The following is a 70,732-nucleotide window of genomic DNA, read 5'->3' on the forward strand; positions in this document are numbered from 1 at the left end:
TCTCATTCATCAGCACTTCTCCCTCTCTCCTCTCTGCCTTCCTCTCTCCTCTGACTCACCCCCCCATCCCCCGGTACCTACACTTTCGCTCCCTCTCCTGCTCACTGAACATGCGAGGTGTCCCCCATGCAGATTAATTCCTGAATGAATTCCTTCAGATGGACGATGCCAAACAAGGTGCGTAAAGCGAGGTCAGCCACGAGGTGCGTGCACGCAATCAGTGGAAATGTTCAATCAGCAAGGATTTGACTGATGGAAATGAGCTTTGCATTTGAGATTTATCATTCTCTAATTTTAGACCTGGATGATTTTGACTGTCACTAAAAAATCAATAAGGTCAATTGATCCTGTGGATGAACACATGCAGGAAAGCTGTTCTGTACTTCAGCCAAATAAAGTGAAAGTCGGCCATACGTAGGAACGTAGTGGGTTGAAATGATTGTATGGTTTTGGCTGCCAATGAAAATAGAAATATCAGAGTGGAGCAAAAGAGAAGCATAACACGCCAACCCTCCGACAGAACTGTTCACCACAGAGCATTGCATTGTGGGAAACATGGGCACCAGATTTTGACAAAGAAGAATTTGTGGAATAAAAAAAGCTGAGCTTGTGCTGCATCAATTATTACATGTTGTATTAACTTTCCATTGTGAGTCCGACATTGTTTTAGGAGTGCAATGGTAAAGTCTGACACCATCAGTTTCACAACAAGCAAGTTCAAATACATTTGGTTCAGTCCAGTGATTTTTGTTAAATTAATATTTTAACGTTTAGCTCTCAAAGGCAAGTTCATACTGTACACGTCCACGAGGGTCTGCTTTGGTCTGCTTTAAATGCCGTCGTCTGCAGATGTCCGAGAGGGTCCGGGTTGACCCTTTGTGTGCAGGCCAGAAATTGTGAAGCACGCTCACTTTGCATGCTCCAGTTTCGTTGCACACTCCGCTCCATTGGGTGGTTCATGCACCTCCAGCTGGTTTGCCAAGTAGAAGAAAGAAATGACAAAGTGGACGCAAAAAATTATATAATTTGTCTTCAATGACACACAGACGGCTCGGAGCGGCAGACTTATGTGGACCCTCTTTAGTTGTATGAATTGAAGCGTGTGCATGTCTGTATGTCTGGATACATTTCCCACAATGCAACTCAATGGCATCTTTGGATTTTACGATGTCATCATCGGGGTTGTCTTAACTTTGGAAAGCTCCATCCAGAGCCACAAAAAAAGCAGTTTCATTGATTGAGTAGTGGTATTTTGTAAAATGGTTGGCTTGCCCCTTTAATATACACTAAAATCAGCTGAGCTGCCACATTAAATACCCAGCGCTTCCCCTACAGCCTTTAAGCACACTCTCTCCTTCTCACTCCTTCTTTACTTTCCCTTTCCTTGAAGTTCCATGGCCTCCGTGCATTCATGAGATAAACGCAAAACGACAAACCGGGCCTAAGATGCTCATATTTTTGGTCAAAATAGCATGCAAAGCCCTGATTCTCTCTCTCTCTCTCTCTCTCTCTCTCTCTCTCTCTCTCTCTCTCTCTCTCTCTCCTGGTCTTCCCAATCCCCTGCTTTCTTCTGACTCTCTGTCTCTCCCTCTCAGGATGGATGGAGGAAAGCGAACGGGAGAGAGGAGGAGGAGGCAGGAGAGGGAAAGGGAGGGGGTGGATGTGTTCAGTTCTGCTGAATGCGCTCACATGTATGAAAGAAGAAGCATTTATTTTAGGACTCTTGCGTGGGTGTACGCAAATTTGAAACACACACACACACACACACACGTACACACACACACACACTGGAAGTGAGAGCTCACAAGCCCATAGGCCTGACCTACCTTTATACCACTCTTGTTTTGAGAGCTGCTGGAAGGATGCTTCTCTCTCTAGTTTGCACACTTTTTTCCCATAGACCTGAATCCTCCAAATGCACTACACATTACCCACAATGCATCTCACAGAAACACATGGAAATCAGGGCAAAGCTAGAAGGGGGAAAAAGAAAAAAGTGTGAAGAACGAGAGGCAGGAAGAAAAGGAAAATCAAAAGAATACCGAGTGGTTCACCTCGCAGCAACGCATTGCACACTAAGTGTCCACGTTGTTGTGTCATATTGTGTCAGCATTGCCACAACGTTATTATCCCGTGGAAACTGTTGTCATGGTAATAAGGTCACTGGCATGCTCATATGTCAAAAGGGATTTATACTGGGCTGACACCATTTCCAGTGCTGCCTGTGCCAGACGTGTGTGTGTGTGTGTGTGTGTGTGTGTGTGTGTGTGTGTGTGTGTGTGTGTGTGTGTGTGTGTGTGTGAGTGTGTGTGTGTGTGTGTGTGTGTGTGTGTGAGTGTGTGTGTGTGTGTGTGTGTGAGTGTGAGTGTGTGAGTGTGTGTGTGTGAGTGTGTGTGTGTGTGTGTGTGTGTGTGTGTGTGTGTGTGAGTGTGTGTGAGTGTGTGTGTGAGTGTGTGTGTGTGTGTGAGTGTGAGTGTGTGAGTGTGTGTGTGAGTGTGTGTGTGTGTGTGTGTGAGTGTGTGTGTGTGTGTGTGTGTGTGTGTGTGTGTGTGTGTGTGTGAGTGTGTGTGTGTGTGTGTGTGTGAGTGTGAGTGTGTGTGTGTGTGTGTGTGTGTGTGTGTGTGTGTGTGTGTGTGTGTGTGTTAGACAAAGACAGACTGGAAGGCTGAGTTGGGTCATTTCTTCGTTTGGTGAGCAACAGCGAGGCTGAAATTCCACATTTAGGACAAAGCCTGCTGTATTTCCTGAAAATGTAGGCCTAGCTCCATTCACAGGCATGGCTTATAGTAACCCTCCATAAAAATACCCCCAAAATGGGGAAGTTTAACGCTGCTTTACAACATTTAAAAAAATCCTCTTCTCTCTTCTACACTGCCACATACACATAAACACCTGGGAAATCCCCGCAGGGATTCCCCCTCTGACTATAACTCAGTGATGATGATGAGGGGGGAGTGAAAGTAAAATGTCACGAGCGTGCTTGGCAGGGTATTCCATTGGTCTAAATGGGTCAGTAGTATTGAGTTGTAAATGCAAAAGCACAAACAAGTCTCTCAAAGTATTGGCCTTTTTAGTACAATTGCCCTGTCAACGCGGACATTCTCTCAGTCCCGGATAATTAGTCAAATAAAAAAAACAGCATTACTTACTGTCAAACTGCTTCTTTGTCACTGCTGTGACCTATTTCTGCTGGTACTTTAATAAGACCAGTGTACTACAACACCCCACTTCCCCATTTCCCTGCTCCATTGTTGTTTGCCCCCTAACTCTTACCCCCTTTGACCCCAGACCACTGGGGCTCAAAGCTAAAGTCATGATTATTTTTTTTCTCCCCCTGCCCGCTCTATTTGTCCAGCGTGGACATCTGTCAGCTCAAACGCTAAGCCATATGCTATCTATTGTCCCTCCGCGAGGTCTGGGAATCGCCGCTTATACGATTGAGCGAGCACTTAAGAGATATTGAAAGCAGCGAGGCTGGCTTTGATTAAAAAGGATGATTATATAATCCAGGGCAGCAACTGTGCCTTCCAAAAAAATAAAAAAATAAAAATTGACTTAATCATCCAAGCATTAAAATTGCTTGTTGTTTTATGATGGCATCGTTCAGAACAAAAGCATTCATTAACCTTCAGCATATCCTCTTGGGCGATCAGCTCGATTTCTGCTGATTCAATACCCATAATCCTTTGTCCCCTCTGCATCTCTACCTCTTTCCTTTCCCCCTCTTTACGCAGCCAGTAAACCTTAAGATGCTCATCCATAGAGTGATGAAGCACAGAACAATGGAGCCTTTGGGAGATCGAGCTGAAACATCTAGGAATACATACACAAAGCTTTATAGAATGTAGACAGAAAGAGAGAAGGGGGGGGGGGGGGTGACATGAAAATAAATGATGACGGCCGGGGGATAAACGCCACAGGGCAGGTAAAAGCAACCCAGAGATGAAGGCAGCACTCTGTATGATGAGCCTCAGGCGACGGCCTCGACCATGTGATCAAACAGGTGATCGAAGATCCCCCCCCCCCCCCGTGTGACAAGGTGACAGTGAGCAATAGAGAAAGTTAAAAGGTATGATTGGCTCAATTAGACTTCCAATGGGGTAAGAAGATCTCAATAATCCTTTTGCGAGCGTTTGAGGCGGCTGGACGACTAGAACAGACTAATCTGATATCTGCTCTTTAAAGCTTTAATGAGTCAATGCCGAGGCAAAACACTTTTGATTTTGCAGGATATGCTCTCTCTGTCATTAAAGCCTGAATCCTTTTCAACAGGCCGGTTATGGAAACAAAATGATCCACAACATATTTGGATTTTGTGAACGTGACATTATAGTTTCAGTTTCACTGACAGTTTAGAGGTTTGGAAAGCACCTTAACCACCGACTCCATGTCAAACTCACAAGAGAGTTAGGTGACTTCCCTGGAGGCGAGTTAAATGTCATCGCTTGTTTACCGACATAAACAGCAGTCATGCTCTGTGCTGTCAGGATGACACACAACGAGCCAGATGGGATTTACCTTTGGGTTTTGGGTGATTACAGAAAAAAAATGTATGAATCATACATATTTCGAATGGAACGACAAAATAATCTTCACAAGTGAACATGAACATGAAAACATTTCTGACTTGTCCCGACTCCCTCACATGCTCGAGCATGAGACACTAGTGGTGTTTTACACAAGCATTTTTTTTCTTTGGGCACACATATGGATAAACGAGAATTAGGATATAGGAGGAATATACTGCACGAGATGCGTGAGAGCTTATAAATGGATGCTTTGATGTAGGTTTGCCCCCATGTACTTGATCAAGACTTTTCTACGATTTTTTATTCTGCGTTCACTGTGGAGTCACGCCAGAAAAACAACATGTTTTTCAAGGGAATTCATATCAAATGGTCATTTTAAGGGTAAAATGGTCAATGAGCCTGCATTTCTAGAGAGTTGTTCTTGTCTTTGCAGCCACTCAAAGAGCTTTACAGTAGAACATTCACAGCCTTCAAGGGCAATGTGGGGTTCAGTAACTTGCTCAAGGACACTTGGGTATGTGTACTGGAGGAGGTTGTGAGCCGCAGCCCAGCCCACTGCTTCCATCCTGACATGTGGCTCTTCTGTTCCCAGTGTTCTTCATGCGTCCCTCCTCCGCCTGCCAATCCCAGAATCAGTACCTCATGGAGGTTTTTAATGGTTGTTTGATGACCTCTTATCACATCCCCTTGGTCACCTGATGCTATCACTTGGCTATCAGCACGTCATTCTGTTGCCAGTCACATCCAAACAATGATTCGACTGCATCTAGAGCACCTCTGGCCGTCTTCTTTCTCCCCATCTAAGGCCTCGGCTCTATCACGGCGATCAGAAAGGCCCCCCTCTCCTCTTCTCTGCATTCCAACCCCCGGCCCAACTATATGAACTCTGTCACAGCTGATGCCCTCCTCGCTTTGTATGCCTGTGTGAGGCTGCATAATGTGTGTCTATGTGTGAAGGATTGCTTCTCTGTGCCTTTCACCCCCTGACGCCCGCTGCTCCCTTGACAATGCTTCCCTTATATGCACATAGCACACAGACGCACATGTGCAAACGCACATTACACAGAGCAAAGTGTCAAGTGTGGTGATGAGGAGAAGTCGAGCCTGCACCTCGTCATCGCCGTCACACAGGGTTTACATGGAAGAAGAAGAAAGGAGCGCTTGATGGCGTTCCATCTGCAAAACTTAACTATGATGGCGTCTCTCCCCCCTCTCTCTCGCTGCCTCCCCCCCCCAGGGCTGACTTACCTCAAGCAGGCTAAAGAAGCCCATTCACAGGAGAAGATGGTCTGAGGAGACTGGAGGGGCTGCGTGCCAGGCATTCCAGCACACAGTGGACACATTATTATGACATTGACAAGGCCAGGCTAGATAGATACAGCGTGATACGTGTGAAAAGCTTCTCCAGTCGGTGTGACGAAGCGAGCGCGGCGAGGACATACCTTGGAGCGGCGCAATAAGGAAAGTAGAATAATGGCTTGATTGATGTTTTAGCACATTTAGATGCATCTACAAATCCAGGCCTGCAAAAACACAGCAATAATACGGTTCACATCTCCCCATAATCATCCCACAGCTTTAACATTGTGAGAGACGGTAAAAATGACATACTTTTGTGAATAATAAAACATTTTACACTCCGCTTGTCTTCAGCCTCCTACGTGAGACATGTGCACACCGTCAACAGAACTCAAGAAATGTGACCATGTTACACGATCTGGCTGAAAGTATGTGGACACGGCTCCCCACATGAAGGTGTGTGGTTTTCATTCTAGGATCATTTTTTCTTACTTTATTGTAGATTTGGCCTTAGTTCCAACTGAGAATTTTGGACTTTCAGTTTTGTGGCAACACTTTCCTGTTTGAATCTGACAATGCTCCTGTGCACAAACTAGTGCATATTTATGGGACATGTAGATATTTTAAGAATAAGATGCCAGTCTTGAGTTGTATCGATCTTATCATCTGAATCTTGTTGCGTAAATGAGCAAAAATGTAGGCAAATGACCCCCTTTAATGTTAATGAGTGGATATGAGAGCTTCAACAAGTGTGGGTGCAGTGTAAACATATATGTGACCATAGAATGTATATAATGCCCTGTACTAATGGACTATTCTTTATTATTGGGATGCCACGCAGGTAGGGGGTCCACACACAACAAAACATAACATGAAACAAGACATATAAAACATATAAAAACATTCATATGGATGCGTTCCACAGTCTAATAACAGTACGGTTATTGTCATGTGAGTGTTTTAAACTTACCTTGCTGGGTGCTTTGATGACATGATGCTGTATTTATAATATGATATTAATCACATTGATAGAAACTGTCACACGGTGAAATACTCACATAACTGCATTATTAACAGATGTTATGTCATGTTGCCATAGTTCACGTTAACGTACATGTGATGTGGAGAGTCGGAGGCTCTAGCATCAAGACAACTGCTGACACACATTCCGATGTTCCCATGTCTTGTAAAATCAATTAGGGCTGATTGGTCGCAGCAACGATCATCTGTGACATCGAACACTGAGGACTTCTCCCCTGTAACTGTGACTTGTGTGGCTTTAACAGCTGTTGTGAGGTATGTGTGTGTGGGAGAAAACCAATCCGGTGGAATGTGAACGATCATCACATTGACATAGTTTTGCTCCTGGTATGTTGTTGACGAGCGGAAGTGAACAACACATCTAGTCACGGAGCCATGAGGAGACAGCGTGACATGCCGTCTGTCCCGACGCTGGTCCTGTTCTGCAGGCCGGTCACCCTGTCACCCATGGCCACAATGAGAGCACAACACCGAACAATGGATTAAACCCTCATTCACCATTGTGACAAAAGCCGGCCCATGTATTACCAGTGGCGGAGACGGATAGACGGAGTGGGGCAGGGTGCTCGGAGAGAAGGGGAAAGGACACGCAAGAAATAACGTTTAAAATCCACATTTTCCTTCAGACATCCTGGGAGACCGTGACCACGACCTCATGACCATCATAACTCACTTATTTGGCATCACTGCTGGCCAGCTATACCGTTAATGCTAATTGGTCCCATGTTGAGTTGGGTGTCTGGGTGTTCTGTCATGTATTAGTAGGTCATATAGAATCAACATTTGGGACTTTGCTCTAGAAAGAGGACAGATGAAACACACTGCGTGTCCTTGCAGCGTCCTCCGTCATGGCTATCCTGAATGTGGCAACACCTGTACACTGTCCTGAAACTCTGACTGTGTGCTGATTCAGAGTTAAGATCTGTGAACATAGTGATACAGAAACCAAAAGCGACACGCTCAGAAAATCCCCTGGCTGCTTAAGAAACACTCAAAAGTGAAACCGTTGCTATGGAGTGCATTACCTTACGGCACGAAATGAGACCATTAGAGGAAACTAGAACTGTCACATTTTTGATAATTAATTTGGCATCTATGTCATTACTCAGCCAAGAAAACGGAAAGTAAAAGAGCTCGCTGTTTGCTCATTTTCTTAGTCTTTGAGACTGTTGGTTGAACAGAGCAAGCCATCTGAAAGCATTCACATGTAACTGAGGATTTCACTATGCTCTGACATTTTACAGACATAATTGACTGATTAATCAAGGCTGATGTAAATAACTGTTGGTTGCAGCCCTGCCACCATCTATTCACACGCATCAATCAATCTGGATAGTGTGTCAGTAAATGACTACAGTGAAGCAAGCTCAGAGTCAGAGCTAGTTTCGATATCATTATTATTATTATTATATTATTATAGGTTTGTTACGCCAACTTCAACGAGGCAAGGTCCATGCACTGTAACACACTTATATACACACACATGCAGATGCCTGTAATAATTGTCCATTAAGTAGTCATTAGAGGAGTGTGTTTGATATCTCTCATCTTTGACCAAATAAAAAGGAAATCTAATAATACTAATAAGAATAATGATAATAATATATTCAGCGGAACTCAACTGATTTCATTGCTGGGGTCCTCCTGAGGGGCGGGGACAATTAGGGAGTCAGAGGTGATTGGACAAAACTGGCGAGACTTTGCCCTCAGACTGTGCGCTGATTGGTGGAGCGTGGGTTTGTCCCGCCCACGGGTGGCGCCTCGAACCTGCTGTATGTTGAAGCGTCGCGTTCAACCAGTGTCGGGTTTAGAGGGTCTCTCTCTAGCGGGGTGACAAGTCTGAGCACCGGAGCAGCGAGGGAAGTAGCCGCCGCGAAGAACGCTCAACGCACGAACACTTTTCGCCCTTTCACCGCCGGATATTTCACTCGCCCTGGGGTTGGATTAACTCGAAAACACTCTTTTTTAGTTTTTTCTTTTTAATTTGCTTTAGAAGACCTACACAGAAACTCACCGAACACAATGGGATCCCAGGCTTCCAAGGGAGATGTGGCCGCGGAGGGAAACGCCGCTGCCGCCGCCGCTACCGGCGACGCTGCCGCTGTCAAAACCAACGGACAGGTAGGCACACTCACTCCGCTTGTTATTCAAGTAGACATTGATTCAAAAGTTGGATTTTCCCACACAGAAACATTAGTTTCACAATATCAGTCGACGCTTCATTGATCAAACTTGAATGCGAGGACGTGTCTGGGGGCTTTGAGCATCGCTGTCTCCTCCTGATGGGTTGGTCACAGAGCACCCTAAAACCAACTAAAATAAGTGAAATGTTGCATAGTACCGATGTGTGTGTAATAACTATTGTTATGTATCTCGGTTGAGCTGGAGTATGTTGAATGTGTGTTTTAATTTGAGGTCTAACCCCCCAAAAAACCGCACAACGTGTTTGATGGTGCCAGGCATTAAAGGGGGATGAGGGGGGAGGGGGGCAGCTCGGGCGCACGTAGGCACTCCTCCCTGTTTAAACCCGACAGCCCGGCAGTCTCGGTCTGGACACCGAGTTTACTTTGCAAAATGTCATATATCAGCGAGAGTCACATTTGATACTCTAGATCAGCATAAATGTTTAATATTACACATTTGTTACACATCTAAAGTCGAAAAAAACAAACTGTAATTGCATCAATTGAGCAATATCATTCCAGGCTTGGTGTTTAGTAAAAAATGAAAAAAAAAAAAAAAAAAAACATAAATTGGACGGGTTTTCATTCTTCCATGGGTGAGCTCCAGTCTCGTCTTTGTTGAGCCGATGTCTGTCTGGTACCTTCGGCGGTCTGTGAGGTGCTACCGCCGCCTATCGCCTGATTAGGGTACTGCAAGGCGTCGCCTCTGAGCCAGGCGACACGGTGGTTAATTGATGAGCACGACGATACTCTGACAGGAAAAAAGCCAAATGCATGTTCATAGAGGCTTTTTAATACAAACGTGATTATCTGCTTTGGAAATAAGACGACTTATTTTTGTGTCCACCTTTTTTTCCTTCAGGAGAACGGACATGTGAAGACCAATGGCGATGTCTCTACAAAGCCTGACGGGGATGCAGCCGCCACCAATGGCTCGGCTGAGGCAGCCAAGGAGCCTGAAGCCGGCGTAGGAGGAGATGCTATTGAGCCGGCGCCGGCTGCAGATGGAGAGGCGGCAAAACCTGAAGGCGAGGCTGCTGCTAAGGAGACCCCCAAGAAGAAGAAGAAGAAGTTCTCCCTGAAGAAGTCCTTCAACTTCAAACTGAACCTGAAGAAGAGCAAGAAGAGCGAGGCCGTCAAAGAGGAAGTGGCTCCCGCTGCCGCCGCCGCCGCCGCCTCCCCCTCTGAGGAGAAGCCCGCTGAGAATGGAGCTGCTGCCCCTGCAGAGGAGAAGAAGGAGGAGGTGAAGGAGGAGGCTGCCGCCGCAGCCGAAGCCGAGGCCCCTAAGGCAGAGGAGGCTCCGGCTAAAGAGGAGGCCCCCAAGGAGGAGGCCAAGGAGGCAGCTGCCCCGGCCCCTGAGGCAACGAAACCAACAGAGGAGAGCAGCTCGACCCCCGCTCCCTCTGAAAAGAAAGAGTGATTGTACCTTTAGCTCACAATGAACTGGGTGAACTGTTTTTCAAGAGAGAGAGAGAAAATTTAAGAGTATATATATATATATTTATATATATATGTGTATATGTATACATATGTATATGGATATATGTATATGTAAATATATACACATGTATGTGAGAGACTCCTTCGACGTGCCACTTTTTTCGTCATGATAACAAGACGACAGACTAGATTCACTAGATCACTTCCCCGGTTACTGCGCCACAACCGGACCTGGACTGAGTTTTAGGCTTTGGTGTTGGTCGCTATGTGGAGATTGGATTTTTAATGGCTAGAACGCGAGCTTATGACATCATGAAGTATAGATGGATGAAGGATGGATGGAGAAGGATGGTGTGAAAGCATCTTTTCCCTAAAAAAAAAATATCTGCAGACAAAGATGCCTCCTTGCTGAAGGAATGAAAGTAGATAAGATACTAGGACACCACCACCACTTGAAATGACTGTTGAATAGAGCAAAAAAAAAAAGAAATCAGAAAAGTTAAGAGACTCGCCAACTTTTTACATTCCTATATTTTAACCCAAATTTGAAGTATTTTGTGGTGTATTATAGAGATCCATCTTAAAGATTCAGAGAAGCTATTACTTGTTTGTTTAAAGAAAATAAAAAAATAGACAACTTTGATTTTTACCTTACTATGAGAAAAGAACACTTAAGCTTGCTATGTTCACTGTTGCGGTTTGATATGAAGCAGAGTTGTTTATCTGTCGTATGTGAGCCCGAATCTGCTTTGTCTCTGTAAATACATTGGATTGATTTCTGTTCTTTATTTTGCTAATGTTGACAGATGTTACTGGTTTTATTGTAAAGTTGATAATGGTAAAATAAATGTTGGTTACCTGCCCGTTTGTGTCTTCTATGGTCATTTACATCATGCACAACATTGTTTTTTATAGTAGTACTTTGATGAGAGTATCCAGAGCCTTTTTTATTGAATTGTAGTGCCGACAAACAAACACCGGTGCAAACATGGCAGTATCACTGTCGTAGTAAAGTAGGGATACAACATTGAACTGTATGCACTTATTGCACAATTGAACCTGAGGAGACATGAAGGCTGATGTTTCATTGGCTCTTTTTACATGTCTGGTGCTGCATAAGACGAATGAAAGCGTCACTACATCCTTCTAGAATGACCTCTAAGCACAACCCAAAGTGGCCTGTGGGAGATGAAGTAACTCATTCTCCCTTTTACAAATTATAGGTTGAATTTGTGAAAAATAAAACGTGCGATTCCTCAGTTCATCACACTGTTTGTTTTCTCTCAGTCTGACTTATTATTTTTCAACATGTAGCTCGATTTTGAGGTCAATCTTCCACTTGGTCACCCCACCATTTACAATCTCAAGCAAATGTGTGGCTACACTCTTAGAAATAAAAGTGCTAAGAAGAACCATATAAGGTTCTTCGGCTTGTCCTCATAGGAGAACCCTTTTTGGCTCCAGGTAGAACCTTTTATAAAGGTTCCACCTGGAACCCTTTTGGAAGGTTCTACCGAGAACCCCACTTAAAGGGTTATACCTAGAACTGTGTGTGTAAGGTTCCACCCAGAACCCCCCATGAGAGGTTCTACAAGAACCCATACTGGGGGTTCCACCAAGAACCCTTTCATTTTCCAAGGGTTTCATCTAGAACCCAAACAGTGAGTTCCACCCAGAACCCTCATTAGAGGTTCTACAAAGAACCCACACAGGGAGTTCCACTAAGAACCCTTTCATATTTCAAGGGTTTCATCTAGAACCTGCACAGGGAGTTCCACTAAGAACCCTTTCATTTTTCAAGGGTTACGTCTAGAACCCACACGGGGAGTTCCACTAAGAACCCTTTCGTTTTTCAAGGGTTTTATATAGAACCCATAAAGGGAGTTCCACTAAGAACCCTTTCGTTTTTCAAGGGTTTCATCTAGAACCCACACAAGGAGTTCCACTAAGAACCCTTTCATATTTCAAGGGTTTAATCTAGAACCCACACAGGGAATTCCACTAAGAACCCTTTCGATTTTCAAGGGTTTCATCTAGAACCTACAAAAGGAGTTCCACCAAGAACCCTTTCAAAGGTTTTCACAAATAACTGTCTTGTCCTCTGAGGGTTCTATAAAGAACCATATTGTATTCTACAGATCAGTTTAGTTCATATTATATTGTGGTCATTTATCATGTTGACATTGAACAAAGATTCAAAACATTTTAATGAGAAAAACATTTATTTAAAGATAGTCCAACAGAACAGGCTGTGTAGGTCCCAGGGGAGAACAGGTCAAAAGTCAGCATAGGTCCAGTGGAATCAGCAACATGACAGGCCAGACACATCATGCTGTAATCTCCAGCAATGGTGACATGGCAGAAAGGGGAGACAAAAAAAGAGTTTTAGTTCCATCAATCCAAGGTGCATTTACTGTGCCTTATTGTAAGCTATCTACAAACAATAAAATAATGCATGGTCCAATGAAAGGAATCAGAGTACATACTGTATGTAGTTATCGTGACAGTGTAACAGAATCATGAGAATTGAATTTAAAATACCTTTCAGTGTTATGTAACAAGTACTCAAAATGTTACATATTGTAACAATAATGGAAATCTCAGCAAAACCCTCTTTTTCAAGCCAATGGCACACTTCGGCTGTCGTCCAAGCTGTGTAAGTCATTTCTACAAGAAAACAAACAAACAAGCAAACGAACAAAACATTACAAGAAACAAATGCTTAGTCCACCTTTCACCATAAAAGTCCTCAGCTAGGGTCAAGCATGCTGAAATAAGATATTATATTTAGCTCACCTTGATTCTCTGAAGTTTCTTCTGTTCTTCTTTGTTCTGTTCTGTTCACAGTAATCACTATTGGTATGTCACACCTGGTTTGTAGAGGGGGAAGACCAGACTATATGGTGCAATCCATGGGGCTACCAGCTCTTAACTCACACATGACAGCAGCCATTGTGCCAGCTCACAGGCCCAACACACCAAACCTTACCCTTTCCCCTGGGAGATCAAGGTTCAATTCCCGGCATCAACAAACCCTGATGCGGTAGCCCCAAAGTCAGTGTTACAATATGATTTTGCATCAGTTAAGGCTTGGCCTCTGACATCAAAGACCTTTCTTTATCACTGAACTTTTGTGCAGCTTCACAACTTGACTAAGCCCGTCAGCAGGGTACAGCAGCCATGGGATGAGTCCGATCATGGAAAAGTATGAGGAGGAGACAAATACATGAGTAAAATTGTCTGTAAAATAAGTGTTTAATATTTTTGAATATAATTGTCTGTCACTAATCCACACATCACCTCAGTAGGCATTAACATGGTCACTCTGCATCAACCAGGCCTTGAACTCACAACTTCAAACTGTATCTCTAGATCACGTGACTTGTAACAAACTTCCAAAAGCCTTTGTCCAGTGAGTAGTATAGCTCACTTAGATGCCCCAGAAAGAGGGGTTATATCCTTGCTGTAGGGACCCAGGGTTCAATTCCCCTGGCTGCTTCTTTGCTGTGTGTCAATTTCCTCCTGAAGAAGGGAGTAGTGTAACTAAACTTTAAAAAATAAACACAATTATAGCTGCTGCGCAGCAATGGGTCGGGTCCAGACTATTTTTGGCAACTTTAGGCAATTCTGAGCAACAAACAGGAGAATAGGAAGGCAAGACAGTTGACATTGTAATGTTGCACATTTTGCACCAGTTGAGGCTGAAATCCACAATTTCTGGAACCAAAGACCATTGTCTATCACACTGAGCTAATTGGCAAGTGGCAACTCAACTGTGGCTTCACAAATTGAGTAAGCCATTCACTGACGCGCAGGCAGATTTGAAACCACTGTAAAAAAAAAAACTGTTTTTGAGGTTAAAATTCTGATATGTTTTTGTCAAACATCATCTACCATGACTCCATGACTACCATGAATTTTGTACATTTGTTTCACAAAGACTACAAGGTATTTTGATGTATTACCATTATCACCCTTGCTGGGGCTTGAACCCACATCCTCTGGCACTAAAGGGGTGTCCACACCGGAAGAACTGCCCAACTCGCGTCGGTAAATGAAGTCGGGCTACTTAATATGGCCGACTCGAACAACGACATGGGCGGCTCACACCTACGGAATTACAGCCGACGCCATACATTCCGCGCTTGCGCGAGATGTAATGTCTCCAAAAGAACAGGCGGCGCTAATCTGTATTGTGGGCCAAAAAACACGAAAACCGGAAGTAGCCGGTCCTCTCTAGACCATAACACAGAGCATGCTGTCCTCACCAGTCACTGTTGTCAGCAGAGTGAGGTTGTAGACTGTAGTTGTGATTACTCTCTGAACGGAAAAATCTAAAATGTTGGATGATGTCGATACGGAGACACTGGCCTTGTCAGCTCTTGAAGAAGACAGTCGTAAGCGAAAAATCCATCGTCACTTCCGGGCTTCACTGATTCGCTTGTCAAGCTGCTAGCCTCCACCAATCAGAATGGTAAAAGAATGACCGACTCGAATGGCGGATTATACATTTGAATCGGCTGAAATGAACACCGACGCGGGCCGATTCGAGCGACCACACCAAGTAGACTAATGTCACGGACGCCGACTCTCTCAAAGACGCCGATTTTCGGTCCGGTTAGGACTCGCCTTAAGAACCAGCTCCTAGCCAACTAAGCTTATTGTCTGGGAGTGCAGTCAGCAAGGTATGATATCTGTCAACATGGGAATTGAACCTGTGACCTAAAAGCAGAAGTCACAGTTTGTACAGACAGAGCTAAACAGACACACGATCAGCTCCCTCTGTCTGACCATCTTTGCATGGGTCAACAAGATTGGCTGATGAAGGTCTTGCTTTCTTATAATTAATGGTTGTGAAAATAAATTGGTAACAGAACATTTCAGTTTCAGGACTGCCATTATTTGTATGTCTGATCAGAATGTGTAAGGTGATAGACTAGTATGGTGGACCTGATGACTCCACCCAGCTAGCAGGTTAGCTCAGTCACTACTGCCAGTGACTTTAGACTGGGTGGCAGGTGTTCAAATCCCAAGATGGGCAATTATGTTGCAGTTTGATCAACAGGATCTAGAGAAGAACAAATAAACAAAAAAAATGGATATGAAAAGTATTTGTATCAGTAGTCACAAGGAATTGTATTTTGCACCATTTTGGTAAGTGCTATCAGGAAGTATGTCCCTGGTGACACAGGATCCATGCTTTCAATAATCCATGAAGATCTCTTTCTTCCAAAAACGGTTCTCTGGATCAAAATAGTTCTTACTGGAACCCTTAGCGTTACCAAGAACCCTTTTAAAACCCTTTATTCAGGAAAGGGGTTTTAAAGGGTTCTCTCAATCAAAATGGTTCTTACTGGAACCCTTAGCGTTACCAAGAACCCTTTTAAAACCTTCAATCAGGAAAGGGTTCTCTCGATCAAAATGGTTCTTACTGGAACCATTAGTGTTACCAAGAACCCTTGAAAAACCCTTTCTTCGGGAAAGGGTTTTTCAGAAGCAAATGGTTCCAGGTAGAACCTCAGCCCTTGTAAAAGAACCCTATTGGAACCCTTATTTCTAAGAGTGTACGCTGACTGTTCCTCAGCTCACTCTTTGCTTTCACATGAAGCATCACTTGCTCGTTGTGACTTACTGAACCCCAGTTGGTGACAGCATCCGGTGAGAAACCTGCACATTACAGCGTTACTGAGGTTTATTAGTGCCAGCCATGAAACTAAGACATCCATTTATGTTTTACTTCTCCTATTCGTGTAATCATTAGCCATTATTGGATCGTCACTCACTCTGGCCAGCTTTAAACAAACACGTCCAGTCAATCAAAATCACACATCATCTTACAACCATGCCATCCTACTCGTTCTGCGTGGTGCTCCTCTTACACCACGGGGGTCTTTGATTGTGTCCAATGACCCCTGGCCCTGAGACCATCGCCTCGCCTCCACTCGCTCCTCCTCCTTCACACACTATTCCTTCCATTTGAAGGACGGCGACACAAACACGGCGGTCCACAATTCTTAATTATTTAAACAAAGCGGGGGCTCTCTCTCTCTCTCTCTCTCTCTCTCTCTCTCTCTCTCTCTCTCTCTCTCTCTCTCTCTCTCTCTCTCTCAGCAGATGATTTCTTGAGCACAAACTCATTTTTTTTCACAATAAGCTCATAATCATCCCAACTCATACCTAAATGGGGTAATTATTCCGCAAACACTGGCAGCAGGTATACAGCAGCGCGCTGTAAATAATTCACGGCTGCTCCATAAGCAGCTGATCTTTCCTGTGTTTTCTTTACCCTTCTCTGTATCTGTTTATGTGTGCTGCATATGGCATATCATACATCACGTTGTGTGAGTGATCAGCCCAGGGGTGCTGCATTTGTCACTCAACAGTTGACAGGGTCCGCAAAGACTCGGAGGTTACAGTCCAACACACGTGTACTACCACTGCCACCTGGTGGCCGTTATGTGGAATGTCACAAAGCTGATCACCTATTGTCTCGTTTCCATTTCTGGTCCCGTACGAAGCCTACATGCATCAATATGGGCGGTATCAGTCTCATCGTGCACCACCGTACAAGACAGGACAATAGGTTGCTTACCTGGTCAATAAAAATAACTGGTGGTACTTGTGTGGGATTTCAGGATGGTTCTGCAAGTTTCATAACATAACGTGGCTTGTTTTATTCACAATACATTTGCTTTCATATCTATGTCATTCACATTAAAACCAGCTCGTGTTGCGTTGCTGAGTTTCGCGGAACTGATTATTAATTGCTGGATTTCCAAACCTGTCTGTTTCCGTACGGGTCTAGACAGTCCGTCTGCTAGTGGAGCCGCAGCAGCCTCGGCGTTGGTTTGTAACACCGGCGCCTTCCAGGCGGGCGGTTGAACGCCTCTGATTGGTTGACACTAGCTCGGCTAGGTTCCCTGGTCGCGAGGGGAACCGGTGGTGGGCACGAAACCGTGGAGTAATTGGTGTAAAATGGCGCTGTCTCAAGGAACAAAGAAAAAAGTTTGCTATTACTATGACGGTAACTATAGAGCACGCGCACCCCCGTGTCTCCGGTGATGGAAGCCGCCGTGAATGCGCGTGGACGTTAATGTCATATACACGTATTTTGTTTAAAATGTGCAGTACGACCATGCTAGCTGCCCGGCGTATCGTGCTAACGTTAGCTTGCTCGACCGGCTAGCTAGCCTGTTTTAGCTAGCTAGTGGGTAGCTTGAAACTGCACGCAGAATATCATCCGGTGTTCATCTCCGTCTCGAGTTATCACATAAAAAGACACGTTTCTTTGGATTTCCTTCGATACTTCTGTTGCATTGTGATGGTTGCATGTGTACTAGGGTAAACCGGGGAAAGCCATGCCTTTAATGTTGTCGGTGCTAATCGCATCATTGTTCTCTCATATTGCTAATAACTTCCGAAAAGTGTGCTCCTGTTGACAGTTTAATTCGTATTATTATTAGAGAAAGTATTAGTGCTAATAAGTGCCGTTACGTCATATTGCATTTCCCTTTTCTGCTGTGCATAAGTCACAAAGTGCTAACGATACATACCGACTACATGATCTATGGGCTTAAACGCTTGTGTTAAATGTGCTTATGGCCGGCCTTTCTAATGTATTTCTTCTAATTATTTCCACGTTAACATCGACTACCTAACGTTACTTACTTATCCCATCCTGGCAAACGTACAGCTGTAGTGGTAAATACATAATTCAACGTTAGTCCAGCAAATTGACCCTCTGCTATTTTTATTTCATACGTGAATATCAGGTCGTGTAAGTGTGATAGTGTAATTACAGTTGAAGATATACTTATGTACTTGTCTGTCCATGTATGTAACGTATTATATGCATGTTTATGTGGTAGCCTTTTTGCCCAAGACAAATCTCCCTTGGGACAAACAAACAAATCTGAACACGTGAAACATTTTATATGCAATCTGCAGATAAAAGGTCACACTGTGAACAACATGAAGTTGTCTTCCCAAAGGAGAACCAAAATGCATTGTAGCAATATGTTCTCAAACTATTGGACTGTAACCTTGTCTGGATGTTTTTTTGTATTTCCAAGGGGATGTTGGGAACTACTACTATGGCCAGGGTCATCCCATGAAACCCCATAGGATTCGCATGACACACAACCTCCTTCTCAACTATGGACTGTATAGGAAAATGGAGATCTACGTGAGTTATATCCCTACACAGTTATATCATCCGGCACTCAGATCCATACATTGTATCGGCCCGATTGATTCCTATTACGGTTTGAAACGACCCAGCATTGTTATAAGTACAGTAAGTAATGCATGCACTGGCATGACTTAAAAGGTGTGGTTGCTAACTGAGGCGATGTGTTTATTGTTGATCGTTTCTCACTGTGATGCAGATATTTTTTCATATTTGGTAAGCTATCCTAGATCATAAATTTGGTGTTTGAATATTTGGATGACTTTGTACGTTATTGAATCGAGACAACCAAAGACCGTGCATAACATATAAACAGCGAACAAACCCACTTACAAATGATAAAGTGTCAGCTGTCACTTTCACCACCACCACCATCATCATCCTTCTGTTTCCAGAGACCACACAAAGCTAGCGGGGAGGAGATGACCAAATACCACAGCGATGACTACATTAAGTTCCTTAGGTCCATCCGACCAGACAACATGTCTGAGTACAGCAAACAGATGCAGAGATGTGAGTGTCGCTTTTCCTCCAATCAAGTCTTCTCACCGTTCACGTATGTTAAATATTTCTGTCTCTTTCTCCCAGTCAATGTTGGAGAGGACTGTCCGGTGTTTGATGGTCTGTTTGAGTTCTGCCAGCTCTCAACAGGGGGATCAGTCGGTGAGTTATTCCAACTACACTTCCGATTGAGGAAAATAACAATTACAGTGATAGTTAGTGGTGTCTATATTATTTTCTCCCATTAAAGTTTTGTTTAGGGAGCTTTTCCTTATCCAATGCAAGAGTCCAGGGACTCGGGGACTGTGATGTGATATCAGGCTTTATAGAAAAATTTAATGGGAATTTCTGGATATTAAATGTTTATTTCCTTTTAACTTTAGTGATAATCTTTGTTCTGTGTAGCATATCATTGCTGCGATCCCAGCTGGTCCTGCTGAATGCAGTCAACTCTTTTCTTTAGCAGAGCCTCTTTCACTGAACTTTGTGTAATCAAGTATAATGCCACTGTTACAAATGACAGAAATCCAGAGTTTTGTCAAGAGCTGGAGGAGAGAAGATAAATTGACGAAAGCGCTTCGTAATTCTCTATGCAGGAACAACTCTGGCCATTTCTGACTGTACATGAAATAAATAAGTATACAGCTCGGTTTAGTCCACCTAACCCTGGTTAAAAAAGTGCATCTTAAATATGGATTAGTTCCTTTTTGAATATGTTGTCATGGACTCAGTTAATGTTTCAACTTGGGTCGGGCCGATATCTGGTTTCACCGTTCCGGTTCGGTGTACGGGGCTAAACCGGTTTAATTTATGCAAACCGGTTGAACCGGCATTTGTCCTTATGACACTTCTGGAAAATTAAAAACATCAGCGACCTGTGCCGACGGCGTCACGGCACTAAATACAACTTGTATTGCATTAGTAATAAGCAGCAATGATAAGTGTTTAAAATAATAGTGTGTTTATTCATAAACGGATCTGCGAGTGTCCAGTTGGCCGGTGCGTAAAGTGCAGCCACCGAGCGAGCCGAGGCCGGAAGACAGATCACATTTCAGTGGAGGTGGGAGGGGAGATGCATGTTACCATGCCGCTAATTGCTCAAACGAGGCCGTTCTATCATCAACATGTTTCTGTAAATATGCAAGACGAGCAAAAGTTCACCTTTTCACAGCTGTTAGAAGCCACGAGCTAGTCTATTTGGATTTCTGACGCTCATTGAATACGTCACACGGCCGGCGGCGCCGTATCCGTCTCTCTGGTGCCACAAAGCTGGGATGTTTTGTAAAAAGACACCGCTGCAGCGTTACGTCACAAAGCAAAGTTCTTATAAAAAGGTACGATCGCGGCATATTTTTGACTCTCCTTTCCATGATCACGGAGCACTCTTCTGTGTTAAAAGGGAATGTTTCACTCGGGAGGTTCTTCTATCACGAGTGCAACGCCTCGTGGGAAAGGTCGCTATCACCGGGTCGGTCTGGTCTTTGGCTTCGTATCAGACCGGTTTGAAAATGTTTAAACCTGCCCAAGCCTAGTTTCAACCACCTGTAAGGGATTTAAAAAAAAACTCATAATAATAATGAGAAGAATCCCTGCCCACATTTAAACTCGTGTTGTGTTTTTGCTGTTCATTCTGCCCTCTAGCTGGGGCTTTGAAGTTGAATAAGCAGCAGACAGATATCGCCATCAACTGGGCCGGCGGACTCCACCATGCCAAGAAGTCTGAGGCCTCAGGTTTCTGCTACGTCAACGACATCGTCCTGGCTATCCTCGAGCTGCTCAAGTAAGCCGCTGCATTCCTTAAAAAAAAGGGAAAAAAAGGAAAACAATCTTTTCCACCCCTCTATAAGGTTTTAGTTATTTTGTATTTTGTGGAAACGTACTCTGTTGAAAATGCCTGAAAGGAATCATCTGTCACTTGATGTTTTTCTGCCTCTCAAAACCGATAGAAGCAACCTCTACTGCTTCAGCTGTTGCTAACTCAAGTGTCTCTCCTCTATGTCCTCTAGGTACCACCAGAGGGTGCTGTACATAGACATTGACATCCACCATGGGGATGGAGTGGAGGAGGCCTTCTACACCACAGACCGAGTCATGACTGTCTCTTTCCACAAGTATGGGGAATACTTCCCTGGCACTGGAGACCTGAGGGTTAGTTTGTTGGTTTTCATTCCTTTCTAAAGGTGAAACAATAAATAAAGGTGTGTTCACACCAAACAATTACCTCCATGTAGACATAGACAGTGTTCCATCAATGGCTGAAATGTCCACTATTGCTGCTTTGTACTTGTTGTGAAGTCCCAGATCCACCTGTCTGAGTTTATAACATCACCCAGAGGTGCTCAGTGAATAGAATTGAGCTGGTGTGAATAGTAAGACACATGTTGACTGGTTTAGTCCAGTGCTAGAAACCCCAAATAAACAATTGTGGAAGTAACTACACAGAGGAGTCATGGTTTGTTAGGTCTGTCTGCAAGAGGAGAAGAAAGCAACTTTTAAAATGCTGGTTTTCTGAAATGGAGTGGAGTGGATTGGAGCTATGCTACCATTGTAGCTGCTCCATAATCACTTAAAATAATGTCTCAGTGTAATGTAATAATGTAATCTAGGCATAAATCAGGCAGCAACCTGTGCAGTGTCTGGTTTCATTCAGTCTCTGCCCTAAATTGAGGTTTTATCTTAGAGCTCTGTGTGACCACAGACCGCTACAATACTTTCTGATTCACTGACGTCAGGAGGAGAATCTCACCGCTGATATACTTTCACATCACGCAAATGACGCCAGAAATGTATTTGTGTCATTTGTGTCGCTTCATCCGGGCCATCAAGTGCCAATTTGTTTCTTTGCAATGACTTAAAACACAATAGCGCTGCATGAAAAATTTGCTTCGGATGGGCGTGAACACATGGGTGCGTACGGTCTTCTTGTGCGTGAGCGGGCAGTAATCAACGTCTCCAATGTATGCAGGACATCGGAGCTGGAAAGGGAAAGTACTACGCTGTGAACTACCCGCTTAGAGACGGCATTGACGATGAGTCCTATGAAGCCATCTTCAAACCTGTAAGTCTGCTTTCATTAAGTACCATGTAAGCACTGTAGTCACGCTTTCTCAGAGCGAGGCAGTTATGTTGTATGTCTGTGTGTCTTAGATCATGGCTAAAGTCATGGAGATGTACCAGCCAAGTGCTGTGGTGCTCCAGTGTGGAGCTGATTCTCTGTCTGGAGACCGACTGGGCTGCTTCAACCTCACCATCAAAGGTAGAAACACAAGCCACTCTTCCAAGACGACACTCTTCGTGCTTTTGGACTGCTGAAGAATTTGAATGTGCATGTGTTTTTTCAGGCCATGCTAAATGTGTGGAGTACATCAAAAGCTTCAACCTGCCCCTGCTGATGCTGGGTGGCGGAGGCTACACCATCCGCAACGTAGCCCGCTGCTGGACATACGAAACCGCCGTCGCCTTGGACTGCTCCATCCCCAACGAGCTGCCCTACAACGATTACTTTGAGTACTTTGGGCCCGACTTCAAGCTGCACATCAGCCCGTCCAATATGACGAACCAGAACACCAACGAATACCTGGAGAAGATCAAGCAGCGTCTGTTTGAAAACCTCCGCATGCTGCCTCACGCACCCGGCGTCCAGATGCAGGCGATCCCCGAGGACGCTCCCCACCCGGACAGCGGAGACGAGGAGGAGGACGACCCCGACAAACGCGTGTCTAGTAAGAGACTGGGTTTAGGCGTGATCACGGCAACTGCCTGAGCTGGACACTGTATGTTACGCTGGAATATGTGTGTGTGGAAAACAGTGTGTTCTGTGTTTCAGTCCGGGCCCACGACAAGAGGATAGCCTGCGAGGAGGAGTTCTCCGACTCTGAGGACGAGGCAGAGGGGCAGGGAGGAGGCCGCAGGAACGCAGCCAACCACAAGAAGGCCAAACGAGTGAAGAAGGAGGAAGAGAAGGAAGGAGAGGAAAAGAAAGGTAAGACGTGGTCACAAGCTCAGTTTGTACTCTTGAGATGAGTTTATATCTGTATTATGATGTAATGATATTGTTGTTTCTCTGCCTATAAGAAGTGAAAGAGGAGGAGAAGGAGGAAGAGAAGATGGACACATCAGGGTAAGGCTTGATTAAGTATATTTAGAACATGGAAACGTTTCAAACTGCTACAGTGAAGGCAGACTCTAAAAAACGAAAGGGCTGCCACTCAGTATAATGGCAGGGGTTTGCTATGTTGGAAACAAAGTTATTGAAGATTGAGATGGGTCATATTGCACTTTGACGGCGGCACGCTCCACTGCATCGCCATCTTTGGTGATTTTGCGTTGATCAAAACTGTGAAACGACTTTCTCTTAGGAGATAATGAAGCTAACGGCCACAAAAACCGGCGAATGTCAAATATTGAAAATAACGTCACCCCGTTCTCATAGTGGCTATTACGTCAGTTTACCCAAATAATTTAATCTGCATTCAAATGGAAATCCATGCTCCATGGTCCTGTTATCACAGCCAACTTCTCAGATTATAATTTGAATGCATTTGAGTGCAATCTGGTTGAATGAATGAGGCTCCTAGATGTTAGACTCGTTAAATGGTCATGTGTCGTGCCGTCTATCTCGGACGGATGGATTTTCATACAACAAAAGTGACGTTTTTCTTTCTTTTTTACTAAATCCTGTGTGGGAAACAGTGTTGACTCCTGATCCCCTTTGCTGGCTGTGTTTTTGATGGAAGCTTAACCCCTTCACTTTTTTTGTTTCAGACCTAAAGAAGAGGCGAAGGCAACTTGAGGTGTGATCCGTGGAGGAATGGTTTGTTGTACTGTTGTCCCGAAGCCCCACTGATTCCTATATTCTCCTGCTGCAACAAAAGGACCCTTTTTGTATTCCTGTTTTATTATGTATTCTTATGGGCAGACCCGGTTTACACTGTATTATTGACTTCTGTTTCCAACCTCAGTGAAGCACCAGTTGAGTGGCCGTTGAACAACCACAGCTGCTTATCTTAACACCAGTGTAGCATGACTTTCTGACTGAAGTTTTGCCCTTTGTGTTCTCTGTGTGGAGTGTAAACCCCGCCCCAACTGTCGCTTCACAAAGTCTCCAACAAAAGACAAATAATCATGTCCCGATTCTGTGTGAACCAGGTGAAGAAAAGCACTCGGATGATTACTGTTCCCATCACAGTGTTTCCGGTTTAAACAAGTTGGTGGGCTCGCGTTCAAATACCTGCAGAGATGTAGATTCAGTGTAGTGTTCACATGCAAAAAGGCTTTTCTGTTAGTTTTTAAACATCTATTTATGATACTGTAGAGTAACCAGCATTTGGCAAACTGTTTGGATCGCTGTGTTAATTTATCAGTGAATGCATGTTTAGAATGAGCTCGCCTTTAGCATGTACATATTGCTCCCTTTGCCCAGACCTGATCTCTGCTCACTAACTTATTTGAAATTATGAAGTCCCTTTAGCCCACCTTCCTTACCAATATCTGTCAGTGTTTATTTCTCTTCCTGCATTGTTTGTATGTTGAAGTACGAGTGAATGAGAACCTCTTATGGTTGGAAGGGAGTGACTTGTTTTAGATATTTTGTAACATTATACATACAGATGGAGTGAGCTGTTTAAATGGACCCTCTACATGTGGTTGTTTGGAGTTTTATCCTTGTGAACTGTGCATTATCATAACTTTGTAATAAAAAACTAGAAAATAACTCATCCGCCTTTTCCCTTCCAAGTTCATGTACGTCCCGTAACAGAAAAACCAAAAGATGCTACAGGGTTTTTATTTCTGGAAGGTTCTTGTTGATGAATTACTGAATAAGTGAGAGTTGCATAGATCACGTGGCATGTGTGCATTTACTAAGATGCGTAGTATATGTATACTATACTGACTTTTTTTTGTGACTTTTCAATATAAAATACTATGACATACTGTACGAAGTCATAGTTCAGTATGTCGAAAAAAGTCATAGTATAGTATATTGAAAAGTAAATAAAGAAGTCAGACTGCAGTGGAATAGTCGGGTTCCTAACTGAAGAAGTGACCCGGAAGTAAACAAGTGGCCGCCGTGATAAGAGCCGTTTGATTTCTCCAAATGCAAAGAAAAGGAGCTCCAATGATCCTTTTAGAGCTCCTGAAAGGGAAAGGCGTTGGGACCTAATTTTTTGACGGATCGACCGCAACCAAAAAGTCATGGTAGTATGTCGAAAAAGTCTTAGCATAGTACGTCTTGCAAAGTTTTGAAAAACAATCACATAGGATGTTTTGTTTTTTTTGAATCAGTGTATTCATTAAAAAAAGTCACAGTACAGTATGTCAGAAGTTGGTATATTTTGAGGAAAAGTCAATGTAAAAAAAAATGCCTGAAAAACCACAGTAGTTTTTTAACATCATACTATACTGTGAGCCGACATTGGCGTACTATGCTACACTTTCAACTGTCATGAACGTGATACCTCAAGTGAAGCCTGGGTGAAATAATTCTAGTATGTTTTTGCTTTATATAAAGGTTCATTGTTCTGGTAGCAGTCTTCATGATTGATTGAGAGTTGTACAGATCACACAGACACCACTTGTATTCAGTAATTTTATGGTGAATTGTTATGGAATGGCCGAACAGATACTATCACCTCAAATTCTTCTTGTTAATAGAATCTGATTAAATAACCTTGGGAATTAGGTATTGTGGGTTCTGAAGTCCAGTCACGATCGCTCCGCAGATCCGGGGTACAAAGTGATGTTAGAAAAATGACTTAAAAAAAACAGCAGACCGTCTCGTCACTGAGATGCAGTCACCTCTATCTTGTTTTGAAGTATTTTGTGAAAAGTACACTGATTGCAGATCAGTTCAGATGAAGGCGGGTGGGCTGTTAAGGCTCTGAAGCCCGTTGTTCTCCTTCCTGACTGGACTGAGTGTGATGTTAGCTGAAGCCTGTGGTCGAGGAGCCCCCTGTTTACGCCTCCAGCTCAAAGTCAAAGTACTGTGGGTCAAAGTAATGAATCCTTGTGTATCCGTCTTCTCCTCCACTGCTGTAACTGTAAACATTGTACGAGAAAAATGTTAGCAGCGATACACTCGGACCAGAGTACTTTATATTTTAGGTCAGTGTGTTTGTTTGTCTTAGGGCTGCACAATTAATTGAATATTAATCGTGATCTCGATTTGGCTTTCCTACGATCGACGGACATTTTAATGCGTGTTCAGCCTGCACAAAAGTGCTGCAGGTCATTAAATTCAGATAAAGATTTCAATATTAGTACAAATGTAGCATATAGAAGTGCAAGTAGAGGGCTGATGATTCACTAATGAGTGAAACATCTTATATATATATATATAATATTGATTTATATATAAGAAGGTGCACTGAATTCCCCTGATTTTGAGTCAGAGTTGGATCACAAATTTGTACATAAACCGTAATATAGCACAAAATGGAACCGAAGTTCGTTAGATTTATTATATGTAAACAAACCAGTTCCTAAAATTTGTAAATAATCGTAGTTATCATTTCAGCCATGATCGTGCAGCCCTAGTTTGTCTCCTACCTCTTGCCATCAGGGTGAAAAGCCACACAGTTGATGGGGCCGAAATGACCCTTGACCCTTCCAAACTCCTCTTCATAGGCAGCATGGAAGAACCTGAGGGTGGAGAAGGAAGCCCGGTTAGCACATCGTTCTGTGAGCTTTAACCACCAGCTGTGTGATTGTGGGAAAAAGCATCTTTCCTGACTTGTGCAGCGAGTCTCAGGCGCTCTTACTCACCTGGCCTCAAACTTGCCGATCCTGGTGGAGGTAGTGGTCACCTCCATGGCCTCCTGTCCACCGCCCATCACCACCTGAACGGTAACAGATGGGATCAGATTTGCCTTTGACAACGCACTAAGTGGATCCACAGCCTTCACAAGTGTTCACTTACGTGGTCCATAATGGGGGAGATGGCAGCGGAGTTGACGGGTCTCTCTGTCTTGAAAGTCTTGATGTGATCCATAGAAGCGGAGTCAAACAGCTGAGAGCAAACAGAGAAGACGCTCAACAACAACAACAAAGTGTGATATTGAATCGAACAGCAGGCCAGTTAAGATGAAAAATCAGAATAACCAGTACATGGATTAAACATTTGTACACCAAATAATTACTGGCATTATATCAAATCAACGCTCTACAGCGTCCACAAGCTGTCTGTGTGGAAGAGGAGCCTCACCTTGGCAGTGTTGTCCTTGGAGGCGCTGATGAACATGGTGAGATCCACGGACGTCTGGATGTCGTTGATCTGCTTGGTGTGCTCCTTCGCCTTCTTCAGGATCTCTCCAGACTACACATGGTTCAGATACGAGAACGTCATGCCACCATCGTCCTGCCCAAATATGCTTCTCACTCTTACAAATGCCACTAAAACATACTGGAATTCGCTGGGTTCTGCAAAGTGGCGACATTGTGCGAGTCGTTTTATATTACAAAATACTTAAATCAGGCTCTTATGTTTCACCTCTCCACCATGAAAGTGAGCTAGACAGCTTTTCCTAAGTCATCCGTGATAATATTCACGATAATCACTACAATGAATATTCCATCTCTCCTCCAGACTGCCCATAGATAACAGTCGGAAGTTCACATCATTCAACTTTTAGCTAGACTGTTTCAAATCTCACATGTATATGCTTCATATTCTTAAACACAAAATATTGATTCATGCAATAATCAACCTTATCATCTGATTCTATACACAACTTCCAAAAATTGCATTTGAATATTAAAGTTAATATTTGATTGTGATAGAAAAGCAGCCATGAACGTGACATAAAGTCACTTTCATTAATTGAAAGTTAAATATAACATTAGGTCAAGCTGAACGAGGAATAATTCAACAACAGTAGTGATGACAGAACTCTGAGTGACAACAGCAAACGCTACGTCATGTAAACAGGCTACGTAACCATTAGGCTGGAGACCATCCACTCAACACACTGCTGAGTAGAAGCTGCAATCTTCCAACATTTATACTCAGTGCGGTCAGATGGTAAGATCGTATTGGTTTTTCCTAGAAATACGTTGCCACTCGACGTTCTATAAGACGGTGTTAGAACTACTTCCGGTACACGGCTACTTAAAAACAATAACAAACTATCTGGCGGCACACAGACAAAGATGGCGTTTGAGGAGTTAGACAGAGTAGTGTTGGCGTACATGTTGGGCATTTTGCAGTGTTTGGAAGACCATATGAACAAACAAACAGAGTTTTTGGTTTCGTTGATACGACACAAACTGTTCCGTTGGTGGTTGATATTACAAGCTAGCGTGGAAAACACGGATTTCTTCGAAGCCATGGTATCGTTTGACTGTTCCGGCAACAACGTTACTATTTATGACGGCGTCTGCGCTTCCTTCCACTTCCGAGTGAAATCCCCGGCGAATATTCTCACACATTCGCAGGACGCGAACACGATTCGATCTCGTTCACAAGGCGGATAAACAACGACTCAAGCCAGGGGTTGCAATCGGCTTCAGAAATCCGATCCCTACACATTTCTTATCCTGAAGACATGAATTTGATACGGTTTTGACGGGTTTAAGATCATATAAAGCTCGCCCATGTGAACGCAATGACTGGTATTCACTAGAAGTGACCTACAGTGTAGCCAACAGCAAATAGGAAACTTTGAGGCAATCTCCCCTAAATAATCATAATGTAACTGAATCAAGAGGTTAAAAGATTCACGCCTCTTTCTTCAATATATTAGACGTATTCGCTGGCAAACTAGTGCATTTCTCTTCCTAGTTCATTTATTCTTTTGGACTATATAAGGCATTTCAGATTTGTTATCTAGGAGGTCATTTTAACCTTTTTAGATCACATGTCCGGTCATATTGTGCACCTACTTAATACATTTATATAGATTTACAAAAATATGGTTTTTGTATTTTTATATCAAAATCCAAGCCTCTTTTCCTCAAACGCAAGTTGGTACCAACGATCACCACGTCCATCCATTAATCAATCCACGTGTTTACTTACAGTGAGAGGGATGGTGTGTGTGGAGACACAGTCGCTCTGTATCACGCTACCTTCCAAGCACACACACAATTTCACTGCCCAATCAAATACAACGGATTTAATCTAAATCCCTCCTGTAACTGTTCAGCACTCCAACTTTGTGTTTCACTGGAGAATGAATCGCAGTGCAGAAGCTTAATACGCTCACGTCTGTCATGTCAAGCCCTGCAGCTGGTGCTACATGAACACAGGTTATAACATTGTGTGTGTGTGTGTGTGTGTCCAACCTTGGCGCTGAACTGGTTGAACTCTCCGTTCTCGTGGCCAGCAATGACAAACTCCCCCAGGGGTCCCCACACAGCGCTGGTGATCTTGTGGTCGCTGCAAGGTACGGACAGGTAGGGCTGGTTGTCCTCTGCAGAGACGGAGGGAGAGACTCAACACACAAGCGGAGACGACATGTTGCTGCTGAACAACGTTTGGCTCAACCAAATGTCACCACATGGTTCAGAAAGCTTTAAATATCAAATCCTCATTGTAAATGATTATTTATAGTGACATCGCTTCACTTTATTACATACTGATAAGGAGCTACATCATGTATAATAATGCAGTTTTTGAATATGTGCAATGGATTAACTATCACTCCTAATGTTCTTTGACAGAGCCATATCAGATACAAGTTAACAGCAACTAATAAGTGTAATATGTACAATGATAGCATTGCAGTATGCACTTTGACAAGTCAAGGATATTAAATGGGTACAATGCAGACTCGATCTAATGAACCCCATACAAAAGCTGGATGTGGCTGGAATGTTTCTTTAGTCTAGCAGCCACTTTCTTCCTGGTTAACTAATGAAACGTGCCAATAAACACTTAACATGTTGCATTTTGTTCAGTGTGAAATGTTATTTATTTTTACAATGAAAATAGTTTACCAGCGTTGCCAGTGGGCGTACTGTTACCTCGCCAAGTGTATAATGTCCGACATTTGAACTACTGTCTGGCTGAAAAGAAACAAATCTGTGTCCTTTCCCCCGCTTCACTTAACTCGCAGGAAGCGTGACGTTTGTGTACGTTCATTTTCTCGTGTGCATTGTGTAGGGGTGTGACGAGATCTCGTACTCGCGAGATTAAAGTCGACGATATTTCTCGTCGCGTTAAAGATTTGTGAGCTATACATAGCTGAGGTTTTACAGACAGCTGTTACTGACTGGGAGCTTAAAAAACCCAACCACGGCATCGCTTATTGTTACCGACAATGCACGTAATATGGACGTGGCTCGTTTACTCGGGCGGATGAGACGTGTGAGTGCTTTTTTTCATCGTAGTTCAGCGGCTACCGCGGTGAAAATGTCCAAGCAGAAACGGCTACAATTGCCATCACACAAGTTAATGACGGGCACGTTGGATATGCTGGCTCGTTACCTTGAGCAGCAAGCTGCCATAGCAGCATCACCAGCCCAGAGATAAGACAAAACTCCCGAAGCATTGATACACTTGACAGCTGCGATGTCAGAGATGCTGAAGATGCTGTAGTTGCAGCATGTTGTTCATGACAAACTTGGTCAGGCTCCGTTTGCACTATTTACACTCTGTATTGACAAAGTAGAACTTTGATTTGGTTTTGCACAGATTTACACTTGGGAAAAATAAATATTTAATTTTATTTTAACTTTTATACATTTTTGTTTCAGTTTAAATTTGTGAAAGAAGAAGTTTATTAAAAGATCATGCTTACATCATGCATGTAAAGTTATAATAAAATATTTCAAAATGCATTTGCAACTCTGTTAAATTAAAGTCTGTTGGTCCAGTCATATATTTTGTCATTGTAGTTTTCTTAAAATCTCGTCTCGTTCTCGTGAACCCAATATCGTGTCTCGTCTCGTGAGCAGAGTGTATCGTCACAGCCCTAGCATTGTGTGGTGCGTACCAATCTGCTGTGGATCCCTGAGGTCAAAGAAGTTCAGGAAGCACTGGTAACCCATCTGCTTGTCTGTGGAGAACATGATGATGTTGCCGCTGAAGTCGAAGCCGCATGTTCTGACAGCAGAGTTGGTGTTGAGCAGGGCCAACTGTTTACCTGTTTAACAGAGACACAGGTAAGTGACTGAAGGGTCGACATGTGGAGAATGAAGGCAAAGAGCCCTGTTCCTCAACAGGAACTTCCCCCAGGAGAAATAATATTAAAATATGCATGCACGATTTTACTGATTCCATGCATGGAGCACGTTACCATTTTGCCTTACCAGAGTCACGACTTCATGACTCGTCTTGGCCTTTTACCAGTTTATGGCTATTTTGGAATGATGGTAAATGTAGTTCAGTGTGTGCATGTGCAAGAAGGGACTAAACTAAGACTTTGCACTTTGTCATGCATTATTTAATCTCAGTTAACACATTTTGTGAAACTGACACCACAATGCAGAAAATAAACACAGTATATGATTAATTCCTGCTTTTCAATTTTCACTTGTATTTTTCCTCCTTCAGATACACAGATACACTAAATTGCCAGAAGTAATGGCTCACCTGCCTTGACTCACATATGAACTTAAGTGACATATGAACATCCCATTCTTAATCCATAGGGTTTAATATGACGTCGGTCCACCTTTTGCAGCTTCAACTCTTCTGGAAGGCTTTCCACAAGGTTTAGGAGTGTGTTTATGGGACTTTTTGACCATTCTTATAGAAGTGTATTAGTGAGGTCACACACTGATGTTGGAGGGAAGGCCTGTCTCTCAGTCTCCACTCTAATTCATCCCAAAGTGTTCTATCGGGTTGAGGTCAGGACTCTGTGCAGGCCAGTCAAGTTCATCCACACCAAACTCTCTCCTCCATGTCTTTATGGACCTTGCTTTGTGCACTGGTGCACAGTCATGTTGGGACAGGAAGGGGCCGTCCCCAAACTGTTCCACAAAGTTGGGAGCATGGAATTGTCCAACATCTCTTGGTATGCTGAAGCATTCAGAGTTCCTTTCACTGGAACTAAGGGGCCAAGCCCAGCTCCTGAAAAACACCCCACACCATAATCCCCCTCCACCAAACTTTACACGTGGCACAATGCAGTCAGACAAGTACCGTTGTCCTGGCAACCGCCAAACCCAGACTCGTCCATCAGATTACCAGATGGAGAAGCATGATTGGTCCCTCCAAAGAACGTCTCCACTGCTCTAGAGTCCAGTGGCGGCGTGCTTTACACCACTGCATCCGACGCTTTGCATTGCACTTGCTGATGTATGGCTTGGATGCAGCTGATCGCCATGGAAACCCATTCCATGAAGCTCTCTACACTGTTCTTGAGTTAATCTGAAGGCCACATGAAGTTTGGAGGTCTGTAGTGATTGACTCTGCAGGAAGTTGGTGACCTCTGTGACCTATGTGCCTCAGCATCCGCTGACCCCACTCCTTCATTTTACGTGGTCTACCACTTCTTGGCTGAGTTGCTGTCGTTCCCAATCTCTTCCACTTTGTTATAATCCCACTGACAGTTGACTGGAATATTTAGGAGGGAGGACATTTCACGACTGGACTTGTTGCACAGGTGGCATCCTATCACAGTACCACGCTGGAATTCACTGAGCTCCTGAGAGCGACCCATTCTTTCACTGATGTTTGTAGAAACAGTCTAAATGCCTAGGTGCTTGCTTTTATACACCTGTGGCCATGGAAGTGATTGGAACACCAGATTTATATTATTTGGATGGTGAGTGAATACTTTTGGCAATATAGTGTATCATGATGCATATCGTAGATGATCATCTTGCAATGTATCTAGTATCGTAGAATCGCAGTATCCTGATATCATTATCATGGACAAAATAGTGTGATGTTATCGTACTGCGAGTTACTCCTATCACTTCACTTCTACTTTACTGTGAAAGAGTCATTTTGTAATTGTTTCTTGGAGGGTTATGTTTCTAACGACAACATCAGTTTAGGTGTTTAGAGCACTACAGTACCACAGACAACGATGAGCTGAAGGATTGTCATAGTTCTTTGTTAAATAACAAAGAACTGGAAATGCAGCTAATGCATGAAAAAGTCTACTAACTAACTGGGGAAATTGGGAAACACACACACACACACACACTTCTGAGGCTGCAGCTTGTTTTCACATACCGGTCTGACAGTCCCACAGTCGACAGCTGTTGTCTGCGGATCCTGTCAATACGTTTTTTGTATCCCCTGAGAGGACACGTTAAGGAGCACATTGTGTATGACAACAGCTAGGTACAGTTACAGACACTATGTCGCATCAATACAGGATTGTACATTAATTATTTGAGATTTAAAAAAAACAATAACACAATATGCGTATTTCTTGAAAAAAGGATACAGTCACAGTCAACACACCACACCGCTCCTGTGTGTCCGTTGTAGGTGCCCAGCCGCTCGCCATTGACAGAGTACCACACGTTGGCTACCTACGGCGATACATGACAACGGCTGTTAAACCAACTCACAGGAGGAACAACGTGATAACGACAGAGACCATAATCTCACCGTGTCTTTAGCTACAGAGAAGAGCAGGTCTCCTTCTCTGTTGTACTTGATTTGAGTGATGGACCTCTCGTGGCCCTGGAGAAGGATGGGTTTCTGTGGAGAGGAGTGTACGTCAACATATGGGCACTTTGTCGATTTAGAAGACCTCTCAACTTGAGACGACAGAGGGTGTAGCCTGCTAATGTTAGGTTTACTTTTTTTTTTAATTTTACGTAATGTATATCAGTCCAGTTAAACCAGCTGTTGGGAGCCAGTGAACCATCTTACACCACAAACCGCACAGCTAACAGTAACGTTAGCTAACGGTTAGCTAGCATATCCGCCGAGGCTAACGTTAGCTTCGGCCGATATGCTAGCTAAACCGGTGAGGTGACGTGTGGCGCTGTTGGATAGATAAGCGTCGCGGCACATGGTTAATAAAAAACATACGAACCATTTTTGTCAAATAAGTGTGGCCAATCGACCCAGTATCTTCACTGCGCGTCCCGTAAAGAGAGAAAAGATGCACACTCGTGTTTCGGGTGCCGGAGCCGGGGCGGAAGAGGATGACGAAGTAGTTCCGGAGCAGAACGACATGGTGTATGTCGTTAGAGCGCCCCCTAACGGTAGTACTCCACTCAAATCAACACAGCATCCCTTCAGTTTTACCTTAAAAAAACACGTTAAAGGTGTTTAAATTAGATTTAAGGAGGATATTAACTGATTAATTAATGGTAAACCACATAACAAGAACCTGTACTTAGGTATTTTCACATTGCTTTGATCACAAATTTCTATCTAAAAAAAAAAAAAAAAAAATCAGCAGCAAATTGCACTGCCTGGTGTACAATATATTGCAAACAGTATGTCTATGCTATATTTTATACAGGAGTTGTTGTAGTCTGGTATATTTATAGTGTATGCTAATATATTATTTATATTGTGTATTCTTTAGATATGTATATATTGTGTGATATGTAAATTGACTGCACATCACTGCTGTTTTGGACAACTGGCTGCTGGAACAAAACCATTTCCTAATTTGTGATTAATAAAGTACATCTATAAATCTATGCGATTGGAAAACAGGGTAAATAAAGTAACTCTTACACACTGACATGAATCATGATAAACAATCATTAAACTATGTGAGACAAAGATTTACTTATTGTTTTAAGAACAAACAGGGTCTGTGGTCTGATGTGCAGAAATGATTATAAACTGCAGTAGAACGAACACTGAATGAGCATTGAAACAAAACAAACAAAAGCAAACAAGACCAATCATCCAACAGCTGAAATATACACTGTTACATCTTTTATTTAACAACAAACAAAATATACAGGGCCAGATAAAAGTACTGCAAAAGACAAAAAAAGGAAACATCTTTGGTTCCTTCTCATGGTCAATGAACCTCCACACGCCCCGCGGGACCAGAGGTACAATGAATCTGTCCTGTGGGACAACGGAAGAAATTAGGTTGTTTTAAACTTGAGAATGACGGATTCTAGAAGCTGACACCTTGTTGCCAATGCTACATGTTGAGTAGGACATAAGAATGAGATAAATGCAAGTCTGGGCGCCAAAACAAGTCAGAAGTCCGATAACATTTTCTCTCAATTGCCGTCCGTATTCGCCTCCCCCTTGTGAAAGCATCAAAGGAGATGTCAATGTCAGACAACAATCAAAAGGCGATTGACGAGGTTCAAACTGAAGCAAAAACACAGTTCTGCTGTGAGATATGTTGTCCGCTTATACAATACATCCATGCGGGACAGTGGAGATAATGAATATACATTCTCAGCTAAGTGCTTGTCAGTTGAGACTGCCACAGAATAAAACCAAAAGAGGCAAGCGTTGCATAGAGGTCCTTGAACATTCGCGAGTTAAAACCTGATTACAATTACCAGGGTTGAGAGGAGACAATCATAGCCATGTGAGAAACACACACACACACACAAATATGTTTCAAGTGGTGGTCATTACAAGGTTCTAAGCAAGATTGAAAAACATGGGAGTTGGTAATAAAAGTAACACATTTTTACATTTTTCTAAATTAGTAAAATATGTATTTTTTATAGTGGTGTTCTGTGAGATAGATACATTTAAACATCAGAGATTATGCTTTAAACAATAAATATAGACCACAAAAATCAAACAATGCGGTGTGATGCAAACGAAAAACAAACATTTCCTTTTAAACAAATCTTAAAGCAAAAACTGAAAACGCAGGAAAAAAAGAATCGGAATGAGAGTAATGTCCTTCAACAATGATGTAGAATTCTATATTATGTATACATGTCATTGGATTGGCTATAGAACTTATTTGCTTCAATGCCCTGTGAAGACTTCATCTGAACAAAAGACATAAATTACTATAAGTGACACGCACGCTTGTGTCATCCCCAGCAGCGCTGTTACTTATCTAACTAAGCTGTTCAGTTTGATGTCAAAAAGGGAACACAAAGTGAAACGGCACAACGCAGTCTGTTCATTTACATGCACACTAATGATCTGATCAACGGGGTCAAGTTAAGGTCATGCATAACAGAGCTGGATAACTTGTCACTACTCTTTATTCATTTATGTGATATGTATAGACCTCAAGTCTAATTCTTTCAATGTTTTGATTCAGTGCAGGTTGCAGCCTGAAAGCCATGTTCCTACACACAAACAGCACCATGTGTTTGGAGTGTATTCACAGTAACTGATTAACGGTGTGCATGTAAATGTACTGACGGATGAGGAATGATCGTATCATCGTTAGAAAGCCTGCAGAGCATGCTGGGAGGACACAAGTTAACATTGCTATCTGATCTGCTCCTAGACCAGTGCTTAACCTCAGTTTCATCCAGCAGAGGAGCAGTGGCTTGCAGGCTGGTCACTTGTTATCAGGAGGCTTTATGATGGAGAAGGGCAGAGGAGACGGAGCAGCCTTGCTTCATTCCGGTGCAGTGACAGGCAGAGCCTTTGCCTCTTCTAGTAGGGCGACCGTGTCCAGTTCTGGGTCACAGTGGCAGGACTGGGAGCAGGGGGCGCTGTCTGGGGCGGGCTGGCTGCTGGGCTCCAGCAGAGAGTCTGTAGGTGGTGGAGAGGGGGAGTCGGTCCCGGGGTCAGAGGTGGGGGCTCCCGCCGTGACACTGTCCTGACCACCGAGGTTCTGGACCTTCTTGTTGAGCTCATTGCGTTCGACTTTAAGTGCCCGCCGCAGCTTCTCTAGCCGCTGGACTTTACCCTGGAGTGCCTCAAACTCACGGTCCCGCACTGATTTCTGTAGACACACACAATAATAAAAAAATAAATAATAATAATACAAATAAAAACATGGACAAGCTTACCGATTGTTAGTTTATGTAGATAAATGTTCTCAAACATCTGACTGGAGAAGAGAGGCAACGTACAGCTTTCTTCAACTCATGTATCCTGGATAAATGAGGCTTTCTCCTTCTTTTAATTGCAGCCAAACATCTGAACTGAATAACTATCTAAATCAAAAACACATGTACAGTAGTATTGTAGCCATCTCAAATCTGGCATCTTGTCTGAATTGTTTGTTTTATTCAGGATAAAGCATTTATGGTCAGGGCATTACAATAAAAACAGGAAGATGCTTCACCTCTTCTGCCATCTCCAGAAGAGCCTTGTTGCTGCTTTCCCACCTGGAGCGATACATGGCCGTCTCCTTCTCCAGCTTTTTGATCTTTTTAGTCATCTGTAACACAAAGGAAAGGAAGACCGTCGCATCCAACAAAAAGGTTAAAACGCAACTCCTGCTCCTCTCCAGCATACATCGTGGCAGTAACAATCATCTCACCTTCTCCATCTCCTGTTTGAATGTGGTGAAGACTTCGTTGCTCTTGGACAAAGTGGTCTGAAACTCTTCAAACTTCTCTGTGTACAGTGACAGCTGGACGACAGAGCAACAGGTTTGATCATATTAGGATGCAGACATTTTCAATCACAGTCGAGATACAAAAGGTGAAGAGTCAAGAAGGGATGGGAAACCTGCTGTTTGAGGTGAACTTCCTGCTGCTTCATCAGCTCACACATCCTTTGAGACTCCACTGCTTCTTTCAGCAGCTGGGGAGATGGTGTTACGTATAAAATAAAAAGAATTGAAATCTGTGTTTTTCTTGGATTTAGTGAATGTGTTAGTGCCTGTCAAGTGGATAATTACAAAGTGTTTCTCTCTGTCGTGGCGCTCCTCCGACTCCTTCAACAGCTCCTGAGCCTGCTGCAGCTTGGCATCCACCAGCTGCTGCTGCAGGTCTTTGTGCTTTACCACTTTGTCTATGTGCTGGTGGGGGGGGGATTCACAAGGTCAGAGATGAAACAGTCCATCACACATCCAGTAAAAATGTGGGAAATGTACAGTATTGTGACGTCTGAGACATTCCACAAGCAGTTTGAAATCAAAGAGAATGGACTTAAAAGATGCAGTGGTAGAGAAAAGTGTACACGGACCTCTTCTCTCAGTTTGTACTGTTCATAGAGCTTCTTCAGTTTCTCAGCCAGCTCTGTGTTCTCCTGTCGAAGGCTGGCGTTCCTCTCATTGTGCTGCTCCATCTGAGCCTGGATGTCGTTCAGTGTCACCTGGAAATGGGAGGTCACTTCCTTCCGTTTCTCCTCCTCCAGACGCGTTCTTTGCATCCCCTCCTCCTGCAGGCGGACAGATGTTGAAGATGCATAATGTGTGTGAGAGAATCAATCATGTTGTGCAGGTAAACATCAAGAAATCAGCAAATGAAGTGATCTTAGAGAGGCTATAGTTGTAGGACGTCATTTATCAAACTCACACGGCAGTTAGAAGTCTAGATTCATGATATTGGGGCTGTTTTTGTACCTTAAGTGTACGGTTATGTCTCTGTAGCTCCCTGCAGAGACTCTCCAGCTTGCTGCGAGCCAGGACGGCCTTGCTGTGTTCATTTCTCAGGTTGTCCTTCTCCTGGACCAGCTGGTTCTGCTTCTTCTGGAGCACTCTCATCTGCTTCTCGGTGTTACGGTGCTCTTCCAGCTGTCACAAACACAAAAAAGCCTTGTGACGTGTTCCACTGTCAAATAAGATGAGCACCCAAGCTCACATACATCCAAACAGATGGGCTGCTTTTTTTTAATGTTCATGCATAAACTCTCACACAGTCCATATAAAAACGTCCCCACAGCAAACACGACCCCCAGCGGGTTGTTTGAGGTCGTTATAAGTGCTGCAAAATGCCACACCACAACCCGAGCATGGATCGAGGTCTCTGAAGTTAACTCCTCGTTTGCATAGAAGCTCCATTTACCTCCACTGTGTCCTAACTCAGAGCTCAGGGGAGAAGTCTAGAAGCCAGAATCTGCACACATTCAGTCCCGAGACACAAGCTTTATTCAGGTCACACATTTTAGAATATTTATTTTAGTACATTTTTAACCAAAACAGTATCTGGTCATTTCCATGTAGGCCATTGACCCAGACAGTAAGCCTGTACATGATTCAAAAGGTTTACGAGCCTTTAAAAACATTTGGCATCATTGAATCTATGTTCTCTAGGCTGTTTATATATTAGATGTATTCTCCTTTCACAGAAACCACCAGCGGACTGACTCTGCAGCACCCTTAATAAGACACCTTTATCAGACGGACCGTACAGTAAATGATGTTCAACTCAGTTACTGTATGGGATGTATCTTCTGAACGTACTGATAAAACATTATATTTCACTTGTAATATCTGATACCTTTCATCATCATCATCACTCAGTCATTCTTGTGGATTAGAGATGATCAGACATAATCCCATGCTGACTGAATAAAGTATGAAATCCCAACTAATGTCTGAGCAAACATAAGGTCTGTAACTTTGGAAAGATCATCATTTTACCTAACAGCTGATGTTTAAAAAAAACAAAGCGATTTGTATGGACTTGTTACTTTCAGACGTGTGAAATAAAAGGAATGCCATTCATGGGAAACACTCACCAGTTCAGCGTACTTCTTACAGAGGCCTGCAAGCTTTTCCTCTGGGGTGCTCAGTGTGTTCAGAGTCTGCATGAGAAGAGTGATCTCTTTGCCTGCATGAACAAAGAAAACACACTCAGGACACAATCAGAGTTAGAAAATAAGACACTATGTATAATTGATTTATTTAGCAAATTAGCTTATAAACTGTTTAAAAGACCATAGTTGAAGTTAGTTTTTTATCTGTATGAAGCAACATCTACCACACTTGATAAAATTAGTGAAAAAAAGTAATTAAATTAAAAGAATATGTTACTCCCTTACCCAGACCCTTCACTTTCTTCTTATCCTGAGTCTTCTTCTGCTCCTTCTCCCCTCTGGTGCCACCTCCATGGACTTTGCCATCTGGCTTGCCGCCCCCCCTCTCATTGGTCAGGCCATTGAGCTCTGGGCTGTGCGACTGGCCATTGGGCACCGTGCTGGCGTCATCTGAAATGGTTTCCCGACAGTAGGTGCTGAGGATGTCCTCCAGCTGCCGGCTCAGCTCCTCAGCCATATCACGTTGAGAACGTGCTGCCTCTGCAACTAGATGATGAAAGGGGGGGGGGGGGGGGGAACCAAATATTAAGGATTATATATGAATAAAACCAGCATTATATTCTGTTTTCTATTCAGCAAAGTTCTACAAAGGTAAATCGTAAGTGTCACATTAAAATGTGGGATATGGTGTCCATCTAAATAAAAAAAAAAGAAGAAAAACCAAGAGTGCAAGACCCCGATAGTGAAAATTGTTATTAGACTGTGATCTATGAAGTCTATGTAACCTTTCAGGAAATGCCAACCACAGTGACAGGTGGATGACGTAGTGCGCTCCCTGCTGATGAACTATACCATCACTGGTTCTCACGTAACAGAGACAGTCCAACAAAGAATTCACCTTGTGAATAATTCAAACGTTACCTTCACTTCCCTCCTCGTCGCCTTGTGGAGGCGGGTTGGACTGCGGTGGCGTGTCCGTCAGCGATGGCATGTCTGTCTGCGGTTGTGGTGGCGTGTCTGTCTGCGGTGGTGGTGGCGTGTCTGTCTGCGGTTGTGTGTCTGTCTGCGGTGGCGTGTCTGTCTGCGGTGGCGGTGGCATGTCTGTCTGCGGTGGCATGTCTGTCTGTGGTGGCGGTGGCATGTCTGTCTGCGGTGGCGTGTCTGTCTGCGGTGGCGTGTCTGTCTGCGGTGGCGTGTCTGTCTGCGGAGTCTGCGGCTCGGACATTTCAGGGCTGTTGCAGTCCAGGCCGTCGTTTGCAGCTACAGGTGACTCCATCCCTCCTGCTGAAGGTGGAGCATCCTCACTGGCCTGGGTGGCGGACTCTTCTTTGTCCTGCTTTTTCATCTCTGGTGTTTGGTACAAGAAGACTGGCAGTGAGACCGAGACACAACTTTTAAAATGACTCCTAATGGGACATTGTTACACTTTCACAATGTGCCGACATAGACGTGTTTTCCTTCCCAGTAGGCCCATCACTAGCTCAGCTGTAAGGAGGCCTGCTCCTGTAAAACAGCAACTAAGCCGACCGATAACGCCACAACTGGTGTCGCCGGCTGTCGTTCTCCGCCACAGAGGGCCGACTAACGTTGATATGAGCAACCGGACAGTTTCAACACATTCATAAGTAATAGCAGCTTTGTAAGTGCTGGTCAACGCTGGAAACATCTAGATTATGTTAATAACTACCGTTATACGTGGTAGTACAGAAACGTTACAACACGCTCTCATGGAAATCTGCAACAGTTAAGTTAACTAGACAGCTAACTACCTGCTTTCTCGTTACAAAACCACGAACGCGACGCGTAACGTTACATACGTTTTAAAATAATATCAGTGTTAGCTCTACATGTGAGCTAAACACACAGACACCACGGCAAAGAGCTAACGGTACATTTCCCATCAAGTGCGCGGTCCTCACCATCGTTCGCCTTTCCACTTCGCTAGCGAGCCTTCACGTTAGCGTTAGCTAGCACCTGCTAGCGCTCGCTAGCCTCCAGATGCGGCTAAATTAGCTCACACGACTTCTAGTTAGCCAGCACGGCTCGTGTACGCAGGACGCAGACATCTAAAAACCCGAAGACGAACACACACACTTGTCTGTTAATCGTAGCATGCGTGCTCTGATAGTAGGGAATTGTTTACCTTCAGACTCGAGGAGGAAATAGCTAATGTGTCTGCTCCAACTGCAGGTTTCCTCAACAGCGTGAGGCAGAAAGAAAACGACTTCCGGTCATAACTTTGGGTTCTTCTTCCTCTTCTTCATTGTAGTTTTAACGACGGTTAATCTCAGCGTGATACTTTGCCGCCATCTATAGAAAAGAAGAGGCAGAACACTGTATCTATTCATTATCATAACACCAGCCATGAATGACATTTCCTTTTTTTAATTTCCTCCTTTGAATGTATGCAACTGTATTTCATGACTGAGGGCAGGAGTGTTTGACATGTTTAACCTATGAAATGTAGAATGTTTTTTACATAAAAGAGAAAAGAAAATTTAAGAAAATACTGGTGGTCTGAATCAACAAAGTATACGTATTTTGGCATTTTGCTATGTGAGCTTTAAATCCGGACATGAATCCCTTAAAACCTAATGAAATATGGGTAAAATCATTTCATATTCAGCCTGACATTTTTAGCAATGGCCACGCGACTTCATTTTCCAAGCCACAATTATACCAGCAAGAACATAAACATTGTTCAACCTGAAAATAAAGACACATATTTGTATGTCAGTCCAATTCTGTATATTGCAACACAGTAACATTCCTTCACATTGCATGCCAGTGATCAAAGATGAAACATTTGCATTAAAGGGTTGCAACATAACTTTATTTGTTTTGTACAGTATTTCCACTGAACTTTAAATTCAATATATTTTCCTTTACATTTTTAATAATGTTGCCGTTCCTGTATGCATTGTTTTTGCTATTTTATTTTCATGTTCATGTTTGTGTGTCATGTTCGGTTGAAGTGTATAAGTTTCTCTAAGTCACTCATTCATACCGTCGGTAAAGTCAAGTCAAAGTCACAGTTTAAGATGGGTAATTTTGAGCAAATGGAAAACAAGAACAAGAACAGAGAAAATAAATACATGGGAAAAAAAGGGACCAGATCAGAAAAAAACATCAAGACTGGTCAGTGATGGCATATGAAAAGTATTTTTTACAAACACGTAGCATTGTAAACATTTGTAGCGTAGACATTACTTGACCAAGCCGAGGATGGCTTCAGATTCTGATATAGACATGAACAGCTTCTAGGACGGAAGACAAGTCAGATTTGAGATATTTAGTGATGTCTGTTCATTCCCCTATAGATAACAAGGTTCCTGATCCTGCAGCCTGACTAGGACAAACTTTTATGCGAAACACAATAATCCAAAAATATAGCCCCGAATACCCTGATCAGGAAACAGACCAAGAAAAGCAGAAAAGGCTTGTATCCTCACCTCCTATTTATTTTCTTTTTCTTTTCACGTGACATGCTCGAATGAGGCTTTTTCTCCACTTCTCAGAAGTGATTAGAATTGCATCTGAATCCCTGTCAATGTATCAGAACATACATATAGTTTAACTCATAATACTTTAAATAAAAAATGTAAATCACTGCACAATTTTTGAATCCCAGATTTTAAATCTTAAATGTCAAGTAGTTGCCTCTGTTAGCTTCACCCGGCAGAAGGAGCGTCACCTCTGAGAGCAGTTTGTCAGTGGATCTTTGCCTCTGGGTTGCCTGATTTTGGACAATATTTATTGCATTCAGGATTATTTTGCAGATTTTCTAACTCCTTAACCAGTACTTGAACTTGAGAAAAAAAACTGAAAGAGGGACTGAACTATTGCAGCTTCTAATGGAAAGAAGCACGTTTTAAATGGCCTGTAGCTGTTCTCTCAGTCATACTGACTGGGTCAACGCAAGCCAATTATGTCAACTAAATATTGAAAACAAGACATCTAGTATATTATTTCAACCAGCCTTCAGGATGAAAAAAACTTTGGTAAACTATGACAACACGGTTAGTACCTGCAATTGCCAGCTATGATAGTCCACAACCTGCATCATGTGCCATATCTAAGTAACTACAATATTTCTATCAGCGCAGAGTTTCTTTTTGCACAAAGAGCGGCCGGCTGCAGGCCGTGACCTAAAAATCAAAAAAGAGCAAAATGTACTCAACCAAAATATCTGCAGCTTAGCTATGCACAGTGAAAACCATTAGAAGACTATAATAGTGGGGGATCATCACACCAATGGACAACATGGGAAGCTGGAAAAGACCAGTTTTATGCAATTACTCAAGTAATTTCTCTCCCCCAGACAATTACACTGCCTTAAATTCAATTCCATATTCAGGCGCCCACAGTAATGCATGCCATTTTTCTAAAGAACCAATGGCAAATAACGCAACTTTAAAGATAAGGAAAATAGAGCAGCAATGTTCTGCACAAAATGTGTGCACATTCAAGTAAATAAAAGATATAAAGAAAAAAAATTGAAGTCAAAGACAAATACATAAGAAACTCCAGTCTTTGTTGGTCGGATTGGCACTTTTGTGAATAGGAGTGCATTTTCATTTTTCAGAAATATAAATATTTTTCCTGGTTGATGCACTGTTTTTTTGTTGTTGTTTTTTTTAACATTGCAATTCTGGCATTATTTGTAGGCCAAGCACAGAATTGGCCATGAAATCGAAGACTTCAGTTATAAATGCTTCTCTACACATACGTCATGTAGAAGCAAGTTCTTGTTGCTCAATTTATTCATGATTTGAACTCTTATGTCTGCTGGGAGCACACGTTCTGTGGATAACATCTCAAACTCACGAGAGCCTCACTAACACATTAAATTCACGCTTGAACTCTGGCATGAAACGGCAGCACTGCCAATGGAAGTTAAAGGCAAACGTAAGCATGTAATACTGAAACAAACCGAGTGGAAAAATCTATGTCTATCCAAAAAGATGGAAGGAATTGATTCTCAAGTATACACAATATTCAATAGACTAATCCATCATGTTTTTTTTAGGGAGAAACATAATTCCGTTCGGTTCCGTGATTTGATGTTCGGCTGGTTCAGTAATCCACACAACGGGGCTCCCCGGCTCTGATAGGGACATAGGTAGTCATAGAGTCAATCGACCTCTTCCTCACACAGTGCCCGTCAGTCAAACATCACACGACCACAGTTCTGCTCCATCCACAAAGCCTCCACCGTGATCCCAGAGCAGCTCCCGTCGTGGGCAGAGCTGACCTGAGGTCAAGGTTTACAGGGCAAATTTAAACCATCATAAGTCATGTGGCTAGAAACAACGAAAAAAGTTTCCATGACAACTAATGTTTGTGCCGAATGACATTTGGGAAAAAAATATTTTTTTATTGTCTCAATTAAAACAACAACAAAAAAGAAAAGGAACTCAAGTTCAATTAAAAATATCAAACCAAGGGCAAAGTTGTTTTTTTAAAAGAAAAATATACTAAGAGAATATACTAAGTGCACCAAAACAAAAGCAAAAAAACAAAACCAAAAAAAAAAGGGTGAAAGAATGAACTACTTCTTCCACTATGGAAACCATTTTAATTGCTACTAGCCACTCATCTGTGTGAGGTGTGTGTACAGTGTCTGCTGGTGTTGTATGCAAGTGTGCATGAAGTGTGCGCAAATACACATTTATATATATAATGCAATTACATCAAAATTCAAATATGTGTTCATACTTGATATTCTGGTTGCGGTTAGGCTCGTCACTTCTGAGATGTATCCCTAGCCAAACTCCTGTTGTTATCAGACCCGCGGGTGGGCAGCGGATAAGCTATTTACATCAATATCACAACAGACCCATGCAAAAATCATGAACAGATGTCATCCCCAGTCTTCAAAGATATAGTGATATAGAATACCATAGGTTATATATCAACTCTACCACTACACAAAACACCACCACTGTCACTACACCATCACTGTGACCGCCAAACCAACAGGCCCATTCTCCTGCTTTCTTTACTCCAAACGCTGCAGTAAGGAAGGCCGAGCAGTGAAGTGCAGCAAAGTCTCTTCACGCATTTCTTCACACCGTTTTCCGTCTCTTAGTGCCAGCTGTCTGTGTTTGGCCAGGGATACTCAGTGACTGTACGCTGGGTAATATAACGCCATGCAAAAACCCTACCACGTAAGAGCTGGGAATGGGGGGGTTTGCGAACCAGCAGCAACCTGTTTACACTGGGCTTCAAAGAAATCAGACAATCAAAACTATAAATGTTGTGTCTGGTATTTCACCCTACTTGCAAATCTCTTGAATTCATTTAAATATAAAAATAAGTTTTGTCTGCTGCTGGCACCCCCTACCTTAATCCCCAGCTATGCCTTGTTTAATAGTTAGATCACTTCATCATTTAAATGTATTGTTATTAATAACACAGCACACGACGAACATCGGATCTCTAACTATACCACCCTTGAACACTTTTTTTTCTTCTTCTAGATCTAGAAACATCTCCTCTTATAAAAAAAAAAAAAAAACCCGGCCCCTTTTCCAGTATCCCCTACAGAGCCCTTCCTAAGTTCACATGGTTGTTTTTACATTTTTTCCCCAACTCAACCCTCCCCACGAATGTTTCATATTTGGAAGTCAATAGAAGGGGGAGAAAAAAAAACACTTTTTTAAGCTTAGGCATCAGATTAGCTGAGCATTAAGCCTTAGGAACAGGGAGACTCTTTGTAGCAAAACCAAAGAAAAAAATTAATTCACAGCACTATGAAAAGGTGCATATATGTAAGTGTTGGGGGATAACTAACTAATTATAAAACAACAACAAAGAGGGATCATGTTTCTAGGGATTTTCTTGTACTTTGAATTGCACTGTCAATCAGACTGACATCAAGAGTGAGGCATATTTCACCTCATGCACCCCAGTCTGCAGACTTTTTGCATTGGGATGCATGGGTAATCCTGAAAAGAGGTATTATCCCATTGGAAAAGAAATTAAAGTGTTTATAAACACAACAGATCGTCACTGCCAATGAGAGCGATCAAATGGCAGGACGACGTCTGTGTGTGCGTTTGAAGCCAGGGCAGATGCACACTTTGGGCTCTGAGGTGATCACTTCCTCTTCAAAGCAAGTGTAATGGAGTTTGTGTGGTGCTCTCCCCATGGCCATGGATCATGTGGGTCTGCGCTTCAAGACGTCAGTCCACTGGTTTTGGGAGAAGGGGAAAAAAAGGAGGGCCTTTTTTCTCAGGCTGGAGAGCGGGACAGTTTTAGCTTTCCTCCAAAGGGTTGGTGTGTCTGTGTGTGATGGTGGCGATGCTGGAGGTGAGGGGGGAGGGGAGTGGCAGATCAGGGGAGTGGGCGTGGAGGTTTCACGTCGGCATCTAGGGCTCCTCCGGGAGACGAGGAGGTACGGAGGGGGTAAACGGTGTATTTTTAGAGGAGAGGGGTACAGCCTTAAAGCTGGAAGCCCTCCATGGGGGCCTCCTGCTGGGGGAAAAGGAACTGCTGGTTGGCCTGGTCCACCTGAGGGGCTAGACTGTTGTCCTCGTCCTCCACCCCAAAGTAATGCTCAATTAGATCAAAGGCCTTCTGGTAGATCTCCTGGTTGTCGTGGCTCTGAAGGAACTCTATCTTGTCAAGACCTGGAAACACAAGCAATGTTACAACACTGTATTTGTTTGTGCTAAATCATCAGACAGAAATATAAACTTTTAGTCAAAAGAACATAATTAGTGTGTCTAGGGCTGAGCATCAAACCTCAAAACTACGTGTCCACAGTGTTTAAAAATGCAAAGTGTCAAGAGAGAGTATTGTTTGATCAGGCATTTACTCATCTAAATGCACGTAGGTATGAAAAAAGTAGTGTTTTGGTAAAACTCTGATATAAAATAACATTTTCAAATCAAACCCAGCCCTACTGGTGTCTACGCTGTGTCCAATATAACGCAATGTGTTAAACAAAAACACCACATGTTTGTAATGTGCTATGTGTAGGTCATGTGCAGCACCATAGGCTTCTTCAATGAGGCTGCAGTAGGGATTGACTCCAGTGCCGCTGTTCTCCTGCTTGGCCTCCTGCTCGCCCAGCCGCAGGATGTTCTCCAGCCCGTTGAGAGCCACCTGAACGATCTTGGAGTCCATCACCGTCAGCAGATCACACAGGGGCTTAATGCAGCCCAGGTTCACCAGATATCTGCACGCAAACATTAATGAGCTTAGAGAAAAGGCGCTCCTTATAACTCCAGATTTTTTTTAGTTTATGATATGGGTTAAATCTATCCAATCCATTATGTATTTTAATTAATTTGCCATGGCATCAGCAGCGCCTGTAGATCCTACACTACATTACAACTACATTTATGACAAAATAGGCTCAAGACCAACTACAAAATCTTCCATGTCATTCATGCTCCACAGTCATCACCATAATCACTTTCAACCAACAAGTCTATGTATCAAATCAAATCAAACTTTATTTATATGGCACTTTTCATACAGTAGCACAAAGTGCCTCACAGAAAATAAAAGCAAACAAAACAAAAACGAAACAAGATATGAACAACAAAGAACACCATGAAACCCAAGCCTCCCACCCCCACAAATATACACACAGAGATACACATAGACATACACACTCATGCACACAAACATACACACACCCACACACATACACTAGCTGTTGCTGAGGAGACATGGCTGGGCACCGAGATCTGAGGTGAGGAAGAAGCTACCTTTGGGGGCTGCGCACACCGAGAGTATGTAGTATGAGTATGTAGTTCCAGACTGATCTGGTACAGACATAACAGCTGATGTTATGGTTACTGAGGGGATGCTGTGGTGGACCTGGTCTACAGTATGTACTCTCATCTAACCTGATCTGTTCTGGTGTTCCTCCAGAGGTGGCGTTGGTGATGGCCCAGGCCGCCTCTTTCCTGGTCCTGAACTCTGCTTTCTGGAGAATGTCGATCAGAACTGGGAAGATGTTGGCATCAATTACCGTCTGTTGGGCAGAATAAAATCAAAAGAAAAATCAGGGGCAGGTCGACAAAAATCATTACAACATAATTATTCCACCAACCTAAAGCGGGTGATCGGGGATGTAGTAGAAGACAAGTAAACCTATCTCAACTCAGCTACTGTATCTGATCTGTAACTGATGAATAACAATGCATCTATGGCACCCTTCAAAACATAATTAAAAAGTGCTTCACGACAGCAATCAAAAACAGAATCATATCAATTACATTAAAATAAAAATCATTGCATTAGATATATACACAGCAAGGAATTCATTAAGTAAACGCATAATATTAATGAAGGTATGTTTAGAGTTAAAAAGAGGTCATAGATGTGGATTGCCTGAATTCCTCATTCCAGAGTGACGGGGCCCGACAGCAAAGGGCCAGTCTCCTCCAAAAACCAGAGGGTGTCAGATTCATATGGGATTAGGGACGATATAGTAATATATATTATAATAATGGCCAATGCCATTCAGACCTTAAAACGAATAATTAAAAAAGGATCCTAGACAGCACAGGCAGCCAGTGTACCAAAATATAGTTTAGTATTGATAGAAATAGTAATTCCAAACATTTCTCATTGAAAAACATTCTAACTTAAAAATATAGCTGTCGTTAGTGCTAGGGCTTGCATTCAAAAGGTCTGTCAACATAATATGAAACGGCTATTTCACAAGAACACTTGGGTTTCTGTGGAAAAGGCCACAAAATACATACAATACAATACAGTTAGAAGATAAAAGTCAGCTTTACTAGCTGTGATTAAATAAGGTTAGAAATAATGTATAGCGCTGACATTTAAACAAATCTTGTTTAATAAACACAGTTACTAATATTTGCGTTCTTCTCAAAAGAGCAAATTATTACGACAGGCTTCATTTTGACATTTATGTCAATACAAGACAATAAAACAGTGGGGTAAAGATTTCTCCTGCAACGGCGGAAATGTCAGATAGAAAAGGTTTCGTTGGATGCATCACCTGAATCTGTGCTCGGTTTCCTGCTGTGATGTTAGAGATGGTCCAGCAGGCCTCTTTGCGAATGGACTCTTTAGCACTGCTGAGAAGGTGAAGCAGACAGGGCAGGGCTGAGCAGTTCAGCACAACCTAAATGCAGCAACAGAGCGGGGATGTAGTCGTTACTTAAAAAAAAGAAAAAGGTTCCCGATTAAGTAGAAAATGAAACCTCTCAATGAATGTGGAGGATGAGGTTTGTGATGCTGCTACTGCACTGCCTTATAAGGAGAGGCGTTTCTGTGATTTAGCCTAACCTCATTGTAAACAGGGTGGACAAAATAATAGAAACACCTGTCAGTATAACAAACACGATCCAACTGTTGAGCTCCAACTATTAATTGAACAGATGTCAACGACTAAATTAGTCTGGGATATTGAAATATACAACATTGTGACCTTCGTAGGTCAAATATTTTCTCATTTCTGCAGCCCAATCCAACAGCACTACACACTACAACCTTCTAAATAATAAATAAGGATGTTATGTTGAATCAACCCCTCTCACATCACGGTTTCAACAGAAATTAAACATCATATGGGATTGTAAAAATGTTACGCGATTATATTAAAACTGCGTAACTTTTGGCTACTTAATACACAGACATCTGATTGTATCCCATTTGATGCAATTGTGTGGCCCTTTATGTGTTTTTGTCTCGACAAATCTCACCTGTGTTTGGATGTCATCTCCAGTGACTATGTTTCCTACAGCTCTCAAGGCCGGGGAGGCCACCTTATAGTCTGTGTGCCTGCAAAACACAAGGTTTAATAGAGAGAAATTCTACGTATTTTCAACATATTGAAGACAACCAAAAGCTTGGCTGGACTTACATAAGTAGCTCTACAAGGCGCCTGCAGACGCCAGAGTCGATCACTGCCTGGATCTTGTCATTGGGGCCGTCTGAGAGGTAGGACAGGGCCCAGCAGGCGTCTGCCAGCAGGTCTGGGTCACTGCTAAATAAAAGCCGGGACAGCACTGGCAGACAGGGTGACACCTAGACAGCACAGACAGATTCAGATTTATGCTTTATGCTCGACAACATGAATCCAACAACGCCCATGAACCACACCCAAACCATCAAGTGAACCTTTTCAGCACATTTTCAGCAAGTACCCTTCAGAAGATCATCATTTCAGCCATGTCTAGGGAGGTCACAAGAACCAATACTTGGGTAACAAGTCAACAACAAACATCTGAAAACTTGACTTTTTTTCCTCCCTCTACAGTAATGCAGGTACGGGGAATATGAGCTTGAGACCAACAGCATCCCGTCACTGACAGAAAGTTTCTCCGATAACGCTACATTGTGAAGATCAAATACATGTTCAAATCATCAGGAGGAGAGCTACTAACGTTAGCCGTTAGCAGCCGGGGAGAAGCACAGTCCTGCTTGGCTAAATGATAGAGCTAACAGAGGTTGCATAGTTACATTATGATGCGTTCAAGCTCTTTTTAGTAAAAAATTGTATCGGACGAAGGTAAATTACAACATTATCATGATGTGTATAATGTGTAATCTTGCAAAATGTGTTCATTTTTGACGAGAAACTTCAGGCAGACCATCAGGGATTGATAATAAATTCCCCAAAATTAGTATACAAACATTAATAAATGATTGTATGCTGAAGTACGTGGGATTGATTGACTGGTTTTTACTGTGGTCTCAAGTTGAGCATCGACAATTATGGAATTTCACCGATATTTGTATCGACTTCTGGTACAGTGACATCCCTAGTCTTGTCACACCATTAATAATCATTACGCCAGCTGAAAAACACATTTTAAGTACTTCTGTTCACTGAAAACTGATAGCAAAATGAATAACCAAATGTCAATAAATAAACACTGTTTAGGAATTTCGCAGTGCTAGCCATCTGTAGTTATTTGTATAGTAGGATGTAATTGTGACTTTTATAGTTAGTTTTCAAAAAATCCTTCATATACTGCAACATTGACCTGACCACGATTTCACATACAACTAACACTGAATGGCTTTGATAAAAAAATATTTAACACAGGTTCTAATAAATAGCAACAGAATATGATGGTTACTACTGTTTAGGGCTGCAACGATTCATCGAGTTACTCGATTAACTCGATTATGAAAATTCCTCGAGGCAAAACATCTGCCTGAAGCCTCGTTAAATTCCTATGACGCGCCTATGTGCAGGGATCCGATTGTTCCACACGGACCGTTGTTCAGGAAGCACACCAGCGCGCCATACACGGTCATTCATTCTGAATTTAGTTGGCGCGATGGCGGAAAATCAGCCTCAGAATGTCCGTAAACGACAGAGAGTATCGGGGCTAAACAACGGTATCCTGCTTGCCCATGTGAGCGATTTATTTCTGACAACAAAACGAATGCGTAAAGTTGGAAAATGTGTGACTAGATGTCTCCTCGTCTCCGTGGCGCATTTCTCCGTTTTGTTTATGTATATCGATCACTTCTCATTCGCCATCTTGCGAGTGACGTATAGAGTTACGTTTATGCATCGGACGCTCGTATTGGCTCCCGTAGCAGCTTTTACAGCCAATCGGAAAGCCTGATTTACGCTTGGCTGTGAGTTGTTGTGTTTGCCCAAACGGACGGAGGAGTTCAAAGCAGAGAAAAGAACGGTCAAACAGTTACTGTAGTGATAGAGAAAGCTAAATACATAAATGGCACAGAAGAAGTACACTATATACACACATATTTAGGGCAGGGAGAGGAAAGGGCCATTGCTGGCAAAACAAAACGTAAATTAAATGTTATCCATGTTTTATCCAAGTTGATTTAACTGTATTGTTGTTAAATTCTCACTGGCACTTAATAAATGGGCTTAGTTTTGGAGCCACATTTTGGAGTTGGAATGAATACCTCTGTTTATTTTTTTTAGAAATGCTTGATCATTTTACAGCCACATCATTTTCATTATGCATTATTTGTTTTGGTTGTTTAAAAACGCAAATTTTTTTATCCGATTCCTCGATTAATCGATCGATAAAGTGCTAAATTAATTGATTACAAAAAGAATCGATAGCTGCAGCCCTACTACTGTTTTAGAATGTATTTATACTATCGATCTGCCGCCAATCGTTATCGGCCGATATGGACCCGAAACAGGTTGATCGGTGATCGGTCAAAGTGCCGATCGCATATTTATATATTATATATATATATATATATTTATTTTTTTTTACCCAAGACTGTTTTTCTGCGCCTGACGCACGGTGGGAATTTCATGGCCGTTATGGCCGGTGGCCTGTCAAAGTTCCAGTCTTTTACAACGCTATTGACATGTGGTGAGCTTTTATGGACTCACAGCCACCCTCGTGTGCACAGTCGGCTCGTCCCGTGTCTGTGGATCAGAGCGATTACTCTGCTGCGATTGTTCCAAAATAGAACTTGCGCAACTTCGGGAGCAGCACAGGTGAAATATCAACATCATATGCAAGAAGAATGTCAACCGTTCGTCAGCTTAATTACAGCCTCCCGAGTGGAGCTGAGCGAGCGGGCAGTGAAAGGACACAGCTGCATTTTTATTATAAAAGTACCGGTCCGGTTCCCGTCTTGTTCCGCTCCGGCGTGCGCACATGTTTGTAGTCAACACGAGCTGAACGAGCATGTGGCCACGAGCGGGCAGCAGATTTTGCAGAGAGAGGCATTTTCATTATAAAAGTAGCAGAATCCGGTCCCGCTCACAAGTCTGAAGCCCAAGCCCGACCCAGAATCCCGCTGATCGGAACATCCCTAATTTATACTTTATCAATATTTATATATTCATAAACCCTGTTGGCCAGAAATCCTGTTCTTCTAAACCTCAGAGACTATTTTAACAGAGAGCATGTTTTGAATTACCTTCTCATAAAAAGGTGACCAGGTTAAGAAAAGAAATCCTATATAAAAGGTTGCGATACCATTCCTGCACAGCGACTGCAATTCCCTCTCCAGTGTAAATATTATTGCAACCATTCAGCTGAGAGTCGATAACCATATTTGTCAAATATCTTCTATGTTCAGCAATGATAACTATCGAACTACAGTTGTAGAGCCAGAGGGGTTTTGTTACATGAACGGCAATGACAGCAAGCAGACTCCTCGTGAATTCGGACTTTATCCTGCACCTGATCCTATTAACAATTATGCATTCTGTGTCAGCCACAAACATCCATAGCAAAATTAATTGAAAATTAAATCATAGCAGGCCTGATCTCAAATGATACCAATGTTTTTGGTGTCAACCTCATGATATGAAGTGGTACCTTTTCAAAAGCAGGTGGAGGGTTTTTTCCTCTACAGAGATTAGACAGAGCCCACACTGCATTCCTAGTCATGGTCAATCGAGTGGATTTGGTCAGAAGCCTGAAACGACAAAGAAAAGCAAAGCTGATTACATGATAGTTGATCATAATAAATATATTATATGTAGGAAAGATAAATGCCTGAATAATTATTCCCTCTACAGAAGCCAAGAGGATGGGCTTACATTAATAATGGCGGAAGGATGTCGCAGTTCAGCACATAGTCCCTGCACACCGCACTATCCCCTGCAATATTACCCAAGGCCCACACAGCCTGCAGACAAAACCAATGAACATTGGGTACAAGAGTATGAAACAAGGCAAGACACAGACACAGACACACAGACACACACACACAGTATGTCACACCAATCAAACAGATGTGTTACCTGTTCTTGGACGTCCTCAAAGTCGGAGTTAAGTAATTCAATGAAGATTGGCACCGCTCCAGCCACAATTACCGTCTTCGTCTGCATGGATGTGCCTGATGCTATGTTGGTCAGTGCCCACGCCGCTTCAAACTGTTCGAGGAATATACACACACACACACACACACACACACACACACACACACACACACACACACACACACACACACACACACACACACACACACACACACACACACACACACACACACACACACACACACACACACACACACACACACACACACACACACACACACACATTGTGACCTTCGTATGTCTTTGACCATGGAGCTGTAACATGTTGAAACTTATGTACTAATGCACAACTATTGTCTGTATTAATTGTATTTGCAGATATTAAATTTACATGGTATGTGGACTTTCCATGCAAGGAGAGTATGCATGAAATTAACTGTGTGAGTGAGTGTATATACAAACCTGTAGTGTGCAGTTGACACTCTTCTTCAAGAACTCCACAAACCTCTCAACTACTCCAGGCGTGTTTATAACTTCATCAATTGGGGGGTTGGGCTCTGAAATGAACAGAGGCAAAACTGGATGCAAGTACTTTTGTTTGGTCTACGGTGACCTCCTGACTGGTACCACAGCTGTGTGGAGTCACTGCATGTACACGAAAATTACCTTTGGAAAGTAGTTTTCTGAACTTTTGTGTTGTGGCGAGCTGAAGCTCTGGGTCCTCAGAGAAAAGCATCTCGACCATGTCTCTGGTAATCACTCCTTCCTGCAACCATACATGCACAAGCACTCTCAACACGCCTGACTATTATCAACCTGAAGGCTGGGAAAGAGGCTAGACAACAATAATAACAATGGTCCGATGAGAGCCTCTTTTTGTCTATTTTGTCTGAGTGGTGTTAAGAAAATAGACACTCACTGTTACTGGAGAGGTGAGGTAGGAGTCCACCAGTGGACTCTCAAACATGGCTTCCTCTTCATTGAGAACATCCACGTTCCTCCTCTTGAAAAGCTGCGATTAAAAAAAACGGTCAGAGCCCAAATACACACAGTCAAGCCAGACTATATTGAATATGCATAAATTACATACAGGCATTGTTTGAAAGATTTATCATAGGCGGCATAACTTTCTTGAGGTTTTTGAAGATGTTCTGCCTCTTGGATGAGAGATGAAACATCTTCAAAAACCTAAAGCAAGTCCAGTGCCATTGAGAAGTCTTTAAAAAGACCTCCATGACCTGGATGACTGAGAATCTTCACAGACATGATACATACCGACATAATCCCAAACAGAGAGATAAAGGATCTGATGAGTGGCAATGACAGGTGTGTTATAGTACCTGTTGTTCTCGTTTCTGTTTCCTGAGTTGGATGCCCTCCTCCTCTCTCCTGCGCCTCATCTCCTCTGGGTTCAGTGCTTTGTTCTTGTAGCGGTTCATCCTGTAGTTATCTTTGGCCGGACTGGCTGACGGCTCTGACGGAACACAGGTAGGTAGACGTCACAATTAAGACACAAACAAAATGAGAAGCAAACAAAGCAACATTTGCTTCTCCCAAGTTGAACTCGACGAGTTCACCATGTGAAGGAAAGAGTAAGTGCACATCTGACAGCTTGCGTTTGTTTCCCCATGACATGTCTAATTATAGGTCATGATGATGACACAGCACGTACACGGGTCTATATATAAAAAGGCCATAAACAAGCTCAAAGAAACTGAGCAACATAGCCTAAAAATACACACACACAAACACGCACGCACACACACACATCAACCCGTCAGCTGGGAGGCAGAACAAACGTATTTATTCAGCGTTAATTCGCAGAGTTTGCAAAAATCGGTGCCCACACAGGACAAACTGCCCAGTCTCAGCATTTGTGCAGTCATGCCACTAGAACAGGGATCTGGGCAGATCCCTGAGTCACCCGGGGCAACGGGGGGGGGGGGGGGGGGGGGGGGGGGGGGGTAGGTCGGGACAACATTGATACCTGCCACCAACACAAGATGGTGCTAACGTCCTGTAGCAAAAGCCCTCCATTGTAACAGCTGGAGTTTCCAAAGGTTAAATATTGAACAAGTAGCACAAATTGAGCTCATGTTGTGGTCCGAGGGCATTAGCCTCCTAAAAGGCTTATGCATGTGTGTAATGTGTCCAGATGGTAAAGCCACAGGAGTGGATGGCACACGAGCACAGGTTGCGGCTGGATGCTCCGATTTCTGTATCGTTTCAGTTAGATTGGCTGCCGTACACGAACTGCACTGACTGTTTCATGCTGGACGGCACAGAAATAGCCCTGCAGAGGACTTGTCTGCATTGGCATTTCAGAGGAGACCCCATCTGCAGCAAGGGGAGTCTAGAAAATATAAAGCCAGATGGTGAAGGCGTTTAGGCCAAAGTATCTACTACTGCTACTGAGATTCCTGTCAGTACCTCATAACAACAACAGTGGAATGGAAACCCTCTTTTTTGTAGAGTGGTGGCAGGAATCTCAACAGCAGATGTATCAAAATCTCAAACTATCTGTCTGTACGGCTATAATGGCATCATTTCTTGTGTATGTGTGCTTTTGGAGCCTTGACTTTTGTCAAACTAAGTGAGGCACAACAGCTTGCTTTACTGACAAAATGAAGCACTAAGTGTGATTCTGGAAAGGACAGCTTGAGAATTATTTTTCATTTGACATGTATAATGAAACAGGCAGTTCTGGACATTTTGTATTATGACTTATTATTATTATGACTCTCGCTGCCTCTCTATGACTTGTATTTATAGAGGGAGAAATCCTCCCCCCTAGAAAAAACCCAACCATAATACTGTGCGGGAATAGTCTGGAAAAAATGAGGGTCCACATGTAACGTTACACGCCACCGTGCGGTGCGCTATACGTCACACTCGGCTAATAGCTCACAATTAGCAAGCTGTCAACAAAATGTTTCATGATTTCCTTCAACGCTTTTCCTACTAGCTCGCGGGGTTCCAGCTTTATCGTTTTACTCTTCACTACAAGAACAACGACGAATTTAACACGGCTCCATGAACGCAAGAGCGCAGCGTCAGAGTTACGAACAAGGCTTGATGACAGTTAACATAGCTACGCTAACATTAGCGCTAGCCGCTACGCACACAGATCTGGGCCTAATTAAGATGACTATTACAACGCGTCATCTTACGGGCGATTACTTATGTCATTATCTCGGTCTTGGGGGGCGCAATTGTCAAGTTAAAATCGACCAAGCCACAAAATGACACAGAGCACGCAGCAAATGCTAAATAACTTCACTCCTAGCGTAGCATTTGAACGACTAGCTTGGTAACCATGAGCTACACTTGTAAGGTAAAGCAACACGGGCATCGGAGAGACTGGCTATATCACTTTGAGATTGGCGATAGGCAAGCCGATACTTGGACATAATTGATCATAACATTGGACCTACGTTAAGCTATACTCGTGTGTGTGTGTCCTAAGAAAAGACGGTACAGCGCGGTGGAAACGTAGTTAGCCGTTAGCCAAGTTTCCTTAAAGTGGCTAAGACATTTCACTGGTCGTTTTCCCGGGTTGGAATTGCGTTGGTGAAAACAGCCACATTTTATAAGACGAAACGCTGTCCTTAGACTATACTTTGTGGTGTCAGGTTAATACACTCCAAATCAACTTGCGTAAAATAACAACCGTCTTGCGCTACAACGTAACTTAGCATCGTTAACTGAAGTTAGCTACCTAGCTAATTAGTTAGCTAACTATTAGCTAAACAACAGTTACAGGATTATAATCAGTAATCCCAATGACACAGCCCACATCTTTTACCACTTAAATATATATCTTGTACTCTCGATTGACCGCACATCTTACCCATAATGTCCTATGTCGCTTGGGTTTATCAAACCGTGAAGGTATAAATCAAATATAAATCCTTTCTCTCTCTTCTAGCTTTCCAGAATTTGCTCCTGTAAGCAATATGTCTGCCGGAGACGGAAACGTTACAAAAAATATACCGCCGACTTCCTGCCGCCAGAGGGCGCACCGACCTCACAAAACACACTCCTCACATTTAACCCAAGTGAAGGATTGAATATCCCTCATACCACACAAATGTATTCAAACTCATGGATTCATTTTATTTTAATTCCACCTAAATTGAACAGTTCACTCTTGGATATATAATTAAAGCACCATACCAGTTATTTGGGGAGGGCAGGGGGACACATGACTTTACATTGCAGTCTTCTATCAAAGTCATTGTTTGTCACTCATCACTCCATTTGGCCAACCTTCTGACATGGTTCAGGATATGTTGGATCTGCTCATCTCCCTCTGGTTTTGAAATGCTGTGTGTGTCTGTGCGTGTGAACACTGGGTGGGGGCCCCAGTGTTTTTCTCAAAGTGAAAGTGACAGAGTAATACAGGTGAGCTGCATTCCTGGTCAATTTGCTGGGAGCAGGTAGTGGTAAATTCTGGCACTATATTGTGATAGAGCACCGTCCTCTGACATGGGCCCTCGAGGGGGCCTGGGGGAGATACACCAGAAAGAACTTTAGGGGGCAATGTTGCACAAATAAAATGGAAGTAATGGGGCATTCACTGCTGTCAGGCTGGCTCTTTCCCGTTTAGAAAGGGTGTGGGAGGTCAAGTCAACTGTAGCACAACTTAGATACTTTCCCATGATTACAATTTCTTAGCAGACAAGAAGCAACACTGCTCCGGATTGAGCTTCACTCAGCCGAGCCATGAGGGCTGAGAATATCGCAGCCTTCAGCAGGTGTGCTTGCGTGGAGATGAATCAAAAGACCTGCAGGATAGCAGCTCTCCGCCTGTATCAAATAACACAAACACTCAGGACCAGATCCAGGCCTGCAGGGCTGTAGCCGGGGCTCATCGAATCTGATTTCACAGGGCCTCCTTTTGTGAGTTCTTTACCTTTCTCCGTTCTAGGCCTGCTGAAGCACATCATACGGCAGCCTCCACTTTGCAGGGAAGCAGAGGCTATCCATTAGTCAATGCCATAGAGCAAAGACCGCCGCTGTAATGGAATCATAAGAGCCGAGCAAGGCATGTAACCGAAGGGTTTTAGAGTAGAGTAACGCAGGGACGCTCTATAGCCTCACCAACGGCACATAATGTAGATATAATACACACTACAATCAATATCCCCCATGGGTTAGGGTCATCCAAACCCTAGATTCCAAAATAAGATCTAGATGAACAAACAGGAAGACCTCTCCTGCTGACCTCATTAGTGGCCGCGGCCCGTTCAGTCTGAGTCAGCAATATTGAAAACAAAAAAAAAAGAATCGCACTGCATTTTCAATGAGCAAATTAGCGTTGCTGCAACAGCACCGTGAGACAACAACTGGGTGTTGACGAAAAATTAGTTTATAGTTTTCAGAAAAGACAATACAGCATTTGTTCCTTATATTTCTGCAGTAGAAAGCTTTATTTTTTGGTTTTATAATAATAATCACTAATCACTTTTCAAAGTTCTCAAAGGCACTTTCATATCCTCACATCTACACATCTTTGTGGGCTGAATGATTCTTCTTGTTGTTGTAGAAATCCTTTTCATTTGTTGGGAGACTGTACGTTATCCAGCGGAGAGATTTCATAAAACGTCTGCCTTGTTTTGCATCATGCTCCTGGCAGCTTATCCACGAGAAAACATCAAGCAGGTCTCAGATCTCTGCAGGAAAATACCACAACCAGAAAAAGAAGAAATATATATATCTTGCACATTTAGTTCCTCCCACACAAAAATAATATGTATCACATAAAGTGGCGAAGAACATCAAGGAGCATGTTTGCACAGTAAAAACTCCATTATGAAGCGTCAAAGGCAGTTTAGTTTTGATTATGCTTATTTGAGTGTGCAAATATTACCCGGATTAAACTGCTCCTTAATTCAATTCCATTAAATATGATAACGAGGCCTGGCCTGCTGAAAATGTGAGAATGCGGTCGGGCCGCCGGTGGGAGGGAGCACATGTGCACGGCTCGCCGCTGAACGCTTTGTGTGAGAGTAATAAAGGGTGAGAGAGATAACGCCACGGGGAGGATAGTGTGCGGAGAGAGCAGTGTGTCAGCGCATGTGTGGCATGAATAGAAAAGAGGAGATATGTCTTCATAACACAGTGTTGAAAATTCATCCAACACTGTCGATTCCTTCCTTCCTTCCCTTTTTCTTTTTTTTTTAATCTGAGGACCGGGGCCCTCTCCTTCTCTCTCTCACTCTCTCTGACATCTACCAGGTGGCGGGGTCCGATAAGTAAGATGCTGAGTAGGTGATTTCAGAATGTTCTTGTGGATCATTCGATCATTCCCTGTGTGTGTGTGTGTGTCTGTGTGTGTGTGTGTGTGTGTGTGTGTGTGTGAGTGTGTCTGGAGATTTGTGGGAACCATTTGAAAAATAACGTGTCATTTTTCGGGTCACAGGAGAAAAGCAAGGAGAGACAAATCGGTGGTGGGTTGGATTGATCTGATTGAGAGCAGACACCAAAAATGGCAACCGCTTTGCAATCGAGAAGAGCAGAGCAGCTCGGGTGTGATGAAGGTCCTTAAACAAGCAGCTCAACAGGAACCGTTCACCCTTTCTGTCCAAGGACGACGGACATCCGGGTGAAAGGTCAGCCAGACTGGCTCAAGTTGTTTTGTTGCGCACCCATCTCTGGCGATGTGGCGGTCCAGACCCCTGCTGCATTCTCAGGTATTTTGGCTGCTCCTCGGTGGTCCGGCCACATTTGACCAAAAGTTAAAACATAAAGGAACTGATGTGACTGATGTGTGTGAAGATTCTCAGTCATCCAGGTCCTGGTAATCTTTTCCTTATGTCGTTGGCAACTGGACCTCACAGCCAAGAGGCTTGTTCAGTTCTAACTGAGTAGTGGTGGACTCCAGGAGTCACACGTGTTCAAGTAGAGTAGCAAGTCCCGCCTCATCCGCTAGACTCCCATGGGACCGTAAAAAATGTATGGGTCTCAATGCAGCTAAAATAATTATTTGCTGGTCCCAGTCGTTATATGCCCCCAATTAGAAATATGTTGTTTGTGGATTTAAATGATAATTTTTCAGGTCAAGAGATTGACCTTTTATTGTGCAATTGTTCAGTTTAAGGCTGTAGAGAAAACACAATGAGAAAGCCTACACGTGGCGTATGTGACGTCACGTCATCACCCTTTCTCACAGCGGTTCAGTGCCGATCAAACGGAGATGCCGGTGTGTTTTGTTCCTGAATGTTCCAGCAGGTACGGCTGTTCATGCTTTAGCTTCCCGTCCGATGAGAAGACGAGGAATCGCTGACTCAAACAGACGGATGTCATTCACGCCGAGAGCAGCGACGAGCTGTAGTTCACAAAGCAGCCTCACACAAAACCTACCATACTACTATCATACATAGTACTATCAAACTTCTTTGCGATAGATCGTGGTTGTTTTTGCATGAAAAATTATCTTTAAAAAACACAAACAACATATGTGAAATTCATGGCACAATTCAAACGGGACCAGAAAATAATTTTGATCTCGCCATAGGAATACATGCATCAGAAATTCATATTGGGGTCCCATGTACTGGAAATAGAAAGGCGGGACTTCGCCACTCTATACCTAAAGCAAGTCGCCTAAAGCAAGTTGCCTCCGATAAACTCATCCAATAAAAGCACCGGCTCAGGCTTTCCTGTATTGAAAAGCAACCGAAATGCTTCCAAGCTCGTATTATGCACCTTTGATTCTGCTCACCCAGAGTGTGGTGCATTTGCTGTATTTGGAAAAGTTGTAAAGTTGTGATTTTTTCTTGCCTGTCACAACCTATATGCTACACAACAAAGTGTCTCTGGCTTCTTTGAGTGCACCAAGAAGGTTCAAAAAGCTTAACTTTACAGCAAGTGCACCATGGGTATTCTGGCTGGATTTAAAGGTGCACAATACAAGATCGGGAGCATTTTGGTTGCCTCTCAACGGCTCTCAACATGTTAAATTCTCGCGAAGACCCATGGGGGTCAGGACCCCCTCGAAAACGAGACGCCATATCTCAAGAGGTTATTCCTAATAAAGAATTTCAAAATAGGAAGGCCTTACCAGTGGTAAAACCTGTATGACAGCACAGGACCCACATGGACTAACATGGAAGAAGCTTGGATTACAGGTAGCTACTCTACTATTTCTTTGCATAGCAGATCGTTCTTTGCTGCTATATCAAGGCTCTGAATTTCAAATGCACCTGTTGAGGTCGAATACGGAAACCCAGTCCAAGTCAGTATTGGTGCATCCCAGCCAGACCCCAAGTCATATTAATTGGGGGGCTCCACAGCGTGGGTTGAGGTGGCAGCACAACGCACCAGTCTGGTGCCAGAGAGTGAGCAGAGGGAGGGGGGGTGCCAGCAGAGTAGATGAAGCAAAGAGATCAATATGGCACAATCATTGTACACACTGTAATTGATGAACATGTGGTTTGCAAGGACTTCCTCTTGACCCTGTAAACCTTTCAGGCTAATTTCAGCCTAATCGAACCGGCTCAATAAGGCCTATTTACTCCAAACGCTTTCATTTCCCTGCGATGGGCCATCGCCACTGGTATTGGAGGACGTTTTTCATCTTTAGTTTTAGACTTTCTATAAGTAACACACAGAAGTCAATCAAGGGAGATTCTTTTCTGTTTACATGACACATAATAATCCTTAAAATACTCAACAATGTCTTCCTCTGCAGAAAATGCACACAGAAATATAAAAAAAATAGTCTTCAAATTATTCAGCATTGACTCTGGCTGGGATCCTTTAATTAAAGCCATTTGCTGTTTGCTCTCAAGCTCGTGGAGACTCGCAGCGGCGGGCTCTGATGTAAGGATAGGACACGAGTGGCCATAAAGGTGATGTGTTTGGCTGCGGATGTGCTGGAACACCTAACTACCTCACTACAGGGCTTTCACAGCCTCCCTGCGGCGGCCATAAATCCACCCTGTGATTGGAGAGAGGAGGTAATGAGGGGCCTGGTGCACTATGCAGTCACACACACACACACACACACACACTCGGCAACCTCTCCGTAAATAACACCACCACTGACCCTGACAGCAGTCAGATCCTCTTGGTCTGCCACAATCACCCCTTCCAGTAAATCTATCTAATTATCTCCGCGGCTGAAGAACCGAAGAGTCCGTCCTCCAGTCGATCCGCTTTCTGCAGCGTAATAGTTTCTGACAGGACGCAAAATTAACTGAATAAAATTAAGTCTTTTCACCCGCCGTTCTTGGCTTTTCTCCGCAGCTTTAATTGTTGTTTTCAAAAGCGTTGGACGTGTGGAATTGATGGTCACGGAAAACAATTTAGTCCAAGTCGGACAAAAGGCTTTTTAAGTTAACTTCACCAAACAAGGTCTGGGTTTTCTCTGACAGTGTGTCACACAACATGTATTTACGATGTAAAGTGGATTAGCAAATTGCTTCCGTGTCCTTTCACAGGCATGAAACTCGTCTTTCATGTTCTTTACCCTTCGACCAAACCGAACCCCTGCTGACCTTTCGCATGTAGCTGAATGAGAACCTGGATGAAGCTAATTGGCTGTTCCCTTCCACTCTGAAAGCTGCTGATAATTAATCAGAGAGAACAAAAGCCACTACATCGCCACCTAATTACGGGTGAGCGCTTGGCAGGCTCAACACACAGCATCCTTGTTGGCGCGTTCCTTCTTTTATCTGCACGGTGTGTGTGTGTGTGTGTGTGTGTGTGTGTGTGTGCGTGTGTGTGTGTGTGTTTGTGTGTGTGTGTGTGTGTGTGTGGTTCCTGCCAGCAATTGTTACCTGCAGCTCTCCCTCATTGCATACTTAACAATATATTTTGATTGCAGCAAGCAAAACATTGTTGTACCATATTTCAGATATTTGGAATCATTTGGCAAAATCTAATTACCTAGTAATTATTAGGCCTATTATTATTATTATTATTATTATGCAATGTCAACAAAGTGTTTTTCGTAGATAAACACAATTGTTATTGGGAAATGTTGATGAGATAAGAGGACAGACTTATCTATGCAAATGTATTATTATTCAATCATTCTAAAACATCTTACATAAGGTTAATGAATGCATCACAAGCTCAGCCTTTCATTATCATTTTTTTTCATAGAGCTTAATTTATTCTTCTTAATTTTAAAGCTGAACATGCATTTAAAAGAAAACAGTTTAAAATAATCTAATGCCAATGTCAACATATAACTTAACTTATACTAAGCTAATTTGATCCTGAGAGGAGCATAATGTCTCACGTCGAGAAAACCTACAAATGGCGACTTCTCAGTTTGTGATGCAGGAAATGACCGGGACTGATTCCAGTCTCCAGTCTGTCTGTTGGTTAGTTCACTCAGAGACACAGAATGAGACAATGATCGCATATGAGCAGCAGATCAAAAATGCACTACAATGTGCCTTCACATGTCAGTCAGTCATCGCAGGGGTCTCAAACTCGCGGCCCGCGGGCCGATATTTTGCGGCCCCCTACCTGAAATCAACCAACAAATCAATTAACACTTGTGAGCTACCATAGCTCAGGCTTGTGACTACAACACAAATTAGCAACGTTGGTCACTTGTACCATCATTTTCCGGACTATTGAGCACACCTGAATATAAGCCGCACCCACTAACATTGGTCCCCCTTTTTTGTGGAATACTTACAGCCTCACCCAGATTCTACCTTTAGCGGCCCACAGGTTAGTTGAGTTTGAGACCCCTGGTCTATGGTGTCTAATCATAGGTCCCTTAGCTTTACGACAGGAAGGGGTGACAGAATCGAGGTGAACAGACGGCAACGTTTTGAAGACTACGTGGGTGTCGTGTAAATATATAGGCGAGCAAAAGTTCTCCTTCCATTGTCATTTTTTTAAAGGTTACACCACCGTCAGCACTGTTACACGTCACAGCCTCTCGGTCCCTAATGCTTCTGTACACGGACACACCAATGTGGTGTTATGGAGGGCTCTCCTCTCCGTGATGATGGTGGGATCTCTGTGTAAAACAGTCCGTCTCCATGGGGGATTGGGTTACATTTACATACAGACATTTCTTTCATTCATTAATTTATTAGTGTCAATATACCAATATTGGGAGTGCAGTGGTAGAGTTGGCGCCCCACCTACTGAGGCTAAAGTCCTCACCACAGCGGCCCCTGGTTCCAATCTGACCAGCGGCATTTTCTGCAACTCTCTCTCTTTCTGTCTATCTCTCTCTCTCTTTCTGTCTATCTCTCTCTCTCAATAAAAGGCAAAAACAGCCCCAAAATAACGTTAAAGACAATATACCAATATTTGAGTGATTTAACTTTTAAAGAAAGAATTATGTAAAAAAGTCATGTTTGCATTTTCTTTGTTTCCTTATTAAAAAGTGCTGCATGTGAATGTTGTGTAGCGTTCTGCAAAGCCCCTTTGAAACACAGAAGCCATTTCCTTTGAAAAATAGATCAAACTCCTGTTACACCAGCTTCCTGCACACTGGAGTGGGGTTGTGTTCCTCTAAAAAATCAAATGACTCTTCCGCAGATGAAAAACATTTTGCCTCGGATGTTTCCGCGCTGATTTAGAATAATGGTTATGTCAATGCAAGAAAAAAAAGTGAAGAAAACACATCACTACTTTGTCCAAAGTTTCCTGAATCCATTATCTCAACTTGTCAGTCCCTGTTTGATTGAAAAATCATTTCTGAGCTGCCCCTTGGTGGGATAAACAACAGCATTCCTTTTCATTAGAAATGCTCTTGTCTTATCTATGGAGCAGTTTGTTCCATAATCAATTAATTAATCATTTTACAATCAGAGGCTTCAGTTTGAAGCCGGATGTTGTCGTCAGCTTTTATTTCATTAGGCGGTTCTTTGATATCTTCCAGATGATAGCAGACAAAGTCATCTTAAAAGTGAAAAATATTTCCCCGTCTCCTCATCTGTTTCCTCCTTTTCTGTGCCTGTGGCATCAGCCTTTTATTAAGGGATGTAATATCTACCATACCATAGGGCCAATACCCCCCCCCCCCACACCACCACCACGATCACCTTTTTTCTGCACATACACACACACACACACACACACACACACACACACACACACACACACACACACACACACACACACACACACACACACACACACACACACACACAGCATGGCAGGAGCTCCATCTTAAAGAAATGAAAGGAGCTGGGGAGCAATTAGATTCAGCTGGAGACTTTTTAATGTGAATTCCTCTCCAAAGCAGCGCTGCTTCCCTCTGGAGAAATCTCAAAGTCAAATTCAGGATCCTTGATCATTTACAGCCATATGGCATAGCGAGGCACGGACCAACATGGTGTGGTGCAGCGCGGGAGCTCCGACAACGACTGCAAGGTCAAATACTGCAAAACGTATTCCACACCTTCCCTCGGTGTGTGATACAAAAGAAAAGTCAGCGACAAGGTGTTACTCCAAGGTTGTTTGTTAAATATTAGCAAACGAGTTTGGATAGAAACGTCATCAGGAGGAGGAAGTCGGTGCTGATGTGACCTTTGGCATGAAGAAGTCCTAACGAGTACTAAGTTGGTCTGGATCACTATTACATGGCCTGAAGAAGTGAGTTATTACATCCAGGTTGTGGGACGATCTGAACATGCCACGACTGTCTTGGTCAACATAATTGTGATTCATGATATTATTATCCTGATGAACATCAAATTAAAATGCTTAAAAATGACACTAAAACATACTGGAATCAATTTACCGCCATTCTGTTTTATGCATCACAGATACAACACGTGTTTTTAATGAACCTCCTTTTATGTATTCAAGGTTTATTTAGTCATAGACAGTGCACACTAATAAACATCAATATGTAAATGCACCAGAATAAACCAAAATTGCTATTTTGCATCTGTTGTCCATGGGCTGATGTTAACAGGCCAGATGCACCTAAAAAAAAAAAAACTATACACACATCATTGAACAAAAGATAAAATGACACATTACACATAAAACATATACTGAAAATATGACAAACAACTCGGAAACAGAGTTGACCTGCCATAATAAAATAAAAGAGGGAAAGAAGAGTAGTATGGGGCAGGGATGGTGTACGTATGACAGCCACCAGATAAAGCCGACTTGAATGACTTGATGAGACAGTGAAAATAACAGGGACTCTCGTGTGATTCAAGAAAAAACGAATTATCGTCATTATGCAACACAGGGGTGCAGAAGGAAACGCAGGAGCCAAAACGGCAGTGTGGTTCCTGTGGTGCGTTTTCTTGGATTCGCATCAGGAGGAATACAAACAGCAGTAACAAAAACATATCAGTCCAGAAAATATGAATGGTATATACACGGAAAAAGGAACAAAAGGAACATTCGTGTCCATGTACATTAATGAGAAATGGTCATTTTCAGGACTATTTTGCAGACTGCCTTGAGACAGTGCTGAATTATGCCGGGCTGTTATGTACTGCCAGGTAGTACATGGTCTAAAGGCACATACTGAGGCAGCAGCAGCTTGTTCTCCGGACAAAGCAAAGAAACAGCAACATCAATTGTGGTTCTCCTCCTGGGCCTGAAAGGAGAGAAATGAAAAAAGCTTTGTATATCTGTCTCATAAAAGCAGATCAGTTCTATGTTAACATAAATAACATTTGCTTCCTTTACTATTAGAACTTCAAACAGTGTAAAAAAGAAAAAAGGTAAAGAGAATGAAAGATGAATCCACAAAAAAAGAGTTCTCATTCATTGGAAATAAATGGGATTGTTTCTGCCAAGCTTCATACACACGATTTCCCCCAGTGTAGAAAGATTACATGTCAAGATAAAATTGCAATGCAAATAACTGAATAAATGAAAGTCATCTTGACAGCTGAAATAAAGACACAGGGATTAGAACAGAAACGCAGAGATCTATTTTAAACAGCATCCTTCAGAAATCGCTGTCAAACAGCTCTTTGAAGAGGACTCCCCCATCTTTACCTGTCACCGTCAAAACAACTCGCTCAACAGATGCCGACTTCATATTGTGTATTTTTCATGAAGTGGGACAGTTATTTCTCAGAGCCCACCAGACATATTTATGTGTTTCACTTTGAGAAAAGAGGGAAGGAACAAATAGCAACTGTCATTCTCTGTGCACATTTTTCTGTACGTTTAGACTCTTTTAGTTTTGCTAAAAGGTGTACGCCAGCCATGTAGCACTTTCATGGACGATTGTCTCGCTTTTTAAAAGATTTGGACTAATGTAAAGCAACAGAGGCCGTGTTTATTTATCTTTTGGTCTGTTGCCAGACTGGTCAATTCCAATCTCTTTCAAAATCCATAACTCTACCTACAGACTTCCTGTTATGAATAGTAGGATCTAATCTAACCACAGAAGTCAGAGCGTTGCAAGAATGAGTCCGAAAGCTCAGAAATGAGTGTGCAGATTTGCATGGCTGGGTCTTTGGGCTTTCGATGTCTGTAATAAAGTCTGTGGATAGTGAAAGCTTAAGAGATTTGAACTATTTTGTTCTATGATACAGCGCACGTCGTGAATGTCTGTAGCTCTTACGTGTCTAAATGAGTTCGTTTAGAGACAGACATTAGCTTTGCACTTCTGCTGATTCAAAAATCATAATAAACTGTTCATTTGTGAAAATGATCTTAATCTGATCAAAATATGTAAACTTGAGTTTATTTTCTGCAATAATTCAAAATCCACTGTGGTAGAGCCATTTTTTGGTCATATGTGTTTATTTTTGTATTGTTTATTTCCTGGAGGCCGCAGTAGGTGGCGCTCTGCACTGTGAGGTTTAGGAAGTATTAATTACAACAACAGGACTCAGCAGGTGTGCTGCTGACGGGAAGAGCAAACAGTGTTTTGATCGTCGTCGTCATTGTCGCCTTTGTTTATGCGTTGTGGCAAATATGTGAGCTTTTTGTGTTATTTTGTATGCACAGTTCGGTAAGGGCACGTACTGTTGTACTAATCAGTACTAGCGTACTAAATGTTGATGATTGCAAAAGACATAGATAGTAGCGGAAAGGCCATCGCACGGAGGCAGAGTAAACGCTGGAGCAAAGCCGGAGTCAAAGTCGGGTTCCGAGCTCTGCCGAGCCGCATGGAAGACGTCAACTACAGCCGTGTTTCCCGGAGTGACACCGATCATCAGCTGATTCATCCGCTACCACAGGACCATCTCACGGTGCCCACAGCTTGTATGAAGGTATGAGCAGTAGCACTACCAGCTTCATGGCCATAATAACAAATAAATAAAGTGTGCACACTACTTGCGAGGGTAATCCCAATACATTGGTCGCTAAAATGACAATGATGATCGCGTCATAAGAAACAACTTTTCTCATCGAGTGCATATTGAATTTCATTGTGGAACACTGTATCAAAAAGAGGACATTATGGACGGTAAATCTAATGATCCGGTCGTGGAAAAGACCGCTGCCACTGCTTCTAGTGAAGTGGGAAATTCAAATGAAACACACTTGGGTAAAGGCAAAAGAGCTGTTAAATTGACACACACGGCTTTTGTTGAAAAATGTGAAAGGTTACAAAACGTAAGAAAAGATCAACTAAACAAGATCTAAGAAAGGTAACTGAAGAGCATATGCATGAAATCAGTGTTGCAGTGGTAAAAGGTGCACTGGAAAAAATATATGTTTGAGTGAAGAACAAAATACATGGTTTGCTGCAAAAATGTTGGTTGAAAATGGTTTCATTGATGATGTTAAACAATGGTTGAGAAATAATGAAAATGGTGGTGATGTGGTCGATGATGTTCATCCTGATGATAGTATATGTTGCCAGTAAACGTTCTCACCAAAAAAGCATGCAGTGGTAAAGGCAGCAATAAAAGTGCTCAAACAACAGCATCTGCTCGCATTAAAGCTGAGGCAGAAAAGGCTGCACTCGATCTGCAGTGTTAAAGGAAAAACATGCTCTGGAGAAGCAAGAAGCAGAACTACAGAGACAAAGAGAGCTTGAGCTTGATGCTGAAATTGCGGCATCCACAGCAAAATTAACAGTTTTTCAAACTGCTTCAGGATGTTCACGCAAATCTCAAGCATCCAATGGAATATATTCATATCTACAAAGGGAAAAGGAACAAAAAACAACTTCCAAAGGACTCAACCCTGCATTTCCCAGTACGTCATAAGGACTCAAGTGCACAGAACACACACACTGTGGAAAATAGGCAGGAGTGCATCCCTGGATCAGGACAGGAGATACACATGAAAACAACAGAAACATATGGAACAACACAATATGGAGATACACAACATCAAATTCTTTATTTACCAGCAAATAATGAGCAACCACATCTACATTCTGCACAAATGCAAGGAGATCTATGCACCATAATGCCTACTGTCCTTACCATCTTGGGACAT

The 70,732-nt window shown here is 42.9% G+C and overlaps 5 protein-coding genes across 9 annotated transcripts; 2 read left to right on the forward strand and 3 right to left on the reverse strand.

Annotated features, from left to right (window-relative positions):
• Positions 1-8,670: 8,670 nt before the first annotated feature.
• On the forward strand, positions 8,671-11,355 carry marcksl1b (MARCKS-like 1b). Its single transcript, XM_084033007.1, has 2 exons — positions 8,671-8,990; positions 9,915-11,355. Exons 1-2 carry the CDS (start codon positions 8,892-8,894, stop codon positions 10,470-10,472), a joined length of 657 nt encoding a protein of 218 aa, XP_083889133.1. The 5' UTR covers positions 8,671-8,891; the 3' UTR covers positions 10,473-11,355.
• A 6,021-nt stretch (positions 11,356-17,376) lies between these two features.
• LOC311027383 (putative histone deacetylase 1-B) lies at positions 17,377-24,894 on the forward strand. 2 transcript variants are annotated; one of them, XM_084031390.1, is made up of 12 exons: positions 17,377-17,516; positions 18,565-18,677; positions 19,076-19,193; positions 19,269-19,343; positions 20,823-20,961; positions 21,188-21,329; positions 22,147-22,239; positions 22,329-22,437; positions 22,523-22,903; positions 23,008-23,163; positions 23,256-23,301; positions 23,946-24,894. In XM_084031390.1, exons 1-12 carry the CDS (start codon positions 17,468-17,470, stop codon positions 23,971-23,973), a joined length of 1,449 nt encoding a protein of 482 aa, XP_083887516.1. In that variant the 5' UTR covers positions 17,377-17,467; the 3' UTR covers positions 23,974-24,894. The 2 variants fall into 2 exon arrangements, with proteins under 2 accessions (XP_083887516.1, XP_083887517.1); XM_084031391.1 differs by having other exon boundaries at positions 23,259-23,301.
• Positions 24,895-25,756: 862 nt separating this feature from the next.
• Positions 25,757-34,238, reverse strand: eif3i (eukaryotic translation initiation factor 3, subunit I). The gene is made up of 11 exons (XM_084032290.1): positions 34,124-34,238; positions 33,691-33,783; positions 33,524-33,611; positions 33,307-33,372; positions 31,115-31,264; positions 29,463-29,590; positions 27,385-27,495; positions 27,100-27,189; positions 26,946-27,019; positions 26,730-26,822; positions 25,757-26,219 (listed from the first exon to the last, which is right to left on the reverse strand). The coding sequence occupies exons 1-11, from the start codon at positions 34,124-34,126 to the stop codon at positions 26,138-26,140; spliced, it is 978 nt and encodes a 325-aa protein (XP_083888416.1). The 5' UTR covers positions 34,127-34,238; the 3' UTR covers positions 25,757-26,137.
• A 726-nt stretch (positions 34,239-34,964) lies between these two features.
• On the reverse strand, positions 34,965-41,879 carry txlna (taxilin alpha). 4 transcript variants are annotated; one of them, XM_084032582.1, is made up of 12 exons: positions 41,792-41,879; positions 40,789-40,995; positions 40,570-40,722; positions 39,934-40,194; positions 39,631-39,722; positions 38,513-38,683; positions 38,134-38,328; positions 37,847-37,966; positions 37,675-37,749; positions 37,484-37,576; positions 37,286-37,381; positions 34,965-36,940 (listed from the first exon to the last, which is right to left on the reverse strand). In XM_084032582.1, the coding sequence occupies exons 2-12, from the start codon at positions 40,991-40,993 to the stop codon at positions 36,611-36,613; spliced, it is 1,791 nt and encodes a 596-aa protein (XP_083888708.1). In that variant the 5' UTR covers positions 40,994-40,995; positions 41,792-41,879; the 3' UTR covers positions 34,965-36,610. The 4 variants fall into 4 exon arrangements, with proteins under 4 accessions (XP_083888708.1, XP_083888707.1, XP_083888705.1 ...); XM_084032581.1 differs by having other exon boundaries at positions 40,570-40,659; positions 40,702-40,995; XM_084032579.1 differs by having other exon boundaries at positions 40,570-40,995.
• A 586-nt stretch (positions 41,880-42,465) lies between these two features.
• kpna6 (karyopherin alpha 6 (importin alpha 7)) lies at positions 42,466-58,338 on the reverse strand. Its single transcript, XM_084031704.1, has 14 exons — positions 58,218-58,338; positions 55,708-55,841; positions 55,287-55,379; positions 55,034-55,133; positions 54,830-54,924; positions 54,350-54,481; positions 54,146-54,234; positions 53,922-54,021; positions 50,507-50,670; positions 50,346-50,424; positions 49,640-49,765; positions 48,513-48,640; positions 47,649-47,833; positions 42,466-47,282 (listed from the first exon to the last, which is right to left on the reverse strand). The coding sequence occupies exons 1-14, from the start codon at positions 58,219-58,221 to the stop codon at positions 47,095-47,097; spliced, it is 1,617 nt and encodes a 538-aa protein (XP_083887830.1). The 5' UTR covers positions 58,222-58,338; the 3' UTR covers positions 42,466-47,094.
• Between the last annotated feature and the right edge of the window lie 12,394 nt (positions 58,339-70,732).

Source organism: Eutrigla gurnardus (genome assembly GCF_963514095.1).
Source record: "Eutrigla gurnardus genome assembly, chromosome: 17".
NCBI lineage: Eukaryota > Metazoa > Chordata > Actinopteri > Perciformes > Triglidae > Eutrigla > Eutrigla gurnardus.

What these genes read in the sequence shown, in the direction of transcription:
- marcksl1b (XM_084033007.1), top strand. Translation starts at nt 8,892, where the DNA reads ATGGGATCCCAGGCTTCCAAGGGAGATGTGGCCGCGGAGGGAAACGCC. An exon ending in CTGTCAAAACCAACGGACAG is followed by an intron (nt 8,991 to 9,914) that starts GTAGGCACACTC and finishes TTTTTCCTTCAG; the next exon opens with GAGAACGGACATGTGAAGAC.
- LOC311027383 (XM_084031390.1), top strand. Translation starts at nt 17,468, where the DNA reads ATGGCGCTGTCTCAAGGAACAAAGAAAAAAGTTTGCTATTACTATGAC. An exon ending in AGTTTGCTATTACTATGACG is followed by an intron (nt 17,517 to 18,564) that starts GTAACTATAGAG and finishes TGTATTTCCAAG; the next exon opens with GGGATGTTGGGAACTACTAC. An exon ending in CCCCGACAAACGCGTGTCTA is followed by an intron (nt 22,904 to 23,007) that starts GTAAGAGACTGG and finishes TCTGTGTTTCAG; the next exon opens with TCCGGGCCCACGACAAGAGG.
- eif3i (XM_084032290.1), bottom strand. An exon ending in ACTGTGGGACTGTCAGACCG is followed by an intron (nt 31,265 to 33,306) that starts GTATGTGAAAAC and finishes TCTGTTAAACAG; the next exon opens with GTAAACAGTTGGCCCTGCTC. An exon ending in TCAACCAGTTCAGCGCCAAG is followed by an intron (nt 27,496 to 29,462) that starts GTTGGACACACA and finishes AACCATGTGTAG; the next exon opens with TCTGGAGAGATCCTGAAGAA.
- txlna (XM_084032579.1), bottom strand. Translation starts at nt 40,993, where the DNA reads ATGAAAAAGCAGGACAAAGAAGAGTCCGCCACCCAGGCCAGTGAGGAT. An exon ending in TCAAACAGGAGATGGAGAAG is followed by an intron (nt 37,382 to 37,483) that starts GTGAGATGATTG and finishes TTTGTGTTACAG; the next exon opens with ATGACTAAAAAGATCAAAAA. An exon ending in TTCTGGAGATGGCAGAAGAG is followed by an intron (nt 36,941 to 37,285) that starts GTGAAGCATCTT and finishes GTGTGTCTACAG; the next exon opens with AAATCAGTGCGGGACCGTGA.
- kpna6 (XM_084031704.1), bottom strand. An exon ending in CAGAAAACTACTTTCCAAAG is followed by an intron (nt 54,925 to 55,033) that starts GTAATTTTCGTG and finishes TGTTCATTTCAG; the next exon opens with AGCCCAACCCCCCAATTGAT. An exon ending in TTGAGGACGTCCAAGAACAG is followed by an intron (nt 54,235 to 54,349) that starts GTAACACATCTG and finishes TTTTGTCTGCAG; the next exon opens with GCTGTGTGGGCCTTGGGTAA.